The 69,995-nt window shown below is 47.1% G+C and overlaps 6 protein-coding genes and 2 pseudogenes across 11 annotated transcripts in view; 7 read left to right on the top strand and 1 right to left on the bottom strand.

The window, feature by feature from the left end:
* The first annotated feature begins 607 nt into the window (after positions 1-607).
* On the top strand, positions 608-2,515 carry LOC125542222 (transcription factor bHLH168-like). Its single transcript, XM_048705177.2, has 2 exons — positions 608-932; positions 1,848-2,515. Exons 1-2 carry the CDS (start codon positions 747-749, stop codon positions 2,301-2,303), a joined length of 642 nt encoding a protein of 213 aa, XP_048561134.1. The 5' UTR covers positions 608-746; the 3' UTR covers positions 2,304-2,515.
* Positions 2,516-9,732: 7,217 nt separating this feature from the next.
* Positions 9,733-12,098, top strand: LOC125527429 (transcription factor bHLH168-like). Its single transcript, XM_048691938.2, has 4 exons — positions 9,733-9,920; positions 10,004-10,144; positions 10,895-11,287; positions 11,904-12,098. Exons 1-4 carry the CDS (start codon positions 9,894-9,896, stop codon positions 11,970-11,972), a joined length of 630 nt encoding a protein of 209 aa, XP_048547895.2. The 5' UTR covers positions 9,733-9,893; the 3' UTR covers positions 11,973-12,098.
* Positions 12,099-17,147: 5,049 nt separating this feature from the next.
* Positions 17,148-19,639, top strand: LOC125542223 (uncharacterized; annotated as a pseudogene).
* A 5,120-nt stretch (positions 19,640-24,759) lies between these two features.
* LOC125527425 (transcription factor bHLH162-like) lies at positions 24,760-27,197 on the top strand. 4 transcript variants are annotated; one of them, XM_048691934.1, is made up of 4 exons: positions 24,760-24,917; positions 25,000-25,155; positions 25,939-26,331; positions 26,931-27,197. In XM_048691934.1, exons 1-4 carry the CDS (start codon positions 24,891-24,893, stop codon positions 26,994-26,996), a joined length of 642 nt encoding a protein of 213 aa, XP_048547891.1. In that variant the 5' UTR covers positions 24,760-24,890; the 3' UTR covers positions 26,997-27,197. The 4 variants fall into 4 exon arrangements, with proteins under 4 accessions (XP_048547891.1, XP_048547893.1, XP_048561130.1 ...); XM_048691936.1 differs by having other exon boundaries at positions 25,939-26,304; XM_048705173.2 differs by lacking the exon at positions 26,931-27,197 and having other exon boundaries at positions 25,939-26,487.
* Positions 27,198-32,555: 5,358 nt separating this feature from the next.
* LOC147977513 (uncharacterized) lies at positions 32,556-35,042 on the bottom strand (annotated as a pseudogene).
* A 1,105-nt stretch (positions 35,043-36,147) lies between these two features.
* Positions 36,148-38,119, top strand: LOC147977514 (transcription factor bHLH167-like). The gene is made up of 2 exons (XM_087545781.1): positions 36,148-36,300; positions 37,384-38,119. The coding sequence occupies exons 1-2, from the start codon at positions 36,148-36,150 to the stop codon at positions 37,918-37,920; spliced, it is 690 nt and encodes a 229-aa protein (XP_087401907.1). The 3' UTR covers positions 37,921-38,119.
* A 17,100-nt stretch (positions 38,120-55,219) lies between these two features.
* Positions 55,220-57,162, top strand: LOC125542225 (transcription factor bHLH168-like). The gene is made up of 2 exons (XM_048705178.2): positions 55,220-55,617; positions 56,392-57,162. The coding sequence occupies exons 1-2, from the start codon at positions 55,396-55,398 to the stop codon at positions 56,842-56,844; spliced, it is 675 nt and encodes a 224-aa protein (XP_048561135.1). The 5' UTR covers positions 55,220-55,395; the 3' UTR covers positions 56,845-57,162.
* Positions 57,163-67,547: 10,385 nt separating this feature from the next.
* Positions 67,548-69,995, top strand: part of LOC125547431 (protein CORTICAL MICROTUBULE DISORDERING 4) — a 2,648-nt gene continuing 200 nt past the window's right edge. The window contains exons 1-5 of one of the 3 annotated variants that reach the window (XM_048711293.2): positions 67,548-67,707; positions 68,073-68,739; positions 68,788-68,985; positions 69,093-69,184; positions 69,290-69,995. The exon at positions 69,290-69,995 is cut by the window's right edge and continues 200 nt beyond it. In XM_048711293.2, coding sequence (XP_048567250.1) covers positions 68,092-68,739; positions 68,788-68,985; positions 69,093-69,184; positions 69,290-69,995 — 1,644 coding nt within the window. In that variant the 5' untranslated portion in view covers positions 67,548-67,707; positions 68,073-68,091. The remainder of the gene's footprint in view (positions 67,708-68,072; positions 68,740-68,787; positions 68,986-69,092; positions 69,185-69,289) is intronic. The other 2 variants (XM_048711295.2, XM_048711294.2) reach the window with 2 other exon arrangements.

The following is a 69,995-nucleotide window of genomic DNA, read 5'->3' on the forward strand; positions in this document are numbered from 1 at the left end:
GCGAGGACGGTAGGCCGGAAGGGGGCGGGGGCAGGCAGGCCGGCGGCAGTGGCAGCGGCAGCGGGGGCGGCGGCGCCGAGCGCGTCGCAGGGGCATAATTCCGTTGTGCGAACACCTCATTGTACCTCCATAAATTGGAAATTTCTCTCGTAAAAAAAGAAGAAGAAAATGGCGTGAGAAAACATAGGAGGAGAGAAGTGGATGGGGATGGGGATGAGCAAGAGGGATGTGTTGACCGTGAAACCGCGTGCGCGTGGTTTTCTCACCCAGTCACTGCTGCTCGTGGATCCCATCACGTGCATGCGTGTGCATCTCATCACGTGCAGGCTACAGTACAATACAAAGGAACGGTGGGACCCAGGCGAGAACAAAACAAACACGTTCCGGTGGACGTCCCGGGCCCGTTCTTCACTCGGAGAGGGAGGAGGGTTGACCTCTGACTGGCTTGCACCATTGCTCCGCTCATCTTCACTCCAAAGATTCCGTCTCCTTTCTTCTCATTCTTTCATTTTCACTACGTACCTTTTTCGCTGGCTCCTCCGTCCGTCCGTCCACAACACCGCAACTGGGCAAGCCACTCCTGCCGTCCTGATTGCCGTATAAATAAGCTCCCCTCCCACCCTCAGCTCAACCACCGGCTCCCATCTTCATCCACACCTCACCTCAGCTCACCTGCTCCCCTCCCTCCGCCTGCCTTCTCCCACCACCTCCATATCTCTCTCTCCAATCCATTCCTCACCTCAACAATGAAGGGCAGGAGGCAGAGCATGGTGCCGGACGGGGGCTGCAGCGCCAGCAAGATGGAGCGCAAGGACGTGGAGAAGAATCGCAGGCTGCACATGAAGGGCCTCTGCCTCAAGCTCTCCTCCCTCGTCCCGCCCTCCTCCGCCCACTATTCTTCTACTTCTTCCTCGCCGCCGTCCAGCAACAAGGTACGCGCGTAAAAAACTATTCATCTCCCTCTGTCCCAAAATAAGTGTCTCAAGCATCATTCTTCTCTTCTCTTTTGCTCTCCTCTTCTGTTGATTCGCCATCAAAAGGCGCTTCTTGGCCGATTCATTAGCCCAACTCACGCCGCTGTCAGGACAAAAAAGCTGATTAACCACACTGTTACACAGCAGTAACACACAGTGGAGAATAATACAGTATTTATACGAGTACCAAAAAACCTCACTGTTACCCATAACTGTACACACATACGTGTTTTGCTGAAGAAAAGAAAAGAAAACATGAATAGTATGTGTTTTGCTGAAGAAAAGAAAAGAAAATAAAACATGAATAGTATGTGTTTTGCTGAAGAAAAGAAAAGAAAAGAAAACATCAAGTACGTGTGTGATGTAGCAGAGCACCTACTTGTGTGGTCCACTGAATTATGTCTCAACTTGGTTGGTGGTCAGTCACCACCTTCACAAGAAAAGAAAAAGTGCTCCACCACAATATCACATCATCATGCATTTCGGCACGTGCCACATTCGGTGCCATCCAAAGCGATCGGTGTGGTAGGAGTACCACTTACTCATTTGCTACCCGTCCATCGGATAAGCCATCCCCAATAATTACTTTGTGCTCAATTTTTTCTTTCACTTTGTGGTCAAGAAAATTTACTAAAACGTTTGGCCAGTCAATCAATCCATCCCCAATAATTAACCCCTTGAGCCACCAACCCAAGACTGGAGATCACTCTCCTGATTCGATTCACGTGCCTCTGCCATACAAAATCTGAATACGTCCATTTTTTATTGCGAGTGCATGAGGATGCCAATGATCAGTGGATCAGTTAGTTTACTAGCCATTGCCAGCAGGATCAATTGATCAGCTGATCTGACTTGATCGTGCCGTGTTTGCAGGACGCGGCGACGCAGCTGGACCAGCTGGACAGCGCCGCGGCGTACATCAAGCAGCTCCGGGGCCGGATCGACGACCTCAAGCGCCGCAAGCAGGCCGCCCTCTCCGGCGGCACGGCCGGCTGCTCCTCCTCCGTCTCCGCCGGCGACTACAAGTCACAGACGGCCTCGCTGCCGGTGATCGAGGTTCGGCACCAGGATGGGACGCTCGACGTGGCGCTGGCGAGCGAATCCGGGCGGCCGTTCCGGCTGCACGAGGTGATCGCCGTGCTGGAGCAGGAGGGCGCCGAGGTGGTCAGCGCCAGCTTCTCGGTCGTCGGCGACAAGATCTTCTACACGGTCCACTCCCAGGCGATGTGCCCCCGCATCGGCCTCGAGCCCGGCAGGGTCGCCCACCGGCTCCGGGGCCTCGCCGCAGCCGCAGCCGCCACCGTCTCGTCGTCGGTCCTCCTGACATGATCTCTTTCTCTCTTTCTTTCTTGTTTTTGCCATGGTGACAGACCAGCCGGCCTATTTTTTTTCATCAATCGCAGCAGCTTAGCTTAGCTTAGTACTGCTCTACTCTGCTCGTCACTGAGCTTCAGCTTTGTCTGAAATCTAGTACTAGCGTAGTCATGTGTACCTGCATATCGCCTCCTTTCTGAAGATGTGAGACATTTTAGCATTCAGAATGTTGGATTTCTTTCTACTAAAAGGCTTGAGACATGGGGGAGCATTAGGCTGTGTTTGGTTGAGCCGAAAATTCTAGAAAAAAGCTGCTGTGAGCCGCGAACGTAGATTAAAATCACGGCCCAAACGGCCGCTTTCGCGGCGTGATCGCTGATTTGAAATGACCACGCGATCTGCATAACGGGTTGGGATCACGGTCGTTACCGTCACCAAGTTGCAACGGAAGAAGAATGTGCCGGTGTAGATCGTACTTGGAGTCCCTTGAACTAAAAGACCGAAAGCATTGCCTCTCTACTTGGTTGCAAGCGTGCAACCTTCACGATCCGGCGGCGCTTCACCATCCAGAACTAATCATCACCGAAGAATTAGAGGGAGATGATTAGAATCACACAGGGCTTCTAATTATGAGGACAAGAGGATTAGGCTAGCTCTAATTAGTGATCTGGGGCCAACTAGAACTAGAACTAGAAAGACTAGAGGAGGCTCCAAAAACTGTATATATATAGGTTGCAGGTGAGAGGGAGGGCTGCCACCAAGAAGGAAAAGTCCTTCCCTTCTTCCTTATGAAGGAGGAACTTTCCCACTTGGGCCTTTTTGCTCCAAGTTGTCTTCCACTTCTTGCCTTTTTTAGGCATGTCGATATTTAAATTAGATATAAAATGTTGAAATACCCTTAGCCCATTATATATATTTTTTAACATCTTCGATTTTTTCCCAGGATTCGAATAGTTATTTCGATCACGTCCACCCTATAAGGGCCCGATGGACCCCTCCCGAACTTCCCGAACCCGGACAAAAGAAAAGAAAAACGCCCACGGCCGTCCACCCCCCACCTCCCACGCCTCTCACTCTCCCCCGATCCCCATCTTTGCCGCCGCCAACTGCCCCAGGGCATCGCCGCCCACCCTTGACCCGATGCGCCTCCGCCGCCACCCATCCCATTCCTGACGCGCTTCCATCCGCCGTCCCCCGGTCCCCGTCCGCGACGGCGCCTCCCTCCCCTGGATCCACAGCCGTAATGCATTATGTATTAGAATGTATGTGCTAAATTTAGTTAGACGCGTGTAGAAAAAAATGCATTATGTGATGGAGGATTGGTTTCCATCTATAAAGTTCTGTAATTTGCATAAAATAAGTTACCTAATTTCATAAAATTTTCTCTTGTTATTGTGCAGGCCTTAAAGCACTAGAATTAGCATAGATGTTTCAAGAATTTCCAAACGACCGGGAGCATCGGTATGATAGTAAGTCGATTTGTGTAAAAAGGAAAAAGAACCACTTGATTGTATAAATAAACATCCAACAAATGGTATATCTTGTCTGTTCATTAACTGACCGATTAGGGATGGAAACACTTTAACTAGTAAGTGCATGCACCCTCTCCAACCAATAGAGAACTTTTTTGGAAAACAAAATTTTGGAATTCATACGTGTACTAATTGCTCGATATCTAGATTATCGAAAATGTTTGGATCTGTAATTGCATGGTGGAGATGCGTGAACAAATCCATGAGTTGTGCAATATGTATCTCAGACCAAAAGAGTAGCGTGACTTAACAATAATAATTTAACTAAACAGCCGTAATTACGCCATGACATACAAATATTGTTCCTTAGTTAGCTAGTCGTTCCGGGCAGATTAAAAAAATTAGACCTCATGAATGCACAAGGCCCTTTTCAGACTACATATATTTTGCACTTGCACGTTGAGAATAAACTAATTTGGAAAGGAACAAATACCTTGAACATCAAGACTTTGGCCTGACATTGAAAGTTAAGTAATAATTCTTTGACAAAAAGAAAATTCTACTTTCTAAACTAATGAAACTACATACGAATCAGAATAAGATATATGTGGATGTCGGGGTGTGTATGGTAGAATGATTTAGTAAAGAATGAATCGTGCATAACAAATGAATATATACTACGCATTGGCTCAACAAATATATTAATGTTTATGTTCCAAGAGAAAAAAAGAAGTGATGCAAGGAAGGGAGACCTAGGTGCGTACGGTAAATGTTTCGCTGTGTAATTGTATGGTGGAGATGCCTGGACAAATCCTTGAGTTGTCCAATATGTATCCCGGGGCACACGGCTGGGACCAAAAGAGCATTGTGACTTCAGAATAATTATTTAACTAAACAGCCGTAATTTCGCCATGACACATAAGTATTAACAAATATTTTAAGGTCACAAATATTTTAACAAATATATTTGACACATATGAGTGTTGGAAAAGTGATATGGATCCGAAACTACATGGAGCCGGAGCCTTTAAAAAAATGAAAACATTATCGTAGGACCTCAGTAAATTATAAGGATTGTACTTGTACTCATGGCCACAATTTTCTTGCTTATTCGTAGCCACAAATCTGTATTTTTGTAACCTATAAACCAACCCAATATTTGAAATGTTTTTACATATATATAAAAACTTCTATACGTATTTTTAAACAAAACTTTTAGATACCCTATTTGTTTTTATTTAAATACACACCAAGATACCCGGAAGCCAAATTGCCACTCCCATGATTACTTACATTCCTTGCAATTGTCCCATGTATTTTCCACACACACACAAAAAGAAGAAATTGTCCGATGTATATATCTTCCGTCGCTGAAAACCCTGAATCATTTGGTAGTGGGGACACAAAAACAAAAATGGAAAAAAAAATGCAGCCCACAGGGTAGGATCCAAATGCCGCACTATGATAGGTAGACATGCTTTTGGTTTTGGAGCATAGCATGGGCCGCTGTAGATGGATATCACGTTGGTTGCTAGCGCTGTGTTGGTCCATGCACACATGTCGGCATGGCATGTGTCCGTCGTCCGTCTGTGCCATGCGTCGGACCACTAGCTAGCTAGCTTCCACAAGAGATAGATCCGGGTTTTGTTCTTATTTGGCGCCATGCATGCATGCATGCGTCGACCACGCATTTCTTGGGTGCGTGGTACATGGATCTGATAAGCCATTCAGTTTTTTTGCACATTCTTCATATTGGTGAAATGCACATCCACATTATTTGCATATGCCAGAAATAATAATGCTCGCATAGTGGTAGGGCTTGACGCGACGTGTGCACAGGGAGAGATAAGTTGTTTGTTTGTATACTTGTGTGAGAGATAGATGGAGAGAGACAAAGGGAAAGAGAATCTTTGTTTGTATATATGTGTGTGAGAGAGACAGAGAGTCTTTGTTTCTATACATGTGTGTGTGGCTTATTGCCACGCAAAAATGCAAGTTTAAACACATTACGGGTTGTGAGCTGTAAAAGTAACAAAATCAATCATTGAATAATGCTGAACAGTAATGTCACCATTTTCTGCTGAATTTTTTTTATAGCTCACATCTTGTAATGTGTTTCAACTTAATATTTCGTATTGCAATAAGACATCACCCTTGTAAAATCTCATGTTTTTTCTGGATTTTTCAGAAACTTTTAAATGTGATTTCCATGAAGTTTTCTTTGAATATTGTTTTCCATGTGATATTCGCCTAAATGTGATATATACATGAGCAACGGCAGCCTGTGAGCATCTACAGCCGGGCGTCCTGTATTCGTCTCAAATGCCCGGGCGGCCGTCCGGGCACGACAAACAACCAAACCAGACCTCTTAATTGGGTCTCAAACGCCCTGGCTGACCGGCATCGCTCATATCCATCTCAAATATTGGGCGGATATGAGGCGGCCCAGGCAAGCCCGGGCGCGTCTGCCATGTCAGCCCGGCCCATCGTTGGTCCATTCCGACCCCACAAAAAAACCCATCCGACACAATCCCTAGCTCATTCCGCTCCGCGCCCCTCCCCGATGTTCCCATTTCCCCAATCTGCCAAACCCCTAGTGCCGGTGAGCATTGTTCAGCACCGGCAAACACTCTGACGGCAGCTTCGGAGACCAGGAAGAGCTGGCGCTCCGTGTCACGCTCGAGCGCTCGTGGGTCAATACGGGCGGCAGCTCTGGGTCTGTTGCGACGCCACCCGTCGCCCGTTGCAGCAGCGCTGATGCCGACGCCGGCCATTCCCGCCCCGCGCGTGGATGTTTGAGGCCTGACCGATCTGCTCCTCCCGCCCGACAACCTCCTCCATCTCCGACTGCTGCTCCGCGAGGGCAGCGCTGGGTTCTAGTGCCTTCTCCGCCGATGCCGCGGATACAGACTACGGAGTCGAAGGCACGTGCCGCCCGCCACGAGAGGTAGAGGGCAAGGGAGATGGCGGGCGGGTCCGACAGGTTTGTGCGGTCCGCCCGACGCCGCCAGGTGCCCAACGAGGATGACCATCTCTTCGAATGGGCGTGCCGCCGGTAACTGACTGAGGCGGAGACGAACGCCAAGCAGCTCCGTCTTGGCATTGAGAAATCCGAGCGGAAGGCGACGAAGGCAGCACGAGAGGCGGCAAGGGTGGCCAAGCTCAAGCGCAAGCAAGACCGCGTCGTCCGACGCTTGCAAGGCTATATCGTTATCTCTGATTCCTCCTCCTTCGACGGGTCCGACGTGGACCCTCCTCCTGCCGCGGATTCCTACAGCTGTGCCGGCGACCAGAATGGCAAAGTGTTGGCGAGGAAGTAGTGAAGATCCGTGTCGGAGGAATCTGAGGACGACGTCGTCAGATCCATGTCGGCCGGACCGCCACCGCCGTTCTTGCCTCGCGGCGACGATGAGGACGGCATGTGCACAGCCACAGCCGATTCGATAGCAAGGAAGATTCGGTTCTGGGTCCGTGTTGGAGATGCCCAAATAGTGCGGCAGTGTCCGTCAGGCTTCTCCACGGAGATATACACGCATACGTCACTCACGCACACGTCATGCGTGATATCAAGGTCGACCGTTCTATCTACACACACAGAGAGAGACCTGGGTGGCACAATTCTGGCTTCGCCAGAAGCAATCCAAGGTGGCTTCATGCATGCGTACGTCAGCCTTGCTCGAGTCACCGGCGTGACGCATGCATGCATGCGATTCGATGAAACATTTTCCGGCAGTTCGCTCGCTGCCATCCATTCACTGAGTTAATTAATGCGGTGCCACGGACGATTAGTACGAGCAGCGGCTGGAGGTGACGCTCCGTCCTCCACGTCCACGGCCCGGTGGCGCCACCAGAGAAGTTCCTCCGCATGAAGCCAGAACCCCCTATCCTCCGCGCTCTCCCCAGCGCAATAGCGGTGTCTAAATCGGATGCCGCGTGAAGAAAGAGCCACCCTCGCCGCACTAGTGCGTCGTCGAAGAGCAGCAGCTCTCTCCGCTGCCCGGCCGCGTCAAGGAGTTGCATCGCTCTCTGCCGCCACGCCGTGTCAAGGAGGAGTGACAACCAATGCGAAGGCGCGTGGTCGCATTCACCACTACCGCGGTAGTGGCAGCAACTGATCATCCCGGAGTGCCCTAATGGCGTAGGAATACGCCGACGGGGAGCAGTGCCCGCGGGGCAGGTGTGTCGAAGGCGCACTGGACGGGCTTCACGGACTCCGACGTTCCGCCGCCACACATCGCGGCGTTCCTAGGCTTGGGTTATGGCTGGGCCCTGGACTGCTCCATGACGACGGCGGAGCCGAGCAAGCGCCGTCTCCGATGCCTCGATAAGGAGATGGCCAAGTACGGCGAAGAGTGATCTCTCAGAGAGATCGTCGCTGCATATGCAACCTCCTCCAAGGCCGCCACCCGCTCCACCCCACGTCATTGGTTGCCACGCCCATACTATGCATGACGTAGGATGAAGCCAAGTGGATCATCCGCGAGCGTCAGGCGTCTGCCGGGAAGCCCTGCCACGACGTCACGGCCTTCCGCTGCCCAAAGCCCGATGATGATGACGACAGTGGCTTCACGGCAACAATTACAGGGGAGCCGCCAGTCAGCCCGGCATGCCTTCCAGGTCACCGTGAAGTATAGGGTAGTGTAGGATTAGTTTTTTTTTAAGGTTTTTAGTTCACTGGACCAAATATCTTCATGTTTTATCTAAACAATATCTAAGTGTAAATGAATATCATCTGGTTTGTTTGATTATGCATTAAAATTTGTCATTTCAGTTGAATTTCACTTGAAATGTAACATGACATATGTGGCAAGTTTTGGATGGCCACCTCCTGCATCTGTGTCGGTGAACTAGTCCCCACCTGTCCGCGGATGGATACCGGAGCCAATTTGCATGTCAGCGTTGGAGATTCCGTAAAGTGACATAGCTGGGCTATAAGAGATGCCACATTAGATTTTTGTTTTCTAGTTGAAGGAGAAAGATGATAAACGGGCTGTAGAATTACAATCGGCTGTAGTATATGCTCCAACACGTTTTGTGAGAGAAAAGGATGGGTCGCATATTAATAATATACTAGTACGACTAACTATTGTACAAGTGACTATTAGTTGGGCTATATTTGACGTGACAACTTCATATAACAAGTTGTTGGCCTGGAAATATGCTACTCCCTCCATTTCACAATGTAGTGCTTCCTCTATCCCCGTACTTCAACTTTGACCGTAAATTTAACTACCAAGACCGATTGTGGCGGGAGCAAAAATTATATCAGTGAATTCGTATTCGAAAGAAGTTTTCAATTATATATTTTTTTCTCCCGCCGCAGTTGGTCTTATTGATTAAATTTATGGTCAAAGTTGAACCTCGGGAAGCATGGGCGCACTATATTTTAGAATGGAGGGAGTATTAGAGCAACCCCTACAGGTCCCAAAAAACATCCCGTAAAAAACTTCATATAACTAGTTGTTGGCGCTGGTCCTTAGGGGCACGTGCACAAAGACTTCCCGGTTGTCATCGACAAGGTCAGGGCGGCTACAATATGGGAGAGACAATAGTCGTTCGGTGGTCCATGAACCTCGATGTAATTTTTATTATGCTTGAGGTGATTTGTACTTCCGGGCAATCTTTATCATAGATCTGACATTTTGGCAAAAAAAAAAAGGTTTATTGTGCCTAGGTGGTACATATGGCTGAAGGCCCACTCCCACTTGCACCAATCATGCATGCTATGCTAGTTGTATATATCGCCCACGGCCGGGAGTTATGCGCTGGATCCTACGTGTTTAACCAATGGATCCATGCACAAGCTGCTGTCACCTTTGTCACCGGAACACACGGAGCTTTGCAATACGTTCGTACGCTGCTGCTAGCATATAACAACAACACGCAGCTGCAAAGCTCCGTTGAAATTTCTCCATCCCTCTCCAACCAATAGCATGTGTACGTACTGAAATCCACTACTGTAGCCACACATATACCTCGTATATCTGTACACACATTTTGAACACAATATATAGCTGGCATTTTTTCTATACACCCATTGGCCTAGCATATATCCTCAGATCCGGCCAGCCCTTACCACGCACTCCTTTTTCCTCCTCCATCGCATCCTACCTACCTAGCTAGAGCTGCCGCCATGAACCTAGCATCTGCCTGCACCTCGGTATCTTCTTCTCCATTACAATTAAATTTCGTTCTAGAGCATTAAGACCGTGGCTGCAGATCGATCTCTCCCTGCTAAGCTAGATGGAGATGAAGGCCAGGGTGGCCGGCGGCACGGCGTCACCTATGGAGAAGAAGAGGTCGGAGAGGGAGAGGAGGCAGCGCATGAAGGCGCTCTGCGAGAAGCTCGCGTCCCTCATCCCAAAAGAACACTTCCCCCACGCTGTAATGAAAAAACACACTTCTCTTCACATGTTAGCTTGTTCCCTTTTTTCTTATATAGTTGATTGATAGCTAGTTAGTTGTTTCTCTCCAGTTCTCCATGTTTATGTCATGATCTCATCGTGTCCAGAAACTAATGAGTTTATATATTGTGAATATTTAAGTGGAGAATGGAAATTAAGAATGTTTGTTGGGTAATTTTACATTATGGGACGGATGGAGAGCTATGTTTGGAGCTCATGCCATGTCGAGGTACGGTTGGAAAACAAATGCAAAGTCCAAACACATTGTTTTTTTAAGGAGGATTACCCCGACTTCTGCATCAATTGATTCACACAGCCATATTATTAAGCAAAGAGTAAAAACACACTGTCGATTAAAGGATATCCAAATTTTTTTTACGCAAGTTTTAAATAGTGGACTGTGGCTAGTAGCGGAAGAAGCATTAGCGCGCTAACTAGTGCTATAGCGCGTTAATTGGTGGTAATCGACTTAGCATGATGCCCCTCTAAACGCTATAGCGCCGAGATAGCACGATGTTTGAAAGTATGGGTTTACACAAGATGCTATGAATAATATAGTTTCAAATCCAAAAGGTTTGTTATTTGTAATCACATGCATCACCATAAATAAACTGGGAAAAAATACAACTCGTCCATTATCAAGACTATCAGCCAAGGAAATCATGTCATCAAATAAAAAAATATCACTTCATAATATATTTATATTATTGTTCCTTTAATGCATATATAGGATACATTGAGCCAGCTAGGCAGCCTGGATGTGGCGGCATCATACATCAAAAAGCTCAAGGAAAGGGTCGATGATCTACAACACAAGAAGGCCTCTGCACAAGCCATGGCTACCTTACTGGGAGTTAGTGGCATCTCGACGCCCACTATCACTGCTACCACGAGCAGCGGTGCAGGGTCACCAGAAGGAGGAAAAAAATTGGAGGCAGCACCACGGGTAGTGGAGGTGCGGCAATACGACGATGCAAGCATGGAGGTGAGGCTGATATGCAGCATGGAGAGGCCTATCAAGCTCCATGAGGTGATCACCATTCTTGAGGAAGAAGGGGCCGTCATCATTAACGCTAATCACTTTGTTGCTGTCGACAGAATATTCTACACTATACACTCCCGGGTATGTACATACATACACTGCAAAACGTAATGCCCACATGACTCCTAGGATTATGGTTTCGACCAATAATTAATTATACCAATAAAATATAGTTTATGTGGCATTAAAATTGTATCATTAAAAGCATTATTTGCTGATTGAAATGATTTTTGTGTCAATATTATTTTTCCTTTTTGGAACCTTAGTTTGATAGCCTTATAAAAAATATGTGTTCATACTCATCTGACGGGTAATGTTAGTTTCTAAGGTAACATTAAACTGAAATAGCAACATATACACAAGTAGAAGGCACAAAAGAAAATATAAGAGTGTCCCTGTGCGTATGTGAAACTGTGGAGCTATAGATTCCTGTCCAATCATTTTCTTAGGCTGTAGAACGATAGAAAGAAACGAAAGAAGGGGGGAAGCTGGCCTAGAAGTTCGAATTGATTTCCATCTTTGTTTGCCTCTGTCTTGTGGCCAGAATGTATGAGCTAAATTCAATTAGATGAGGCTTCCAAAAAAATTGCATATTGTGATGGAGGATTTTCTATCTAAATATCATATTATAAAGTTATCTACATTGCATCAAATTTAGTTAACTAATTTCATAAATTTCTCTCTTGTTATTGTGCAGGCCTTCAGCACCAGAATTGGCATAGACGTTTCAAGAATTTCCGAACGAATGGGGGCATTGGTGTGGTAGTAAGTCGATTTGTGTAAGAAAAAACACTCAACCGTATAAATAAACATCCCACGAATGGTACATGATGTCTGCTCATTAACGACTATGATTAGGGATGAAAACACCTTAGCGTTGAACTCACAACATGATCAATGTATGGAAAAAAGTTGATCAACCTTCGATCTATTATCACCCTCTATAATTTATAGTAACACGTTTTGAGCTACCATACCTTGATCCATTGATATTTCTCGATCGTTGCATGCAGCCTCTCCAACCAATAGCATCTGTGTTAGTACATCACTGGAGAACTTTTTTGGAAAATAAATATTTGGAGTGCACTCCATGTACTAATTGCTCGATATCTAAATTATGGTAAATGTTTGGTTGTCTAATTGCATGGTGGAGGTGCATGAACAAATCCATGGCCATGAGTTGTGCAATATGTATCCCGATTATCGACCGTGCAACTGGGACAAAAAGAGCAGTATGACTTAACAATAATTATTTAACTAAACGGCCGCAATTTTGCCACCACATATAAATATTAATTCCTTAGTTAGCTAGTGGTTCTGGCCAGATTAAAGAAATTCAACCTCGTGGACGCACAAGGCCTTTTTCAGACTACATATATATTGCACTTGCACGTCGAGAACAAATTTATTGGCGAAAGGAACAAATAGTTTCGACATCAAGACTTTGGCCTGACATTGACAGTCAAGTTAATAATTCTTTGACAAAAAGTATATTCTGGTCTCCAAACTAATTAAACTTTGTACAAAATATATGTGGATGTCAGGGTGTGTATGGTAGAAAGATTTAGTAAAGTATGAATCTTGCCTAACAATTGAATATACTATATACTGAATCAGCAAATATATTGATGCTGACGTTCCAAAAGAAAAAGAGAAGTGATGGACGAAAGGTAGAGCTAGGCCGATGTTACATGCATGTAAACGTGCCGAATGAAGATGTGATGGCGTTTGGGCCCATGCTCCACTTGGCTTTCTTCCTTGTAACAAGAGGGTGATTGGGCGCCGCCCAAAAGTCAACAGCAAGGAATCAATCTACATGTCTATGTGTACATACTTTATTTGGCGCGTGGAAGTGACTGATGTATTTTTTTTCGCATCAGAATTTCTTTTTTATTGTGATTGTTTCTCACAACAGTAGCTCTGTAAAAGGTGAAATATAACATTATGCACCATAACATGTGGATCAGCCCCCATATTGATTCAAATGGAGAAATATAGCACCTGGATAACAATGTTAACTTTTACGAAGTGTCGAATTTGACATGATTTTTTTGGAAAAGGAGGTTAAACCCCCAGCAGGTACATCACCTTGATGCACACAAACATGATATCCTGACCAAAAGATCGTGAGATTACGACTTTAAATTATGGCGTGTTTAGTTGATCTCTTCCGGGCGAGGTGGTGCGCGGACGAGTGTAAACTCGACCAAAATACCGCATGTGATTGCTTAATTTAATTGTTCTTGTCTCTTCCATCTTATATGTCAGACGAAACCATAAACACATTACTGCATTTTCTGTCAACTAATTGCCACAACTAAATCTTGAATTAATTTATTGTCACTAGCAATATGAAAGTGCTTAAATTAGGTGAATTGACAACTCCTATACACGTCAGTCATGTATACATAACATGTAGAGTGTGAATTCAAGTAGAAATACATATTATTTTGCATAAGTCGTGGCGACCATAATTTTATAATATGTCCATTGTCTGCTGAACGCCCTAAAATCGATCCAGCATGTGCGCTCTATCACATTATGAAACTATAACAGCATGGAGAGCATCTACGGCCGGACGACCCAAACCATCCTCGAACGCCCGGGCAGCCAACCCGGTCATTGACGCCTCAAACGGGTCTCAAACGCCCGGACTAACCGACACCCTCATATCCAGCCCAAATGCCGGCCGAATATATATGGGGAGCCCGGGCGAGCCCGGGCACACCCGCCACGTTGGACCCGGCCCACACTAGCCCACCCGACCCCACATATATTCGTCCTCATTCGCTCGTTGGACCAAACCCTAGCCAATTCACACTCCTTTCCCCTCTGCCACCCGATCTCACCTCCGGTGATATCCTGCTGCCTCTGGCATGGCGGGCAGCGGATCTGATTCTGACCAGTCCAGATCCATCGACTAGGGTGTCATCATGTACGGGTTGGAGGAGGCAATGGCGGTCCTCATCGCACTTCGTCGCTCCCGAGAGGACAGCGCCCGACCGACGGACGGATCTGTCCGGCGCGACTCCATAGCGTCGGCTCAACGGGCGCTCGGGTCCTCTCAGGCAGGATCATTGCGGTTCCGGCTACCTGAAAATCACTCCTTCCCAATCACCCAACGGGCAGACTACGAGTCCCACTGGAAACGGGCTGCCCGTTGTGGGAAGGAGAGGATAAGGGCCATCGAGGCCCGTATATCGTGAAAAAAATGGCAGTGGGGGATGAGGTTGATGCAGCGGCGCGGGTGGCTGGAGAGAAGGAAGCCATCTGCACCTGCATTGTGAAGAAACGGCAACGGAGCAACATGCGTTCCCTCATCCAAGAGCAGAATCGGGAGGTCCATGCCATGACCGGCTGCCATCGAAGGAGGAGAAGGAGAAAAACGATGATGAGGACACCTCCGGCGATGAGCAGATCGGGCTCGATCCATAATGCGTCTTCGACCAATACTTCCGCGAGAAGGACAGCAAGGGCGCCGGGAGGGCGGCCGTGGATGATCTCCACCATAGCCAAACATGCCAAATTTTGGTAGTTTGATGGCATGTTAGTTAGTAGTGACAGAGTAGCCAGACGATGTGTGTGCATGAATGTAGTTGCATGAATTTGTATGGATTTGAGATATAATAATTGACGTGTACGAATGTGGATTGCACTATATGAGGCATGACCGGTCAGTGTCTGCGAATGCGTCCAGGCATTTGAGGGGCCGGATTTGTCTATCGCAGTTGTAGATGCTCTTAGCAATGGAGATTCAAGGATCAAAGCATAGTTGTGCTTCACCGGTGAGCACAACTATGCATCCCGGAAAGTGAAAAGCACGGAATGTGTTTCTATTTTTTATTCCTTTTTCTATTCATTTTTTTGAAATTTTTTTGTCAAACAAATTAACATGGGGTCTAGTTTCAAAGATATTGTCGCGAGAAATGCAATGGTGACGTTTGGAAGGGGTAACTAGTGATAAGCCATGCATGCATGCATGCGTCGACCACGCATATCTTGGATGGATGGTTTTTGGATGTGATAAGCCATTCATTTGTTTGCACATTCTTCATATTGGTGAAAGGCACATCGATATTATGTGCATGTATGAGAGAGATGGAGAGAGACAAAGGGAGAGAGAGAATCTTTGTTTGTATACATGTGTGTGTGAGAGAGTCTTTGTTTTTATACATGTGTGTGTGGTCCTTATTGCCATACAAAAATTCAAATTCAAACACATTACGGGTTGTGAGCTGTAAAAGTAGCAAAATCATCATTGAATAGTGCCGAACAGTATCGTCACTATTATTTGCTGAAATTTTTTTTACAATAGCTCACATCTCATAATGTGTTTTAACTCGAAATTTCTTATGGCAACAAGACATCACCCACTTAAAAGCTCATGTTTTTTCTATATTCTTCATCTATACCAATATAAAAAGACCCAAAGGGGCAGATCCAATTAATCTCAGCCATCAAATCATGTCAATCCAACGACTTAGACTGCTTTAATGTCGAGCGCTTAACACGTTTAGCGTGCAGTTAATTTCATGCCAAATATAGTGCTAATCATACAATAACACGCAAGTAATATCTTACTTAATATCCGGATACACTTAATATACTTCCAAATTAACGTGCATTGTACGTATATATTGACTAGTAAACTTTAAAATGTGATTTTCATGAAGTTTTCTTGAAATGTTGTTTTCCATTTGATATTCTCCTTGACGTGATATAGACATGAGCAATGGCACCCTGACCCTAGAGCCTGACATCCGGGCTGGGCTCGGGCTCTGAATTTTAGCGGAAGCATAGTCCAAAAGCCGAACCAGAGTCGATGGTTCAAAGCTCAATCGAGGATTCGTCACCTTGGGGCAGCACCGATGATACCGATGCGGCGGAGGAGGAATTTGAGGACAATATCGCCACGTCCACGCCGTTCGTGCCTCGCCGTGACGATAAGGACGACACGTTCCGGCCGGCGCCGATAGCGAGGAAGATTCTGTTTTGGGTCCGCGTTGGACATGCCCAAATATTGTGTCAGTGTCAACGAGGCTTCTTCACGAGGATATATACGTGCGTCATGCACGCATACGTCATGTGTGATATCAAGGTCGATCGATCTATCTAGAGAGAGAGAGGTTTCTTCAAAAATAGACAGAGAGAGAGACGCGGCTGGCACAATTCTGGCATCGCCAGCGCAGCTAGCTGATCAATCTTGGGGTTCGTCAGCCTTGCTTGCGTCACCGGCGTGACGCATGCATGCGATTCGATGAGACATTTTCCTGCAGTTCGTTCGCTTCCATCAATTATTGACTGAGGCGCCTCCCAATGCTCTACCTTATACAGGTGTTAAGACTGTCATGTAGGCAAAAAATATAATGTGGCAAGGAAATTAAGACTAGCCATAGTGGGAGTAACTTTAGCAGTAACTTCAAGTCCAACTAAACAAATTTGTCTATGTGGCAATGAGTTAATGAAGAGGGAGGTAGTTCTAGTAACTTAGCTACTCCCTCCATCACAGTTTGTTGGGCGTATCTCGCGTATCTCTGAGCCCAAGGTGAGGTGTGATTGGTAGGAATTAAGAAGGCGCTGGAGCTGCTCAATTGAAGGAGATGCGCCTAATAAATCGTTAAACCAACGCTTTGTAACCTCCCCGTCCGGTAAAAGAAGGAGCCGATCGCATGGATTGGTGGAGACGGTTTAGAGCGAGATTTTAGCGAGTTTCCTTCTTCCTCCCGCGCCTTCCTTTCTCCCCGCGCACTTTCCTTTCTCCCCCGCACAGTTTCCTTTTTGGCGATCAAAATCTCCCGCCGATCTCCGCTGCCAAATCTAAAACGAAATTTTCGGAGTTGAAATAGCTCCCGCCGATGTACCCGCCGGTGTTCCGCTCTATAAGTAGCTGCGGCGAAGGAGGGACACGAACAGACAGCGCTCATCTTCTCTCCTCTCTCCAATGGCGCCACCGCAGCAAGGTGCAGCAGATCGCCGGCCTCCTCCTCTTGGCCTCTGTGGGCTTTCTAGGGTCGCTTTCCAGCCCAGAGCACCGCCGCCCGGAGGACTTCCTCCTCTTGGTCTCACCGGACGCGCGGGTGTTCCTTCCTTCTCCATCGGCACGGCTGGTTTCGAGCATCTTCCTCCTCCGACTACTTTGCCTCGACGGCGCGTTGGCCTCGCATGCCCATCTCGCCCTCCGGCACCTAACGAGGCTGGTTCCTCGAACTGGAGTGCCTCCGTCGGCGAGGCTGGTACAGGCAGCGGAGGGATCGGCAGTTCTACGTTCGTGGGGTTTAACCTCATCAATGGCAGCGGCGCGATCTCGTTTGGCGGTGGCGGCGGGATATCGTTTGGCGGCGGCGGCAGCGAGTCCCTGGGCTTCACGTTCAGTACCGGCGCCGGTGGCAATCGGAGCAGAGAAGGATCCTCCCATGGTGGAAGCACAGAAGGTAAACCCTAAACCCTCTAGTCTCGTAGATCATGCAATTTTTGTGGTTTGCCCTTGAATCAAGATCATGCTTCTGGTTTGGTAGTAATATGTGTTCTCTTGTCACGTGTGCATGATCCAAGGAACTGGCTTCGGTCTAGAACTCAACATGATGAATGGAGAGAACACAACAGGTTCGGCCTTGTAATCATAGACAGTAATTTTCATGTACATTATCAACTAAAATCTCATGGTTAATATGTTTCCTTTTCTGTTACTACAAGGTATTGGTGGAAATGAGGGTACCATTGGCTACCGAGGTACTGGATACAACCCAAATTTTTCCCATGCCGACGAATACCCTCCTAGTCAAGAGGCTGTTCAAACCCAAAGACAACCTATCGATTTGAGTAAGCACATTTAGAACATATTTGTCTTTCACTGATATTCCATATTTTTTGTTTGTCTAATTATTTCTCGAATGCATCTAGATGTTATGTCGAACAAGGAGACAAGAAGACAGTACAGTACCGATGACAAGCGTCACATATATGCTGAGATCATTGCCCGTAATGGTACGAGTAAAAGGTTGAAGCATGGAGTTTATAAAGCTGTTGCGGTAGTTTGTATTTGTCCTAGGAGGATAGTGCAAAGGTTATGGCAGGAGGCTAAAAGAGGCGGTGGCATTACTGGGGTCAAAAACAATCGGAAGCTCAAATCAGGAAGGAAGAAGATTAATTTCAACATAGATGCATTGAAGGCCATCCCACCTGGAGAGAGAACAACATTAGAACAAGTTGCTGGACATATGAACGTGTCAACTTCCACTGTTTGGCGAAGGTGAGCGTTATACATTGATATATGTCAATTTTCTACATGTCAAATGTGTATGTCATTGATATATAGGTTGTTATATTTTCTTGTAGGTTGAAGATGAAGGAAATTAGACGAATAACGAGTGAATTGAAGCCTGCCTTGACTGATGAAAATCAAAGGGCTCGTGTGGAGTATGCTCTTAAGCATCTTGAGCCATGTAGCCTAACATCCCTAAGCGGTATCAAACCCACATTTAGGGCTGATATGGATGTGGTTCATATAGATGAGAAATGGTTTTATCACACGCAGAAGACCCGGAACATGTATTTGAGCCATAGAGAGAATGCACCACACCGGGAATGTAAACATAAAAACCACATTCAAAAAATTATGTTCTTGTCCGCAATGGCTAGACCAAGGTATGATGCTCAAGGCAATTGTGTTTTTGATGGCAAGATTGGGGTTTGGGCTTACACAGAGTGGGTGCAAGCAAAAAAGAAGAGTCAAAACAGGTCCGCAATTGTTCTTGTTACTACTCCTACTTTCTGCTAAATTTTTATGTGCACATTATTTACTTTATTTCTATATCCATAGGTTGAGAGGGACATGGGAGCTGAAGCCTTGCCATACAGTGGACAGGGAGAAAAGTCGGGAATACTTAGTGAAATACGTATTGCCGGCTATAAAGGAAAAGTGGCCTGAGAGCGATAGATGGAACACCATCTACGTACAGCAGGACAATGCAAGGACTCATATAAAACCAGATGATCCACTTTTTTTGCAGGAAGCTGCTAGGGGTGGTTGGGATATTAGGATGATATACCAACCACCTAATTCTCCTGACACAAACATATTAGATCTTGGTTGGTTTGCCTCAATTCAAGCCATGTTCCATAGAAAGATGCCCAAGACCCTAGCTGAGATTGTCCAAAAGGTCTTGCAATGTTCCATTTGAGTATTTATATGTTATTTGTGATACATAGCTACTTGCTTATGTACTGATTTGAGTTTTCTTGCTGTTATGTGTCATAGGTTAATCAATCCCTAGCTGAGTACCCCCATCAAAAGCTCAATAGGATCTGGTTGAGTCATCAAGCATGCATGAGAGAGATCATCAAGCACAAGGGGTCTATCCACTACGCGGTTCCTCACTTGAAGAAAAAAGCATTAGAGAGAAAAGGACTTCTCCCGGTTCGTTTGACGATTGATCGAGAATATGTTGAGCAGGCAATTGAGTTCTTGAACTCAACATGATTTGTACTGCCTCATGTGATGGTGCTACAGTTGGAGTATTAGTTTCATTAACCTTATCAAATATTTTGTGGCCTGTTTTGTACTGCCTCATGTGATGGTGCTACTATTCGAGTATTAGTTTCATTAACCTTACTCCCTTGTGTGTTTGGTTTTTGAGGGTGCATTTGAGTGGTGTGTACTGGACTGTTTTGAACTGAAAAATTTATGCTTATCATTGAACCATTTTCATATAACATTACATGAAAAGATCATATTAAACATAAGATCATATAAAACCATATTCATACTCACTTTCTTACATAAGATCATATGGCAATACTCCCTCCATCACTTCCTTACATAAGATCATGTAATGTTATAAACTTGAAGCATATAAAACCATTATAACTCACTTTATTTTCATCATCCGGTGAATCTAAACTTGACTATCCGGCACATTATGCGCTTTCTTTTCGTCCTCGAGATAGATAGATGGGTTGCGACGTCACCTTATGCATACCCCATCTTTGTTTATCGCCACCGTAGACGCACAATCTTTGCACCAAAAATTGTCACAGAGGCAAGGATTTCCACACGACTCGCAAGAACGCAAATCTTTTGGTACCGAGAGCCTACATCCTAAGCAAAGGAATATGGAAGCCTCACCGCGAATGCCACACTTGAGGCACAAAGCCGTATGAATACACACCTCACAAGTTGAGGTCGGGTTGGAGTAGGTTTTGCGTACCACCTCTTGCTCTTGCACCGGCCCTCCGACCTCTTGCTCTTGCACCACCTCCTTCACGACATGAACGTCGAGCACGCCTAGCACCTCCTCCATGGCAGGAACCTCCACCACGCCTTGCATCTCCTCCATGGCAGGAACCTCCACCACGCCTTGCACCTCCTCCATGGCAGGAACCTCCACCACGCCTTGCATCTCCTCCATGGCAGGAACCTCCACCACGCCTAGGCCATCCTTGCAGTCCATTGGTTCGGGTTTGTGTGCCACATGGACTCAAACATATGGGGTTTTATAGTACCCTGCTGCCTACACTTGTGAATGCAAACACAAAATGAAAAAGGAGCCGAAGGAGAGAGAGGGAGAGGAGGCCTCACATGCACTCATGTTCACACTTGCATGCACTCATGTTCACACTTGCATGCTGCGGGAGGCCATGCCGAGAAAATAAAGAAACTGATTCCCACTTGCACTCATGTTCACACTTGCATGCGCTGCACAAATCATTCATGTTCACACTTGCATGCGGTTAAGGAAGAGAAATGGAAGCAGCCTAATGCGCCCCAATTAATAGGATAGTTAATGAGATGCGCCCTATTTCTGTGGGATTGTGAAAAAATCTGGTTTTCAAGATGCGCCCAACAAACTGTGATGGAGGGAGTAGTTCCTGTAACATCACATGTCCCAATGCAGTATGAGTCTATAACATAATAAATGGAGCTTTGCATGACACCACACCTATGTTACTACCCACTATGAAGGTAGTAACATAGTCTAGGGATCTGTGTATGTTACTAGTGTATGTTACTCTCCATTGTGGCTAGTCTAAGAAGAAAAGATGAGTGTGGTGATCCCAGAAAGAAACAATGTCAAGCGCGAGAACCTAGGCAAAACACTTAAATGGAAGGATCCCACCAATGCATGAAGAACTTTAGTTGCAAAATCATTAAATGAATGGTACTTAGCATCAACAAATTAAGCACCTATGCATTGGAATCTTTAGTTGCTAAAGTATTTAATATGCTTAGCACCTCATGTAAGCACCAATCCATTGGAAGCAGCCTGAACTAATGCGGTGCCACGGCGCCGGGCGGCATGGGGATCGAGCCCATCATTACTCACTTCTATCCCTCGGTCCTAAAATAAGTTACTCAATTTCGTATCAACTTTAGACTACCCACAATGTGAGTAACTTCAGCAATAATATAAGGTCCAACTCACTAAATTTACTTATCTGACAATGATTTAATGATTTAATGAGGAGAGAAATGACATACTATAAGTAACATCACACACCAACCAAAATGAGTCTACAAGCTAATAAATTAAGTGTTCCATGATACCACACATATGGTACTCCCCACTATGAAGGTAATAACATAGACTAGTAAAATATGCATGTTACTAGTCGAAGTTACTCCCCACTATAAGTAGTCCTAGTACTAACAAGTATGGAGACAGAGGGAGTAATAAACACAACAGCACAATGACAAACAGACGAGCAAGTATAATAGCAGGCTTATAGCCGCTTATACGGAAGAGAGAGCAAGTACAATCCGGACCATGAGACCGCCTGCATACCTCCGGACGTGTTCTTCCATTCAACGCGGTCCTGTATCGATTCGCTCAGCCATCCGTACGCACTTTCCCGCACCCGCAAACCGGAGGCAAACCCAGGGGATGGTTGCGGGCAAGTCGTGGGCCTCGGCGCCGGCAGCGGCGGCTCCGGAGGATCTTGGCGCCACCGCCCTCGAACTCCAGGCCGTCATCCTCGTCGACGGGCGGCTCCTCGCAGAAGGCGGAGATCGTCATCTCCTCTAACGACAAGGAGGACCAGCCGCGAGTCATGTGCCATTGTTCACCATCACGGATAAGTAGTGCGAGCAGCAGATGGAGGTAATGCTCCATCGCTCCGTCCTCCATGTCAACGGCCCTGTGGCGCCATCGGAGACCCTACTCCGCGTGAAAGCCAGAGCGCCCCTCCCCTCCGCGCTCTCCCCATCGCAACCGCAGCGTCCATACCGAACGCCGCGTCAAGGAGGAGCCCCTCTTGCCGCCCGGCGCGTAGAGGAGGAGCGGCTCTCTTTGCCACCATGCTGCATGAAGGAGTTGTAGCTCTCTCTGCTGCCATGCCACATCAAGGAGGAGCGCCGATCACTGCGTAGGCACGCGGCCGCATTCGCCACTACCTAGGCAGCGGTAGCAACTCGTCGTCCCGGAGCACCCTAATGACGCTAGAGTACGCCGACAAGGAGCAGAGCCTGTGGGGCAGGTGCAACGCACCGCCCTGGTCGAAGTTCGCAGCCGTCCCACCGCCACATATCGCGGCAGTCCTGGACCTGACATATGCCTAGTCCCTGGACCTCTTTGTGATGATGGCAGAGCCGAGCAAGCGTCGTGTCCACCGCCTCGACGGGTAGGTGGCTAGCTTGCCGTCAAAAGTTTATGGGAAGCAAAACTTCCACTAAACCAAATGAAAGTTGAGGTCCTATTCTGGTAAACTTATTCTACATTATATTCTACATTAAGAGCATCTACGGTTGGGCGTCCCAAACCCGTCCCAAACGCCTGGGCGGACGGCCCGATCACTGACCGGTCACGAATATGCGACCCAGGCGGGCTTCCTAAATGGGCCTCAAACACCCGGGGTGACCGACACCCCTCATATCCAGCCTAAATATGGGACGGGTATGGGGGCGCCTGAGTGCGTCTTGGCACGTCCGTCACGTCAGAATGACGATGGGTCCCACATGGAGTCGCTCAGAAACCCGATGGCCTGATGGACGTCTCATCTGGTGGGGGTGTAAACGCCTCATAACGCCACTCCAGCTCGTCGCCCGAAACCAGATCCGACTATTTAAGTCGACCGGCGTCCCCCAACCCTAGCCACATTCACCTCCGCCCTCTCCGTGCCGCCAGCCCGATCCCATCCACCACCTCTCTCCCTTGTCCACCGCTCTTCCCACGCCCTTTGGCTTGGCCATGGTTCGGCAAAACAAGACTACCTATGCTATGCTCACGTCAAAGCGTTGGTTCCACTACTGTAGCCGGCCACATATATACATTGTTTTTTATAATAAACTATTGGTGCTGCCGGATCCAATTATTTCTTCAGCATGTATTAAATTATTTCAAAAAATTATTATTTTGGTTTGTACTATTTTGTGTACACGGATCACATAATCACTCGGCATAAGACCCCTCGCCGCTACACATGCCGACTTCATCTCTGCACGGACTCGGGCCTCGCTGCACCAATCTTATCAAATTGTAACCCCGCCATTCAGACCTCCTCGTTCCACCGACTTCGAATGTATCTCTCCCGGTGATGTATGCACCATGGTGATGAACATGTTCTAGCGCAAAATTTTCATTCAAATTGCAGTACCAATTTAAGGAACCAATTTTGCGTGAGGTATCACGCTCTCGTAAAAAGATTTTACAGAATCTGCTAGCGAACGCTTGGCTCTGGTGCATGGTCCATGGTCCAGAACTTGGCCTAAATGCACTTATTTGGCATGCATCTGTCTTGCTCTGGGTCCACAACTTGGTCTGGGGCGTGGCCAAGGTACGGCCACCCGTAAAACGTGTGTGAGTTTTGTTTACTATAGTAGCGTAAAAAAAATAGTGTACAGTAGCTATTCCGCGGCCAGGAGAGTAAACACAGTAGCATAAAAAAATGTTATTTGGCAGAATTTTCTTCTATGAGAAGGCCTTCGGGCTAGCTTTATTAACCTTATTAAATCGGGTTTAAATCGTCCGTTATTAAAAATATAAAGATAAAACTAGAAGGTGCGTTCAACCACAAGGACGGTGGATCAACACGGCTCCCCGTTGGGGTATCTAACTGTTCAGCAGGCTAAAGTAGAGAGCTAATGGCGGCTTAAGAAATCACAATGGTGGTGTACCGCGCAAAGAGAGTCCATTCTCTCTACGATCGACTTTTTACAACATAAACATTTTTAGCATTGCTCTAAGAGAATATCCCCCTCTTCAACCGGCCGATTTTACACATCACTGCGTTAGAGCTCTTTTTTTCCCTACAAAAAAGAGCTCTTCTTTTTCTTACAGTAAATTTATTGTGATGGAAGAAGGCCCACTCCCACTTGCACTGAATCATGCATGCATGCTAGGACGTGTGTTTAACCAATGGATCCATGCTTTCACCTTTGTCACCCAAACACACGAGCTTTGCAATACGTTCGTACGCTGCTAGCTGCTAGCATAACAACAACAACGCAGCTGCAAAGCTCCGTTGAAATTTCTCCATCCCTCTCCAACCACTACTGTAGCATGTGCACGTACTGAGACCCACTACTGTAGCCACACATATACCTCACTTTTTTTAATACAATATATACCTGGCATATTTGCCATGCTCCCATAGGCCTAGCATTTATCATCAGGTCCCTTCCGGCCGGCCACGCCACACAGGCACTCGTTCTTCTTCCTCCATCTCATCCTGCCTAGCCAGAGCTGCCGCCATGAAGCTCGTAGCTGCCTGCACCTCGGTATTTTCTTCTCCATTATGTTAAATTACAATCTAGAGTATTAAGACCGCGGCTGCTGATTGGTCTCTCCCTGCTAAGGTAGATGGAGGTGAAGGCAAAGCCGGCGAGGACCAGCGCGAGGGGCGGCACGGCGGTACCGGTGGAGAAGAAGCAGTTGGAGAGGGAGAGGAGGCAGCGCATGAAGGCGCTCTGTGAGAAGCTCGCGTCCTGCATCCCAAAAGAATACTTCCCCCACTCTGTAATTAAGAACACACTTCTCTTCACATGCTATTTTTTTTGTCATTACATATAACTGAACAGTGTGATAGCTAGCTTGTTCTTTTGTATATATATAATTGATAGCTAGCTTGTTGTTTCTCTCCAATTATCCATGTTTATATCATGATCTCATCCTGTCCACGAAGTAATGAGTTTATATATTGTGAGTATTTAAGTTGAGAATTGTAATTGAGAGTGTTTGTTGGGCATTTATTTTCACTTTAATAGTAGTATTTTTGGAGTTCATTGCTTGTCGAGGTACGAGAACAAGTGCAAAGTAAAAACACACTGTGGATTGAAGGAAATCGACAATTTGTTTTACGCTAAGTTTTAAATAGTGGGTTATGGCAACTAGTGGCAGAAGCGTCGGCGCGCTGAACTAGTGCTATAACGGGTGCTGCGCTATAGCACGCTAATCGACTTAGCATGATGCCCCTCTAAAAGCTATAGCGCCGAGACAGCATGCTGTTTGAAACTATGGGTTTACGAGATGCTATGAATAATACAGTTTCAAATCCAAAAGGTTTGTTATGTGTAATCACATGCATCACCATAAATTTTTTTTGAAAAAGGAGGCTTGCCCCCGGCCTCTGTATTTGAGCGATGCATCACCATAAATAGACTGGAAAAAAAATACAACTCGCCCATTGTCAAAAAAAAAAGGGATGGCCATCAGCCAACGAAATCATGTCATCAAATAAAAAAAGGTTAAATTCACTTCATAATGCATTCATATTATTCTTCCTTTAAAATGCATATATAGGATACAATGACCCAGCTAGGCAACCTGGATGTGGCGGCATCATACATCAAGAAGCTCAAGGAACGGGTCGATGAGCTACAACAGAAGAAGACCTCTGCAGAAGCCATCTCTACCTTACTAGGAGTTAGTGGCATCTCGACGGCCACTATCACCGCTACCACGAGCAGCGGTGCAGGGTCACCAGAAGAAGGGGAAAAAATTGAGGCATCACCACCGGTAGTGGAGGTGCGGCAATCTGACGATGCAAGTATGGAGGTGAGGCTGATATGCAGCACGGAGAGGCCTATCAAGCTCCATGAGGTGATCACCATCCTTGAGGAAGAAGGGGCCGTCATCATCAACGCTAATCACTATGTTGCTGCCCACGTAATATTCTACACTATACACTCCCGGGTATGTACATATGTTGCAATACGTAATGCACAAACAAGTCCTAGGATTCAGGTTTCGACCAATAATTAATTATGCCAATAAAATATAGTTTATGTGGCATGAAAGTTGTATCATTAAAAGCATCATTTTCTGAATGAAATGATTTTTGTCTCAAAATATTATTTTGGAACCTTGGATCAATAGCCTTATAAAAAATATGTGTTCATACTTATCTGACGGGTAATCTTAGTTTCTAATGTACCTGAACTGAATTAACAACACATATAGAAGTAAAAGGCACAAAAGAAAATATAAGTCCCTGTATGTATGTGAAACTGCAGAACTAGTATAGATTCTCTCCACTCATTTTATTAGACTATAGAACAATAGAAATAAACAAAAGAAGTTTGAAAACAACCTTGGATGTACACAACGTGGCATACACGTCTTAATTGATTTCCTTCTTTTTTTTGTCCCCTCGTGGGGCCAGAATGTATGTGGAAAAATTGCATTGTGTGATGGAGGACTGGTTTCCATCTAAATATCAAATTATAAATTTATCTAATTTACATCCAATTAAGTTAACTAATTTTAAAAAATTATCTCTTGTTATTGCGCAGGCCTTCAGCACTAGAATTGGCATAGATGTTTCGAGAATTTCGGAACGACTGGGAGCATTGGTATGATAGTAAGTTGATTTGTGTAAAAAAACACTTAACTGTATAAATCAACATCCCACAAATGGTACATGATGTCTGTTCATTAACCGACTACAATTACGGAAGAAAACATCTTAACTAGCTAGTAAAGGTGTTGAACTCACAGCATGCTCGATGTATGAAAAAATGTTGATAAATCTTCGATCTATAATCACCCTCTATAATTTATATTAACAATTTTTGGGTTACCATAGCTTGTTGTACATGTTAAAATATAGAATTTTAAATGTGGTGTAAATATACTAACACAACAACGCAACAAGCTCCATTTATATTTCTCGGTGTATGCACAATGCACCCTCTCCAACCAGTAGGATCTGTGTAAGTACTCAGTACATCGCTAGAGAACTTTTTCGGAAAATAATTTTTGGAATGCATTCCATTCCATGTACTAATTGCTCGATATCTAGATTGTGGTAAATATTGCTTCTGTAATTGCATGATGGAGATACCTGAACAAATCCGTGAGTTGTGCAACATGTATCCTGGTTATGGGCCGCACGTCTGGGACCAAAAGACCAGTGTGACATAACAATAATTATTTAACTAAACAGCCGCAATTTTGCCATGACATATAAATATTAGTTCCTTTGTTAGCTAGTGGTTCCGGCCAGATTAAAGAAATTAGACCTCGTGGATGCATGAGGCCTTTCTCAGACTCGTATATTTTGCACTTGCACGTTGAGAACAAATTAATTGGGGAAAGGAACAAATACCTTCAACATCAATACTTTGGCCTGACATTGACAGTTAGGTTAATAATTCTTTGACAAAAAGCAAATTCTAGTTTCTAAACTAATGAAACTTTGTACGAAACAGAAGACAATATATGTGGATGTCAGGGTGCGTATGGTAGAAAGATCGAGTAAACTATGAATCGTGCCTAACAAATGAATATATATAACCCGCCAAAAAAGATGAATATATACTACGTATTGACTCAGCAAATATATTAATGTTTATGTTCCAAAAGAAAAAGAGAAGTGATGGATGAAACATGAAAGGTAGAGCTAGGTCGATGTTAAATGCATGTAAACGTGCCGAATGAAGATGTGATGGCGTTTGGACCCATGCTCCACTTCGCTTTCTTCCTCGTCGCCAGAGGGTGATTGGGCTGGGCCGAAAAGTCACCAGGAAGGAATCAATCTACACGTCCATTTCTATGTATTTTATTTGGCGCGTGGAAGTGACTGCCGTATTTACTTCTTTTCATATCAGTACTCTTTTATTGGATTCTTTCCGATAGTGATTGTTTCTCACAACAATAGCTCTGCTAAATGTAAAAAAATAACTTTATGCAAAACAACATGTGGATCAGCCCCCTCATAGATTTAAATGGATAAATATTGCACTTGGATAACAATGTTAACTTTTACAAAGTGCCAAGTTTGGCATGACTTTTTTTAAAGGAGGTTCCCAGCCTCTCCATCGCTCTGATGCCCACAAACATGATATCCTGATCAAAAGATCATGAGATTACGACTTTAAACTATGGTGTGTTTAGTGGATCTCTCCCGGGCCGAGGTGATGAAATGCCACATGTGATTGCTTAATTTGACTGTTATTGTGTCACTCTCGTCATCTTAATTACATCGAACGAAATCATAAACGCATTACTACATCTTCAGTGAACTAATTGCCACAACTACATCTTCATTAAAATAATTGCCACTAGCTATGCTAAAGTGCTGAAATTAGGTGAATTGACAACTCCTACACACGTCACGGTCAGGTCTACATTACATATAGAGTGTGAACGCAAATATGTATAGTTTTGCATAGCTCGTGGCGACCAAAAGTCAAGACCATAATTTTAAACTCTCTGCTGAACGCGCTAGCATCAACCGTCAATATGTTGTTATGAAATCGGCAGCTTAGCAATGGAGATTGAGAGATCAAAGTGTGATTAAAATATTTGCCGGCCGTGATCGTGTACCAGTACTATACGCGCTTTGGGCCTTATCAAGTGGCTAACTATTCTATTTTTCTTTTTGTCCTGCCTAGCATACACCAAGCATAGAAAAGGCTTAATTCGACAGGACATGCATGCCATTTTAAGCTATTCCGTCGGTGTTTAGAGTATCCCGTTTTAGGGTACTGGCCCAATAGTGATGTGACCAAATTTTGTTCCCTTGTACTTGTTTTTCGTATATTAACTCCAACACCAGAAAGTTTTAAATGAGCGTAGTAAGACAAAAAGAAATTAAATAGAAAACTGAAATGTAGAAGGAAAACACATTTAAAAAATGGGTGGGGGTAGGGCGGGGGGGGGGGGGGAGGGGGGGGGGGTTGTGTTGAAAATATAAAAAATAAAAACATGCAGAACAAACCGGGTTATACTAATCGACAGGAAGTCCAGACACAGCCTGTGTCACATCCCCGGGGTGTCACGGAATACGTTGCTCTGCCTTGAGTGCATACATAGTCGTCTCACTGCCCTGTCAGTCCATATCTCAACTCCCATGGAGTAACTAGTGTTGTTTTATGTGGAGACAGACGTCGAAATCATCACGTGATCATTAACTGGGCATTGTTACTTGTTCATATGATCAATATATTAGAGGATTGGTTTGGAAGGCGTGAGTGCATGATTGTGAAAGATAGGCGCCTGTGTCATTATTGTTCAGAATTGGGACCGAGAAATGGAGCGTGTGTCACTCCACTCCGGGGGGCGTTTCTTGGGTGAAATCCTAGCCGTTGCTGCCCATTTATCATCCCTCTTCTCTCTTACGCCGTCGTCAGATGAGGCTGATGTGCAAAGCCCGCCGGTGGATGACGGCGACGAGCTCATCCTCTCACTTGGTGGGAGATTCCCTCGGCCGGCCCACCTTGCCAGCCTTGCACGGCAAGCTTGTACCGTGGGGCTCAGACTGTAGGATTCCATGTGAAGTCGGGTCAACGGCCACAATCACAGAAGGCGGTGGTGGCGATGAGAGTCACCTTGCAGTTGGATCCATCCGGATTGGCGGGAGGGTTGCGCTAAATAGGAAGCTTGATGGATGTGGGTTGGCTATGGCAGTCGCATGTTTGATTCAGCTCGTAGGTGCCTACATGCTCCAGCCATTGACAACCGTGCCACACGGTTGTCTGACAGCCGTGGCGGTGATAGATGGCAAGACACCCCACCCACCTCTGGTCTCTTGCTATTGTGGTTGGACACTTGTTGTGAGGCCAACTCCACCGCACGATCCCAAACGGACGTCCGTTTTGTCTGGATTCTGTCCGTTTGGATAGGGATTTGGGGTCATGTCCGGACGTGTCCTAGGATGCGGTGGCCGTGTGTCCAGCGCGCGAACGCATCCCGGCCGTATCCTGTCCTCGTGCATTTTTCTTTGCAAGTTCTTAACTTTTTTTATCATTCATTTTTGGTACATGACAATATATCATCACATTTTGACTAGTAAAGCGAGGCCAAAGAAAATAAGAATAAGAACAATACATTTTAGAAGATACCCAACTTCCATAACTGCTCCCTTGAGTTGGGTTAGGGCCTTCTCGATGCACTTATTGTTGATCTGTGGAGGAGGCTTGATGTTGCACCCTCCTTTCTTCTTCAAGCCAGAAGTCGATGTTACTTCCTCACACCTAGTCTCATGTCTAACCTCTAATCTAGCAACAAGTGCACTTGTCTCATCTATAGCCTCTATGCTAGCTAAAAGTGCACGAACATGTACTAAATTTCGCTCTATCAATATATCGATGTACTCTTCTTCCCAATACCAAAACTTGCATCCATTCTACACAATAAAATTTGAAGTTAGCACAACTAGTCTAATCCGAGAGCACAAACCGAAGCTAAAAAGAGCACATACCCCCATCGTTTAAGCACTTGATGAACACCCATCCGGGATGTTCCGGCGTTGCAGACACGCGGTGCACGACCATCTTTGGGCAGTGGTCGCACTTAATGAGTGGCAACGGTGAGCCGACGAGCTTTTGGGCAAGCACCGAGTCCGGCCGGCCGCCATTCGTGTATCTGCCGGCGGACCACCGACGGTGCAGATCCGAGCGGCTAGAGGAGGAGCCACTGCCTGCATGTGGCCTTGCGGCCCTGCCAGGGCATTCGGCGAGGTGCCTGGCCAGTCCATGGCGCGGCCTAGCCTCCCACAGCCGGACGAGCTCAAGACCGACCGGATCCGCCCCAAATCCGGCCGGCGGGTGCGCAAACCAGGTGGCCGTGGTTGGGTAGCTCGGTGGCGCCGAGGGAAAGGGGCTGGGCGAGTGCGCGTCCGAGCTGCACAGCTGCAATGGTAGCGGCGGCGGCGACGAGGGAAAGAGTGGGGAAGAGTGGAGAAGAGTGGAGTGAGGTGCGGCCGAAAGGAGGGAGGGGCGGATAGAAAAAGGCCCGCCATGTGTCACCGACGGGCGGGCCAGGGGAGGACACGCACAGACGGCCGGCGCGTCCGCGTAGTGTCCGTTTCACCCCAAAAGCGACGCAAACTTGGGCTGGGGATGGGTCGAAAGCGGACACAAAACGGACAAAAATTCGTTTACTCCCGCGCGCTGGGCCGCCCGGTTTGTCTCTTTTATCTTAAACGGACGGGACCGGACAGGATAGGGGCGCGTGGTGAAGATAGCCTGAGGACAGCCGTGGACGTGGCTCTGTGGATCATGTGCTTCTTTCATGCATGGTTGCGAGGAGTTTCGACAGAGGTGTGCGGGTTCGGACAGGTGAGCGTACTTGTTGGGAACGGGGATGATGACGACGGCGACAAGGAGTGGCCGGCCGGCAAGGAGTCGCACGCAATTTAAATTACCAAACTCCGGGGCGGGGCGGCACCCGATCTGGCCGGCAGGCAGCGTTGGAGTGAGAAAATGAGGAGGTGAGGTGAGAATCCATGGGGGAATGGAATTGGACGGCGGTGCTCCGTTGACCCGGCCCTGAAACCGCGTGTCCGTTGGAGTCACACGCATATGCATGTCATCAAGCCAGGCCATGTGTTTGTACTGTCGCATTGCACTTGTGTGGTGAAACGGAATGGAACGGAATAGAAAGCAACACTACCGACGCGCATCATCGTCATACTAGCAGATGCTTGCGCGTGGCGGGCTAGTGCACAAATAAAGAAAGAAATAAAGATTTGCGTGGAATATATCAAGGCCACGTCAAAAAGGTCATCATCGTACTAGAAGTGGTGGCATCACCGGACTTTTGGATTTGGCATGCTTTCTTTAGAATGCCGAGATCTCACAACGACATCAGCGCGCTTCAACGATTGCCCGTGTTCAAGAGGCTTTATAATGGGGAATCATCGCCGTGCAACTACACTATCAAGGCCCGCGAGTACAACATGGGATACCTATCTTCAGTGGCGGAGCCAAGAAAGAAATGGTGGGTGTGCACACCTAAAAAAATTCTACCTAATCCAAGTGTCATACATACAATAATTGGCAAAAATATAATACAAACAGCCCAATCAAGTCAGACAACATTATAGTTCCCAAATATTCCAAATTTGCAACCTTGCAAATACAAATAGTCTTACATGAAAGATACCCATATGTAGGCATGCAGAAACTATAACACTAAGTAACTCTACGACGTTCCTTTGCCATGAAATCTTCAATGATGTCTTCCTCGCTTACTTTCAAGAACAAATCTCGCTCAATGAATGTTACTAAACAGTTGTTCATGAGATCATCACTCATACTATTTCTCAACTTATTTTTCACTAGAGTCATTGCCGAAAATACTCTTTCAACACTCGTAAGATCAATACCAATTTGATAAGCATGTAGACCAATACCAATTTGATAAGCATGTAGACTAAATCATAGAGAATATGTTTGTTTGTACCAACAAGCATAACAGAGAGTACACCAATATTACGCATAGATCTGAACCTATCATCTTGTCTCATATCATCAATAAAAGTATCAAGTTGGAATTCAAGTCTTACCAAATCCATGCTTGATATGTCCTGGGGGTAGGATTCAGCAAGTTTCATTACCTTGAGTGCATCATAAGAAGCAAATGAATTGGCGGGGTTCAAAGCAGACATGCAAATAAGCAACTCCATATTAACCTCATCAAACCTATTGTCAAGCTCTTGAATGATTTGATCAAGGATACCAAGATATACTTCTCTTCTATAACGATCATCATTTGTTTGGACTTCATAATACCGAGGTGATCTTCCATGAGGCACGTAATTATCCTCCGGTGTAGGAACTTCAATGCCATGTTTGTTGCAAAAGAAATGTCACCTTTGGAAGAAATTCTTCCCAGCCATGAGACCTCATATGTCGCATTTTATTCTTTGCCAAACTAACAAGTGCCATTGCATTAACAATATCTTGATCTCTCTTTTGCAATGACTGAGACAACTCATTAGTGTGGCCAAGAATAACAAGCATCACGTGAAGATAGAAAACAAACTCTTTTGACTCCAAGGCAAAAGCCACTGCACGTATTCTTGTCCACTCACCACTTTGTGAAGGATCTTTTCCAATAGTATCAAGTACTTCTAGTATTGTGGGGTACATGGTAATAATGTGCAGAATGGTTCGAAAATGAGAACCCCACCGAGTATCACCGGGTCTAGCTAATCCTATCTCTTGATTTAACCCACTTCCACTTTCAATTTCACCCATTTCAAGTGCTTCCAGAACCTTTTGAGCGCTAACATCTCGAAGCATGTCATGACGCTTGCAAGAAACTCCAACAATATTCAACAAGTAAGAAACATGATCAAAAAACCATTTACATGGTTCATTTCCCTTTGCCACGGCAATTAGAACCAATTGAAGTTGATGTGCAAAGCAATGAATGTAATAAGCAGAGGGCGACTCTTTCATGATCAATGTTTTCAACCCTTTAATCTCTCATTTCATGTTGCTAGCCCCGTCATATCCTTGCCCACGGATTTGAGTAAGAGTCAAATGATGATCGGTAAGCAAAGTTTCAATTGCAGCTTTAAGTGACAAGGAAGTTGTGTTGGCAACATGAACAACTCCAAGAAACCTCTCACACCCCTTTCCAACTTTATCAACATAACGTATGCAAATAGCAAGTTGCTCTTTATGAGATGCATCACTAGACTCATCAGCTAGGATTGCATAGTGCTCATCACCAAGATCTTCAATAATTTGTTTTGTAGTTAGCACAGCACAACATTCAATAATTTGTTTTTGTATCGTTGGACTAGTCAAGATGCAGTTTCCAGGAGCATTGTGCAAAACAATCTTATCAACTTCTTCATCATTTTCTGCAAGCCATTTTAGAAGTTCAAGAAAGTTCCCCCCTATTGCTAGATTCTTCACTCTCATCATGTCCACGAAATGCCAATCCTTGGTTCAAAAGAAACCTCAAGCATATTAGTGAATAAGTTGGCCTAGCCTTGTAAAGACGTAGATCCTGTTTAGACACCCTCACCATGGTATTACAAATTGACGTTTGAGGTGTCACAAATAAATTGTACTTCTCTTGAGCTTGGTTGTGAATGCTACCAATACCGCCCATATGTTTGTCCAGTGCATCAGGTTTGTTCCAATTTCTCTAACCAGTTTTAACAAGGGCATCACCCCTAGGCCCCCATTAGTTTTCCCTTTGAACAAATAGCACACAAAGAAATATGCTGCTTCCTTTGAGACACTATATTCTAGCCAACTGTACTTTTCAAACCAAACAAAACTAAAATGTCGATTTTTATCATAGATTTTCCTGACTTGAAAAGCATGTGCATATGGTCGGCATGCAGTTTTTGCAATGTATCTTCTTCGAACACTATCTTGGTCATTAAAAGCATACTCTAAAATAGGAGTTCTTTTCCCTGGATCACCTGAAAAGACATGTGCACTTGGCTGTTCGGGTAATGGAAGACTTGGCGTTGCATCTTCAATTTCAACATCGATCTCAGTATCTGTATCCATGTCCGTATCGGAATGGATTGGAGGTGGGGAATTAGGACACCGTGCATTTTCAATATCTTTAGTGTGATGTTCAGTAGCAATCTTCCTCGCTTTCTCTTCATGTTTTCGAAAAAGGTCCAGAATGGCACCATTCCTCTTCATGTTCTGCTCTGCAATTATATCAAAATTAAAACATCATTGGTAGCAGCAGCATACCGAATCAGTTCTACACAATATAAGCATCAACTATTGGCCATTGCATATAAACCAGTACAAATATACGCTGGATTGGGCCACTGGGCACTGGACATCAACTACTAGCAATTCATAATTCATATACACTGGACTGGGCATCAATTTATTTGGAAGCAGCAAAGCATCTATTTTGGGGGGAAGCTTGGAATCTCACTTTGCTGATTTGTTCAAACGGAGGTTGGGGAAGATGATTTGAGGCTGTCCGACACAGTACTGGTCCGGCGGTGGTGAGGGAGACGTGGCTGGAGAGGCGTCCAGGGTCCAGCCAGCCGCGAGCACGACAGGATCGATCCAGCCGCAGTCTGCAGGGGAGACGCAGCGGATGCCCCTGTCTCGTCTCTCCTGGCCTGACGACGGCGATTGTGGGCGGGACGAGCGGCGAGAGGAGGGGATAGGAGGGGAGCGGCGAGAGGAGGGGAACCAGTGGCCGGAGCTCGGAGGAGAGACGGGTAAGGGCTGAGCCGCTGAGGCGGCGTAGCCAGAGAGGAGACGGAGGCACGGAGCTGCCTTCACACACGAGAAGAAACCTAGACGGCTGGGGCTGGGCTTTGGACAGTCCTTTGGGCTAAATTAGTACATGGTAGAAAAAAATTCTTCAAATTCTGGGTGGGCCACGGCCCACCGTGCCTACACGCTGCCTCCGCGCTGACGGCATCTACCCTTAGTGCAACAACAAAGCCACTTTGCAACAATGCAGGAAGCGGCTAGGAAGAATGTGAAGAGGGCATTCGGAGTGCTTCAAGCTCGTTGGGGAATTGTTCGTGGAGTTGTATTGATGTGAGAGTCAAAAACATTGTGGCGGCTTATGACATGTTGTGTTATTTTGCACAATATGATTATCAAGGATGAGAGTGACGGTGTAGTCCAAACCAATGATTTTGTAGCACCTGGAGAACAAACTCAAAAGCTGAAAAATCAAGATGCAACTCAGCTTATGAACTTTCTAGAGATGCATAAGAATTTTCGTGGTCATCAGATGCATACGTAGCTACTCAATGATCTTGTGAAGTATATGTGGATCCACAATGAAAACCACAGGTACGACGACGAGGATAGCAGCCACCACAGGTACCCACTGATCCGGTCAATGGAAACAGAGGATGGCAGTCTCTTCTTCCCCGGCTCGACTGCCTTGTCACGTCGACCCAACAGATGGGGCCCACATGTCAGTTCTGCTGTTAGACACAGCTCATTTCTAAATTAGTGTGTTTTGTTACTCGCTTGACGCCAAATTGACCGTATTTCATGATTTTCGGCAAAAAACGGTGGTAAAGCGTTACCCCAGCCGCAAATGTAGTCCATTTGACATAGCGGAGGATCATCGGTTGGTGGGACCCACACGAAACCAAACACGTTTGGGTGGACCCGGACAAGAAGAGAGGGGATTGACCTCTGACTACCACCACCACTCGCTGCTCACCGTGATCACTCTTTTTCCTTTACTCTGCATCCACTTCTTAAGTAATCATCAGTCGCCGTCCGTCCGGCCTGCTGTATAAATAAGCTCCCCTTGCCTCCCACCCCCAACTCAACCACCACCTCACCTCAGCCTTGTCCCACCTTCAATCAATCCAACCCTACGCTTCAACCCAATCGCTTCTACCTACGTTAAACATCAAACTATTCTCTTCTTCCACTCCTGTTCTGTTGATTCGGCAGTAAAAGGCGCTTCTTGGCAGATTCATTAGCCCAACTCATGCCGCTGTCAGGGGACGACACACACATAATTGACCACCGACACTATTACCGAACAGTAGTAACATATACGTACACAGTAGATAATACAGCATATTTACAAACAAAAAAACGTCACTGTTACTCATAGCTGCCTGTACACATAATATAGTACTAGACCTGTTTTCTTTCTGAAAAGTGACAAATAAATACATGTGTGATGTGATGTGGAGCACCAGTACTTCCCTGGTCCACTCAAGATGAATTATTGTCTGGCTTAAATTAGTTGGTGGTGGCGACGTGCACAACAAACGTGAGCAAGATTTTTATTTCCACACGTGGAAGATTGATTCGCTCATCAGACAGCGACTTCATCATTGTACCACTCGCTCATTCGCTCCACGTCCCGAATCGGATTAGCCTTGAGCTTAACTACACATTGTGGTCAACAAAATCCTCAAAAGATGTCTTCACAATAATCATCTCACCCACCTACACAAGATCGCAGATCTCTTCCACACAAAATCTTAATTTTCTTTTGTACATCAGTGGATCATTTCTTTGTTTTACTTAGCCACTAAAAGCACAAGATTGTTTGTGTGTGCGCAAATTCATCAATTCGCATGGTCTGACGACGACGGCTTTGGTTGTGTCTGTGCAGGACGCGGCGACGCAGCTGGATCAGCTGGACAGCGCGACGGCCTACATCAAGCAGCTCAAGGGCCGCATCGACCACCTCAAGCGCCGCAAGCAGGCCGTCTTCTCCGGCGGCACCGCTGGCTGCTCATCTTCAGTCTCCGCCGGCGACTACAAGGCACAGACGGCCGCCCTGCCGGTGATCGAGGTTCGGCACCAGGACGGAACGCTGGACGTGGCGCTGGCGAGCGAGGCCGGGCGGCCGTTCCGGCTGCACCAGGTGATCGCCGTGCTGGAGCAGGAGGGCGCCGAGGTGCTCAGCGCCAGCTTCTCCGTCGTCGGCGATAAGATCTTCTACACGCTCCACTCCCAGGCGCTCTGCCCCCGCATCGGCCTCGAGGCCGGCCGCGCCGCCCACCGGCTCCGCGGCCTCGCCGCAGCAGCCGCCGTCTCGTCGTCGGTCCTCCTCACATGATCTCTCTCTTTGTTGCTTTTTCATCAGTCGCGGCAGCTTAGCTTAGCTTCGTACTGCTCTACTTTGCTCGTGAGTGAGCTTCAGGTTTGTTTGAAATCTACTAGTGTAGCCATGTAGTACCTGCATATCTCCTCCTTTGTGAAGATGTGAGATATTTTACAAACAGTAACCAGTCATGCCTTAAATTTGCTACACTGCTTTCGAATATATCATATTTCAATCCCTAGATCCATACAAAGCATACAAAATAAATCATACCTAACACCCTACCTAATCTTCGTCATCGGAGATGTCTACGACATCGATGCCAGGCACCGAGTGGACGGGCGCGTAGGAGGGCTCCGGTTCCTCCTCCCCGTCCTCGACCTCATCCATGTAGAGGAGTATCTCCTCCTCTGCGGCGTGCTCCGCCTCCATCTCCAATGTTGCGCACATAGTCATCTCACTGCCTTGTCAGTCCATATCTCAACTCCCATGGAGTAACTAGTTTGGTCCTATGTGGAGACAGACGTCGAAATCAGCACGTGATCATTAAATGGGCAATTTTACTTGTCTATACTCCCTCCATTCCAAAATATAGTGCGCCCACGCTTACCGAGGTCCAACTTTGACCATAAATTTAATCAACGAGACCAACTACGGCGGGAGAAAAAATTATATAATTAAAAACTTCTTTCGAATACGAATTCACTGATATAATTTTTGCTTTCGCCGTAATCGGTCTAGGTAGTTAAATTTACGGTCAAAGTTGAAGCACGTGGATAAAGAAAGCACTACATTGTGGAATGGAGGGAGTATGATCGATATATTAGAGGATGGGTTTGGAAGGCGTGGGTGCAAGATTGTGAAAGACAGCCCCCCTTTATAATAAATAAAAGCTGCTAAAAGTTGCTTGGCGCGCTTATGGTCGATAGGACAAGTACTCCCTTCATTCCACAATGTAGTGCTTTCTCTATCTACGTGCTTCAACTTTGACCGTAAATTTAACTACCAAGATCGATTGTGGCGGGAGCAAAAATTATATCAGTGAATTCGTATTCGAAAGAAGTTTTCAATTATATAATTTTTTTCTCCCGTCGCAGTTGGTCTCGTTGGTTAAATTTATAGTCAAAGTTGGACCTGGAAAGCGCAGGCGCACTATATTTTGAAATGAAGGGAGTATGTTGATAGCGACTCTATTTTTCTTTTCCTTCAACTCTATTTTTCTTTTCTATTTTGTGAATGATAGTGTTTGTGTGTTTTGTGTACGTAGTGTCTATACATACACGTGTGTAACAGCCACACTAACAACGTTATTAGTGCATATATGTAGCTCACGTGATTGCTAACACTAACAACATTATTACTTCATCCATCCTATAATATAAGAGCGTTTTTGATACTCACTAGTGTCAAAAACACTCTTATATTATGGAACGGAGGGAGTAGTATTTATATGTAGCACACAAGATTGCTAACAGCAATACTATTGGATATATGTAGCCCACATGATTGCTAACAACATTATTAGTTTATATATGTGGTTCACACGATTGCTAACAACATTATTAATGTATGAATGTAGCCCACGCGATTGCAAATCTCATCTACTACTTAATGTTACTCCCTCTGTTCCTTTATATAAAGTGTTTTTGTTTTTTCAGAAGTCAAACGAGTGCATGTTTGATAAAGTTTTTAGAAAAAAATATCAATATCTACAATACAAAATTTATATAATTTGATCAATCATAAAAAGTAGTTTTATATTTTATCTAGTAAGTATTGCAGATGTTGTTATTTTATTCTATAATAATCTTGGTCAAACATTCAAATGGTTGACTTGTATGAAAATCAATATGCCCTATATGCTGGAACGGAGGGATTATTATGTTCCAGTTCACACCAGGGAGAAGATAATCAAAGGCATTTATAGCATTCTATGATCTCTGTAACTACTGTTCATAATTGGGACCGAGAAACAAACGCATGTGTCACTCCTGGGGGACGAGACTTGCCTGCTCCCCTCCCATGTGCCCATCCGTGCTCCCGCATACGTGGCTTGATTTGATTGGAACAAAATAAAGCCCGGTCCCACTCCCTTAAAATCAGGGGGGAGATGATTAGATTAGAAAGAAAAAAAAAGGAAAAAATATAACCGTTGGATGAGGTGGGAGCACGGATGGGAGCATGGAAAGGGAGCATGCAAGCCGGATCCACTCCTGGGGGGCGTTTTGGGTGAAATAATAGCCGTTGCTGCCCATTTATCCTCCCTCTTCTCTCTTACGTCATCGTCAGATGAGGCTGACGTGCAAAGCCTGCCGGTGGATGGTGGCGACGAGCTCATTGCCTCACTTGGCGGGGGGTCCCTCTGGCCGGCCCGCCTTGCACGGCAAGCTTGTACCATGGGGCTTTGGACAGTGACTCCTGGCGGTTTCAGCAAGAGTGCCGCGTAGTTGTGGCTGGCTGGCGGCAGTGGATTTGGGCATCCTTATGTTAATCTAGCAGTGAGGGGACGACTCTTGTGGTCGGGTCAATGGCCACAATCAGGGGTGGAGCCCATTGGGCTGGCCCGTATTCACAGGAATACGGCTGGAAAAATTTGCTAGTAGTACCTATCAAGTAAAAAGGCCCAGTGCATCAGGGTGGGCCAAGAGTAGTGCATCAGGGTCAGTCCTTTTCAGCCACGCCTGGCCCAACCCTGCAGGACGCCTCCGCACAGTTTGCTCGGCTAAACAGGGTGGCCCACGATAGTCCGCATGATCGATCCTCACGTACATACGTACGACAGCAGGACACGCCTGTATTCACATACGCACACCCAAAACCCTAAAAGCTCTGGCGGCGCCCAAGGCGATTAGGGTTTCGGAGTGAAACCAAGATCTCGCCCGGGGATTCATCGCCGGTGCGAAGCGGAACGTGTGCGCAGGAGGGCGCGCAGATGGCAGGCCGTGGCGCCGCAGGGAGCGATCCCGAGGCGGGTGCTGGTGCGAGGAAGAAACTAGAGGAGGCCCTGGGAAAGCTCGATATATTTGAAGAAGAGGCGACTCCTCTGGTTCTTGACGATCGGATCGAGGGAGGACCGGCGAAGTGGCTGTTGGCAGGGAAGGTACTGCACCGGAACCAGCTTCATATCCAGACCATTACCAACGCTCTTCGGCCGGCGTGGGGGAACCCACGTGGTTTGCAATTCCGATCTGCAGGAATCAACGTGTTTGTGGCTGAGTTTGAAAATCAGCGAGACAGGGACCGTGTTTGGGGAGGATCGCCATGGCACATCAACAAGAATGCTGTGGTGCTCGCTGAGTTTGATGAGTGTATGAGGCCGGATGAAGTGAGGTTTGACCGGCTGCAAGTTTGGGCTAGGGTCATAAACCTACCCTACAATTTGAGGGATGAGGCATGGTGGAACCCAATAGCCAAGCAGATGGATAAGGATGCGCAACTGGTAAAGTTTGATCACAATGGCGGATATCTGCGGGCGAGGGTTTCCATTGAGGTAGCAAAACCGATCAGGAGGTGGATTCTGATAGATTCTGCCAGGAGAAAGAAGGTGGACATGTATGAAATTCAGTACGAACAGCTACCGTACTTTTGTTTCGCCTGCGGCAGATTGGGGCATTCAGATCTATACTGCCCTACCCCGGGTTCACGTGATGAGAAAGGGAACTTGCCGTTTGGCCCTTCGCTGCGTGCACCGGATGAATTCAAGAAGCAGGGGTCCAATGATAATTCCTCCAAGGAGCCGAGAGCAGGTGCTCAAAGTAAAGCTACCACCAAGAATTCAAGCACCAACAAGGATTCGGGAGAGGAAGTGACATCTTCGCGTAAGAACAAGCAACAGTCAAAACGTAAAGAGGCTCCTACACAGGTTTATAGGCCAGTGGCTAAAACCTTGTTTCTTACTGATGGAGAAACATCGGCGGATGGGGCAGGCACAAGCTTGAGCAAAGATGATACAACCTCAGCCAGCAATGAAACTGAGAGCGAGGGACTGTTCTGTGAAACGAAGAAAAAGAGACCCACTCTAGAAAACTCGGCAGAGACCGCGTCGCGGTCCTGCCAGGAGCAATGAGCTATTTGAGCTGGAACTGCCGGGGGCTTGGGAACCCCGAGGCAGTTCGTGAACTTCGCAGCATTGTGAAGTTGGAAGGACCCACTCTTCTCTTTGTGATGGAAACGAAAATCAAAGCAAAAAGAGTTGAGGATTTGAAGTACTCGCTAGGTTTTAGTGGGTGTTTTGCTGTAGACAGTGCTGGCCTTAGCGGCGGCATTGGTCTTTTTTGGTCTCCAGATGTATCTGTCGAGTTAAAAAACTATAGTCAGAATCACATTGATGTGGTTGTCAAGAGTAATATTCAGGATTTGACTTGGCGTTTCACTGGTTTTTACGGAGCTCCGCTGGCAGAAGATAGGCATCATTCCTGGCGGTTCTTGCGTACACTTTATACGCTACCACATGCTGCATGGTTGAGCATGGGTGACTACAATGAGACATTATACCCCTCTGAGCACTTTAGTAGATCAGCGAGATCTGAAAATCAGATGCGTGCTTTTCGGGAGGTGATTGATGAGATCTCTTTCCAAGACTTGGGCTGGTCCGGAACAGCCTACACTTGGATAATCACCAAGCTGGTGGAGCAAACGTGAAGGCTAGACTCGACCGCGCTTTTGCAAATGAAGCTTTCAGGCAGCTCTTCCAGCATATACGTGTCAGACATATTCCCTCGGTTGAGTCTGACCATTGTTTCGTGTTTGCGGAGATTAAGGAGAGCTTGCCAACGTCAACACGAAAACAGAAACAATTTAGATACGAGAACGTTTGGCAGACTCATGCAGATTATGACCGGTTGGTAAGTGATACCTGGCGGGGCATACAACGCACACCAGGGCTCCGAGGTGTTGCGTCCGCGTTGAGTACCTTGCAGGCAACGCTGGAACCCTAGGGCTCCAAGGAGTTTGGCAGTCTGACACGTTCTGTTAGGCAATTGCAGAAGCGACTGGATCGTCTTCGTTGTCGGTCCATTGGCACCGGTCCAACGGAGGAGGAGAAAGATGTTGTCAAGAAACTTAAGGAGGCCCTGCATCAGGAAGAAATCTGGCTTCGACAAAGGTCCCGTGTTTCATGGCTTCGGGATGGTGACCGAAACACTTCCTACTTTCAAGCTCAAGCAGCCCAACGCAAACGAATGAATAGGATCTCAGGATTGAGACGTGCCGATGGATCCACTTGTGCTTCTGAAAGTGAGGACAAGGAAGAGGTAGAAAAATTTTATCAGAATTTGTATCGCTCCCAGGGTTGGGGAGACTCCAGTTTTTTATTATCGCATGTACCGGAGAGAGTCACCCCGGCCATGAACGATGAGTTGAATAAACCCTACACGGCAGAGGAGGTCAGGGTTGCGCTGTTTCAGATGGCGCCCTCCAAATCTCCTGGAGTGGATGGTTTTACTGCAGGGTTTTACCAGCGACACTGGGATTTTCTAGGTAACGAGGTGACCTTGGCAGTTTTGGACTTTCTTAATGGAGGGGAACTACCGACAGGACTGAATGACACGTCGATAACACTGATACCTAAGGTACGTCACCCCCAATCGATCACACAATATCGCCCCATTGCCTTGTGCCCGGTGCTTTACAAGATTGCAGCTAAGGCTATAACGAACCGGCTACGAAGCTTGATGGATTTGATAATCAGTGAGGAACAAAGTGCTTTTGTTCCCGGACATCTTATTACAGATAATGTACTAGTGGCTTATGAAAGTATCCATACAATGAAGAGGAGAAAGAAGGGAAAGAACTTCTCTTGTGCGGTTAAGCTTGATATGATGAAAGCTTAAGACCGTGTTGAGTGGCATTATCTCGAGGCTATATTGATACGTTTGGGTTTCAATATGGGCTTTGTCAGACTAATAATGAAGTGCGTTTCCTCTGTCCGTTTTTCTGTACGAATCAACGGGGAACTACTTCCTTACTTAACACCCACCAGAAGTTTTCGACAAGGAGATCCGGTATCACCATATCTTTTTCTATTGTGTGCCGAAGGCTTTTCCTCATTGTTGAAATACTACAATGGAGGAACCATTGATAGGGGACTACGGGTGAGCTATAGGTCACCGTGGGTTACCCGTTTGCTTTTTGCAGATGATAGTCTCATCTTCATTAATGCAAGCAATCCAAGTGCTCTCCGGTTAAATGACATATTGAGGATTTATGAGGAGGCCTCGGGTCAGTGTATCAATAAGGAAAAAAGTGCCATATATTTCAGTTCAAATACTCCCACAGATCTGAGGCAATTTCTGAAGACAACCTTGAACATCCAGGTTGATGCGTTTAATGAGAAGTATTTGGGTCTCCCTACTGCTGTCGGCCGGATTACGAGTGGGACATTTGATCACATCAGTGAGAGAGCCAGGGCTAGAATGCAGGGATGGTCGGAAAAATTACTCGCTTGCGCAGGTCGTGAGACATTGTCGAAATCAGTGGTTCAATCAATTCCAACCTATCCAATGAGTACCTTTCTGTTAACTAAAAAAGTTTGTAAGAGTTTGACGGCTCCTATGGCCAAATATTTCTGGAGCAGTTCTCTTGACAAAAGATCATTGCATTGGGTGTCTTGGAAGGAGCTTGCAACGCCCAAGTGCAAAGGCGGCATGGGTTTCAGAGACCCACATTTATTCAATCTTGCCATGTTGGGGAAACATGGATGGCTTTTTCTCACGAACCCTAACTCCCTTTGTGCAAGAGTATTGAAGGGACGGTATTTTCCAGACACGGATTTTATGCATGCAGCCTTACCCAAGTCGGCTTCGGCCACTTGGAAAGCCATTATCGCACGAAGGGAAGCCCTTCGAACCGGCTTGATCTCCCGTGTTGGAGATGGCGCTACTATTGATGTTTGGAATGACAAATGGATCCAGGTACTATATCTATGTCACCTATCTCAAGACCAGCGAACAATGCTATCCAAAGGGTGGCAGATCTCATCGATACTTCAAACTGGACTTGGAAGCATGAGGTGGTCCAGGAGAATTTCATTGCCCCGGATGCTGAGGCCATTCTTAATATTCCTCTTCGGCAAGGGGGGGGGGATGATTACCTTGCTTGGGCATTCGAAAGATCAGGCAACTACACTGTGAAGTCGGCGTACCGTGCTCTTGTGACTCAGAACGAGCGTTTGGCTCTAGATGAAGGGACGGCTACCGGTACCTCCAATGATGAACAACAGATGTGAAAAGCCTTGTGGAAATTGAATGTTATCCCAAAAGTGAGAGTCTTTTGGTGGAGAGTTCTTCGTGGAATTCTTCCAGATGAAGCTACTCTCAACTATAGACACATTGCAGATATTCGCAGATGCAAAGTTTGTCTTGCTATGGATGAGGATCTAAAGCATGCATTGATACACTGCTCGCATGCTAAGCGCTTTTGGGAGGAGGCGTGTGCATGGTTCGGGCTTCGTCTCCCGCGGCTACACCCGGACTCGTGGGCTCGCGACATTTTATGTGATCCGCGCTTTACGGATGATGATCGTGCAAAGGTCACCACCATTATGTGGTCTATCTAGCATTCCAGGAATCGTATCAAGCACGGGGAAGAAGGTCGAGACCCTACAGCGACAATCCGAGCTACAAAGGAGGCCATTGCACTTCTTCACTTACCGCGCAAGGATACGCTGGTCTTGCCTGGATATGGGTGGCGGCCTCCTGATGGTGGGTTTGTGAAAATCACAACCGATGGAGCCCTCAACCTGGCGGATGGCAGGGGAGGCGCGGGAGGCGTTGCTCGAGCTCCGACGACTCTTCTAGGTGCCTGGTGCAAGCCATATGTGGGGATTTCGGATCCCTTGATCATGGAGGGACTTTCTTTGCGAGATGGTGTTCGTTTTGCTTCTCTTCGTGGATTCTCGCATGTGATAATGGAAGTCGATTGCCTGGAGTTGGTGACACTCTGGAACACTCGTCACAATTCTCACTCAATTGTGGCTCCTTTACTTTTAGAGATTGGAGAGCTTAGTACTTTTTTTTCCTCTTTTGCTATTCAACATGTAAAGAGGTCAGCCAATTTATCGGCTCACTTGTGTGCAAAGCATGCATGCACACTTAATGTGACCGATAGTTGGCTTGACGAGACTCCTAGCTTCTTGGTGTCCAGCCTCTTGGCTGATTGTTCCAAGAATGCGTTTACTCAATAAAGCTCTCTGAATTTCTTCGAAAAAAAAAAGATTACGCGTACGATGTCAGACTACATTTCGCGTCGCCGTCGCCGTCGCGTACACAGGTGGCAGCGGCAGCGCGCCGGCCGCAGGCCACCCAGCCTGGGTCCTCACCCGGTAACGACGCGCCGCACAGGAGCGACACTGCACGCCGTCAATCGATCCGAAGCTCGGTAATTTCACAACCTTTCCAATCTTGGATCTTCGTCTCCGTACGTCCATATAGATCACACAATTGTGGTAATTTCTTTGACTGTTTGTTTTGCTTTTCCTAATTTTGTTTACAAAATGCAACAATCATATATAAACTTGTAGCGAATATAACAAGTCACTATGTTTTGGCAAAGCATGGGGAATTTTCTAGGGTTATAACTTTTAATTAGGGTATATTTTATTTGTCTACACAAGTCTTCAAGTCCAATTTGTAATTTGTACTTTTCAAATACAGATACTATGGGCAAATTCCCAAAGAAAAAAAGACACTACAGGCAAGCTTCTTCTAAAAATAAAAGTTTGAGTGATGATATTATTTGTTATGTGGAGGAAGACAAAATGAAAAAGGTCACGAATGTTCATGTGGTTGAGTAGTTCATGGCTCGGATAGAAGTACTAAAGGTAATTTTCAGTTCTTTAGCCATGGTACTTTCATTTGGGCATTTTCTTAGTAAGTTTAATTCTATTTGTATCTTGTAGGTTATTGAACCTTGTTGTCAAGCGATGTATTCTGGAATTTGGAAATGCAAGGCATACTTTTCAAGTAATTGTGTCCCTTATTATTATTATTGTAAGCATTTTGATGGCTACATTCTGCTTTTACAAAACACCTTCAATTATATATATATCCAATAATGTGTGCTAAAAGCTATGAAACACACCTTTAATCAATACATTATTGTTTGAAAATTTGATGCCTCGTCAAAATGGTGCATCGGGTAACATTTGCTCCAGCTCCGCCCCTGGCCACAATCACAGATGGCGGTGGTGGCGATGGGAGCCACCTTGCGGCTGGATCCATCCGGCAGGGTGGTGGACGTGCGTTAGCCATGGCGTGTTCGGTACGGTTCAGCACGTAGGTGCCTAGATCACTCGATATTTGACGACTTGAACTTAAGTAGCAACAGCATGATCCACCACACGGAAATGGCGGATTGTCGACAGCCCTGGCAGTGATAGACACCCCACCCATCCGGTAGCACCACCACCTCCTCTCGTCTCTTTCAATTGCGGTCGGACACTTGTTGTGAGGAGACGGTCGACAAGGTGGCTCTGTGGAGCATGTGCTTCTTTCGTGCATGGTCGCGAGTTGTTTCGACGGAGCGGATCCGGGCGGCTGAACGTGTCGGGGATGGAGACGACGACGATGACAAGAAAGTTGTACGCAACTGAAATGACCTAACTCCGGGGCGGCACTGGTAGTGCCCGATCTGGCCGGCGGACACCGTTGGAGTGAGAAAACAAGAAGGTGAGAATCCACCGGGAAATACAATTGGACGGCGCGCGGGAGCAAGACGACGACTGCCGGGCTTCGTTGACCACGCGGTTTTCTCAGTTACCAGCGGATGCTGTTCGTCGGAGTCACATGCATATGCATATCATCAAGCATTGCACTTGCGCGGTGGAACGGAACGGAACGGAACGGAATGGATGTGAACCAAGCCAGGAAACAGATGGAAAGCAACGTGGTTGCGCGTGGTGAGCTACAGTATAAATAAAGAAATAAAGCAGAGGATCATCGCTTGACGGGACCCACACGACAATAAACACGTTACGGTGGACCCAGATCAGAGAGGTTGACTTTTGACCAGCACCACCACCACTTGCTATAGTTGCTACTCATCGTCCGTCCATCCCTCACTCAATTGATTCTTTGTACGGTCGCATTTCAGGCATCTTCTGACGTGCTGTGCCATCTACCACGGGTTGTTCACCGAGCGATCCAAATGTGTTTTTCTCGCAAACCGAAGAACAAGGGGGGGAGGATGTTGCAGGCGTCCAGAACGCTGCCACGCCCGCGTCTAGTCGCCCTCGCCAACCCAAACCTCCCGCCTCGCCAGCGCGCTTTCCTCCTGAACGGTCAGTGGCGCTCTAGAGCGTCGGTGCCGCATTCATGATCGGCCAGAGTAGACGCAACTTCTCACTAGCGCCAGCATTGAAGCGGCGCGCCGCCCGTGCCTCTTTCTGGTGCATGTGACTGCTCCGTGTTCAAACGAGATCACGGTCGTCCGTCTACCATCCACATTAATGACACGTGGTTGCTGAGAAACCTACTCCGGCGCCACTCGTCCGTCCTTCTGCGCCCACCATTGTCATTTGCCTGCTATATAAACTGCAGTCTCGGCCATACCCGCAAACATCCTTCTCTGGTCCCTTTCTCTTTCCGCACCACTTCCAACATGGCCTTCTTGTGCTCCAAAGCTCTTTAGGACGGACTATCGCCGGAGCAGAAGAAGGAGATGGCCGCCATTGAGTCGGCTGGCAGGCTAGCAAGCAGCAAGCTCCATTGATATTGGGGTCCATTTTAAATGTGGTGTACGTATACTGCGGCCAGTATAACAACAAAGCTCCATTGATATTTCTCGATCGGTGCATGCACCCTCTCCAACCAATAACATATGTGTTAGTACATCGCTCGAGAACTTTTTTCGAAAATAAATTTTGGCAATGCATTTCATGTACTAGTAGCTCGAGATCTACATTATGGTAAATGTATGGCTGTGTAATTGCATGGTGGAGATGCCTGAACAAATCCGTGAGTTGTGCAATATGTATCTTGGTTATGAGCTGCATGGCCAGGACCAAAAGAGCAGTGTGACTTAACAATAACTATTTAACTAAACAGCCGCAATTTCGCCATGACAAATAAATATTAGTTCCTTAGTTAGCTAGTGGTTTAGGCCAGATTAAAGAAATTGGACCTCGTGGATGCATGAGGCCTTTTTCAAACTACATATATTTTGCACTTGCACGTTGAGAACAAATTAATTAATTGGCGAAAGGAACAAATACCTTCAACATCAAGACTTTGGCCCGACATTGACAGCCAGGTTAATAATTCTTTGACAAAAAAGCAAGTTCTAGTTTCTAAACTAATGAAACTTTGTACGAAACAGAAGACAAATGTGTGGATGTGAGGGTGCGTATGATAGAAAGATTGAGTAAAGTATGAATCCTCCATAACAAATGAATATATACTACGCATTGACTCAGCAAATTGATTGATGTTTACGTGCCAAAAGAAACAAGAGAAGTGATGGATGAAAGGGAGAGCTAGGCCAATGTTACATGCATGTAAACGTGCCGAATGAAGATGTGATGTGCCGACTGAAGATGTTTATGCGCCAGACGGTGATTGGGCGGGGCCGAAGAGTCACCAGCAAGGAATCAATCTACACGACCACTTGTACATTTTTTATTTGGCGCATGGAAGTGACTACCGTATTATTTTTTCCACATTAGTAATTCTTTTGGATTGTGATTGTTGCTCACAACAATAGCTCTGTAAAAGGTGAAAAAAATGACTTTTTGCAAAACAACATGTGGATCAGCCCCCGCATAGATTTAAATGGAGAAATATTGCACTTGGATAACAATGTAAGCTTTTACAAAGTGTCAAGTTTGGCATGATTTTTCTAAAGGAGGTTCCCAACCTCTGCATCACTCTGATGCCCACAAACATGATATCCTAATCAAAAGATCATGTGATTATGATTTCAAATTATGACGTGTTTAGTTGATCTCTCCCGGGCCGAGGTTGTGCGCAGGTGAGTATACACTCCACCAAAATGCCACGTGTGATTGCTTAATTAATTTGACTATTATTGTGTCACTCTCGTCATCTTAATTACGTCGGACGAAACCATAAACACATTACTACATCTTCAGTTAACTAATTGCCACTACTACATCTTCATTAAAATAATTGCCACTGGCTATGCTAAAGTGCTGAAATTAGGTGAACTGGCAACTCCTATAGAGTGCAAATATGTGTGAATGCAAATATGTACTTATAGTTTTGTATAGCTCGTGGCGACCAAAAGTCAAGACCATAATTTTAAAATCTGTCAACTCTCTGCTGAACGCGTTAACATCGAGCATGTGTGCTCCGTCTCACTATGAAATCGGCAGCTTAGCAATGGAGATTGAGAGATCAAAGTTTGATTAAAATATTTGCCGGCCGTGATCGTGTACCAGTACTATACGCGCTTCGGGCCTTATTCAAGTGTCTAACTATTCTATCTTTTCTTTTTGTCCTGCCTAGCTTACACCAAGCTACTTTTCAAAAAAAAAACAGTAATCGCTTCATAGAAAAGGCTTAAATCGACAGGACATGCATGCCATTTTAAGCTATTTCGTCGGTGGTTAGAGTATGCCGTTTTAGGGTACTGGCCCAATAGTGATGTGACCAAATTTTGTTCCCTTGATACTTGTTTTTCGTATATTAACTCCAATACCAGAAAGTGTTAAAATGAGCATAGTGAGACAGAAACAAATTAAATATAAAACTGAAATATAGAAGGAAAACATATTTAAATTTTTTTGGGGGATTTGAAAATATATAAAAAGAGCCAAAAAAAAGGGATTATACTAATCGACAGGAAGTCCAGACACACCCTGTGTCACATCACCTGGTGCGTCACGGAATGCGTACATCTGCCTTGAGCCCACAAGTATTGCGTGCACATATATATGATTATCCGAAGCTAATCAACATATCCAATGCTGCATACATAGTCGTCTCACTGCCCTGTCAGTCCATATCTCAACTCCTATGGGGTAACTAGTTTGGTTTTATATGCAGACAGACGTCGAAATCATCACCTGATCATTAATTGGGCGATTTTTACTTGTCTATTTTATCGATATATTAGAGGATTGGTTTGGAAGGCGTGTGTCACTCCACTCCGGGGGGCGTTTCTTGGGTGAAATCCTAGCCGTTGCTGCCCATTTATCCTCCCTCTTATCTCTTACGTCGTCGTCAGACGAGGCTGATGTGCAAAGCCCGCCGGTGGATGGCGGCGATGAGCAGCTCATCCCCTCGCTTGGTGGGGGGTATCCCTGTGGCCGGCCCGCCTTGCACGACAAGCTTGTACCGTGGGTATTTGGACAGTGACTCCTAGCAGTTTTAGCGAGAGTGTCGCGCTGTCGTGGCTGCGAGGGCATCGTGTTGGCCATCTGTGCTGGCTGGCAGCGGCGAAGTTTGGGCATCCTTGTGTGAATCTAGATGGCGCGTTCGGGTCAATGGTCACAGTCACAGATGGCGTGTTCGGTGCGGTTCAGCACGAGGTGGCTAGATCACTCGATCTTTGACGGCTTGAACCTAAGTGGCAACAGCATGGTGCACTGCACGGAAATCATCTTCGTCATGGTTGCGAGGAGTTTCAACAGAGGCGTGCGGATCTGGACGGGTGTTGAGGACGGGGACGACGACAAGGAGTGGCCGGCCGGCGAGGAGTCGTACTCGTACGCAGCTGAAATTACCAAACTCCGGGGCGGCACCCGATCTGGCCGGCGGGCACCGTTGAGTGAGAAAATGAGGAGGTGAGAATCCATCAGGGAATAGAATTGGACGGCGGGAGCAAGACGACGACCGCCGGGCTCCGTTGATCCTTTTGAAGCCGCGTGCGGTTTTCTAGTCCGTTGGAGTCACGTGCATATGTGCATGTCATCAAGCATTGCACTTGCGCGGTCAAACGGAACGGAACGGAATGGATGTGAACCAAAGCCAGGAAACGCATGGAAAGCAACAGTCACTAGTACGCGTCATCATATAGGAGTAGGACAAAACAACGTGTTTGTTGTCGGCTGGGTCCCATCAAACGACTTTTGACCAGCACTGCCACCACTTGCTAAGAGCATCTCCAGCCGCGCCCCAAGAAGACCCCCTAGACATTTTTTCGTTCGACGGCGCCAAAAAATCGGCCCAATCGCATCCTCAAGAGCCCAGTTTTCGCCGGCTCGGGCCGAAATTGGCGCCGGCGGACCCAACCCGAACCCGGCGCGCTGGGGGTCGCTCGGGGGCGCCGGGCGAATCGTTTTTGGCGCGAAGAGCCGCGGGCCCGCCGCGTCAGCGACTCTACTCTCTTCTCGCCCCTTCGTCGTCCTCATCGCCTCGTTTCCCGTGGCGAATCAATGCCAAAGCTGCCGCGCGCTGCCGCGCCGGTCAGCCTCCATTGATGCCTCACGGGCGGCGCAGTGAAGGCTGGGCGACGCGTCCCTCGGCCGCCACGCAATCACGCCACGCGTAACGGGCCGGCCAAGCCTACCACGCGGCGTCTCCGCCTATAAAAGCCGATTGCAAGCGCGCCGGAGAGACTCACCCCGATCATCCACCGACGACGCGCTCATTTCTCCCCCTTTCCTCCTCTCGCCGTCACCAGTTGAGAAAGCATGGCCGAGCGTTTCCCAGGCGACGGCGCGGCGGCGAACGGATTCGGGCGCCGTCATCTGCACGAGGACGAGGCTCGCCTCCTTTTTGAGGCCGAGTACCCGATCCCGCCGGACATGCGGGTGCCCGGGGCGTGGAGGATCGGTGTCGGCGGCGTGCCGGTGCCCCCGGTACCCACCGGCGCGGCGCGGCGTGCGGAGATCGCACGCATCCGCTCGTCCCTGCCGCGTGCGATGAGGGAGGGGCCCCGATACGTCCCCGATAGCCCAATCTGGGAGCCGTACTTCCGCCGCCGGCACGACGAGTAGCTCGAGGCCACCAACGGCGTCGTGCCCTCCGGCAAGTTCAACGCCGACGGCCGGCGTCGGTGGTGGGGCGTGCCCGGGCGCACGTTGGAGTCCGTCCTCGAGTACATCGAGGGCGGCAACACGTCGCGCCTCGAGTATCCCGCTCCCCCGTCCTTCTCACGCCGTCGGGGAAGCTCCTGGACGCCGAGGCGCATGGAGACCGAGGTGTCCTCCTCCTCGTTCGGTGGCTCTCCCTGCCTCCACCTCCGCCCCGTCAAGCCGGAGCCCCAGGACACGCCTGTCAGCGCGCATACCCGCAGCTCCGGCGCCCTCGTCGAGCCCAAGGTGGAGTCCAGCCTCCCCCCGGAGTACGACGAGATAGCCCGGCGCGGCTTCTCCGACGAGGACGCCATGCGGTGGTCGCGCGACGACTACCTGCGCGAGGAGATGGTCCGGCAGTGCCGGGCCCTGGAGGAGATCGCCGCCCGCAAACGTGGGCGCGTGGACGAGGACGGTGTCGTCGTCCTCGATAGCGACGACGACGATGCCCCCGGACCGTCCAACCCACCGCGCCTACCGGGGGAGGGATGCAGCAGGGACGGCGGAGGCGTAGCCGGGGGCGACGACGACGACGACGATGACGACGACGACGGCGGTGACTACACGCGGTTCTACAGCCTCCTCGGCATGTAGAACCGCGTGGGCGACGACGACGACGACGACGACGACGGCGGTGACTACACGCGGTTCTACAGCCTCCTCGGCATGTAGAACCGCGTGGGTGACGACGACGGCGGCGGCGGCTGTGACTACACGCGGTTCTACATCCTCCTCGGCATGTAGAACCGCGTGGGCGGGCAGCGAGGCGGGCGGCGAGGGAGACGGCGGGGGTAGCCCGTGGTAGTTTTTTTTTCTTTTTTGTAAAATATGTTTAAATTTGAACGAACTCGCTCGTGTTTGCGTTGTGTTTGCGCCGAATTTGAACATTTTAAAAACCCGTGGGGGCCGCGACTGGGGGACATCACGCCCCCAATGTGCGGTTTAGCGCCGGTGCGCCCCCAGGGGGCGATTTTTTGCCCCTCCTGGGGGGCCAACGGCTGGAGATGCCCTAAGTTGCTACTCATCCTTCCTCCGTCCATCCCTCATGCACTCAACTGATTCTTTCTACTCTTTGTGGCTACTAGGGTGATAGATAACCATCGTTTTTAGCGAAAATCGCAAAAGACCACTACCTCCACGGTAGGCAAGCGAGCAACAAATCACACCGATTCACAGGTTAGCTCGTAGAAACGGTAAAAACTGATCAGCGGGACCCACTTGTCAAGCCAACATGGCTAATCCATATATACACTTTGCTGAGGTGGATCGTGGGTCCCACATGTTATCCACCCACCTTGTTTTCCCTCTCTTCTCCTTCCGGTCCATCCGTCCTCCTCTCTCTCTCTCTCGCTCCGGCGACTTTAGTTACTAGGTCATGTCACCGCCAAGAGCAGCACCCATGAGATCCAGATCGTAGCCCTGCCATCCCGAGGATGACAACGAGATAGCCATCCTCCGTGCGCTGGCTCGATGGCGAGATCCGGCTGGGCCTGAAGCAACCCATCTATGTCGTGCACGCTCTACCCGGAGGCCTTGTCGCCCGGGTTTCCCACCAAGGTGCGCGTCGTCGTCAGATTGCTATCCAAGGACCTGCACCCTCCTCGGATAGGGTATGGAGCCGATCCGATTCGGGGGATCCCTTCCCGTCCCATTTCGAGCCTCCTTGACCTCGCTCAGGTGGCCGCGGTGACCGACGCTCTTCATGGCGCCATCAACTAGGGGGGCTGCTCGATCCCCTCTCTTGTGGAGCGCCGAGCCGATCTCCTCGGCCCCTGCTCTCGTGGAGCGTTTAGCCGACGCCTCCGACTCCGACTCCAGCGGCGGCAACTACGATGACGAGAAGAGCGGCCATCATAGGTACCCACGGATCCGGTCGCTGGAAATAGAGGATGGCCGTCTCTTCTTGCCCGGCTCGACTGCCTCGCCACATCATCTCGACAGACGGGTCCCGCATGTCAGTTTTGCTGTTAGACACAGCTTATTTTTGAATCAGTGTGTTTTTGTTATTCGCTTGATACCTGAGTTGGCGGTCTTTTTGTGATTTTCGACAAAAACAGTGATAACTCGTTACCCTAGCCACAGACGTGATGGCTCTCATCAATTGACTCCATTTCACACAGCCGAGCAAAGCAACAAGGTGGTTGCGCGTGGCGGGCTACAGTGTAGAGAAAGCAGAGGATGATCAGTTGGTGGGACCCACACGAAACCAAACACGTTCCGGTGGACCCGGACCTCTGACCACTCCTTTTCTATCATTCTTTTTTCCTTTTTCTTTAGCTGGCCGCTTGCTCCATTTTAGTATTAATTAAGCAATCGCCGTCCGTCCAGAACAGAAGAGAGCACGGCTGTATAAATAAGCTCCTCCGTCCACCCCCGACTCAACCACCACCTCCAATCTTCATCCACACCTTGAATCAAATCCATCCCTACACCAATACAAACTTCAACCCAATCCAATAGACCGATACCTCCTTGAGACTTGAGATAGACCACCCGCAGCTCGAATCGACTCGGCAATGAAGAGCAGGAGGCAGAGCGGCCTGGCCGTGGACACCACAAGCAGCGGCTGCGGCGGCGGCGTCGTAGGGGGCTGCAGCGCCAGCAAGATGGAGCGCAAGGACGTGGAGAAGAATCGCAGGCTGCACATGAAGGGCCTCTGCCTCAAGCTCTCCTCCCTCGTCCCGCCCTCCTCCGCCCACTATTCTTCTACTTCTTCCTCGCCGCCGTCCAGCAACAAGGTACGCGCGTAAAAAACTATTCATCTCCTGTTGATTCACCAGCACCAGCAAAAGGCAGATCTTGGCAGATTGATTAGCGCAACTCATGCCGCTGTCACACTGTTACCGAGCACTAGTAACATATACTACTATGTAGTACACAGTTGAGAATACCGTATTTTTACACAAAAGAAAGGCGTCACTGTTGCTCATAGCTGCCTGTACACATAATATACTAGACCTGTTTTCTTTCTGAAAACAAATACGTACACACATATCTACTCCCGACTAATACATATGTACACATAATATACTGTATTTGTTTCTGAGAACAAATACATAGGTACACACATAAGTCCACTCAAGATGAATTATTGTGCTCTCTGTCTGTCTGTCTGTCCGTCCGAAATTGGTTGGTGCTAGTGACCTGCACAGCAAACGTGCTACTAGTATAACTCCACCAAGATTTTTATTTCCACACGCGGCAGATTGATTCGCTCATCAGATTCAGACAGCGATTTCATCAGTCTACTATACTACAACTAGTACCACTCACTCATTCACCCACCTACACAAGATTGCAGGCAGATCACTCCTCTGAATCCAGGCACATGCCTTTTGTCAGACAAAATCTGATTTCTCTTTTGTACCAATCAGTGGGTCATTTCTTTATTTTACCACTACTAGCTAGTAGCCACTAGGAAGGACAAGATTGTTTGTGTGTGTGTGCAAAACTGCAAATCAGTGGATCAATCGCACCATCTGACGACGACGGCTTTGGTTGTGTCTGTGCAGGACGCGGCGACGCAGCTGGATCAGCTGGACAGCGCGGCGGCCTACATCAAGCAGCTCCGGCCCCGGATCGACCACCTCAAGCGCCGCAAGCAGGCCGCCCTCACCGGCGGCTGCTCATCCTCCGTCTCCGCGGGCGACTACAAGGGAGCTCCTTCAACTTCAACGGCGCTGCCGGTGATCGAGGTGCGGTGCCAGGACGGGTCGGCGCTGGACGTGGCGCTGGCAAGCGAGGCCGGGCGCCCCTTCCGGCTGCACGAGGTGATCGCGGTGCTGGAGCAGGAGGGCGCGGAGGTGGTCAGCGCCAGCTTCTCCGTCGTCGGCGACAAGATCTTCTACACGGTCCACTCCCAGGCGCTGTGCCCCCGCATCGGCCTCGACGCCGGCCGGATCGCCCAGAGGCTCCGCGGCCTCGCCGCGGCCGCAGCCACCGTCTCGACGCTGCTGACATGCTGATCTCTCTATGTCGTCTATCTATCTTTTTTGCCATGGCGACCGAACCGCCTGAGCCTGACTGACCGGAGGCTAGCTGATGCAAGGATAGGATGATGGATGGAGGCTAGCGGGTAGTTGATCTTTTTTTCATCGGTCGCATCGGGGCAGCAATGTTGTATGTGACGATGCTTGTTTCAGCTTAACCAAGATTTCTCTCCTTGTACGTACTACGTAGTGTTGTTGCTGGCTGGGTTAGGCTTAGTGGTAGATAAGGTTGGTTGGCTAATGGCTCCTCTCTCTTCCGCTTGTGAATGAGTACAGCTTCAGGTTTGCCCGAAATTCAGCTTTTGACGTCCTCTTTCTTCCACAAGTTGTGTTGTTGAGCTTCCACAAGTCGGTGTACTGTTCACGACGGACGAAAACCGCCCGAAGCGGTGTGAGGGACGAAAACTCTCCGGTTTTGATAGTTGAGGGAAAAAAAACTATCCGGTTTTGAGTTGAGGGATGATTTCTAAATTCTCGGAAGAGTTTGAGGACGAAAAATATACTTATCCCCCTTGAGAAACTGAATGATATGAATATAAATATGAATATGAATGGTTGGTTCACTGCAGTATAAGTAGTTCCTTCAAAGATTGGCTCTGACCTTGAAAGAAAAGAGGCGCAGCATCAGAAAATCAGTGAGGGGAGGGGATCGATTCCCTCCCCACGAATCCTGCCGAAGCTCCGCACAGCATCTTGTATGTCCGGCCGTGTGTAGGAAGCTTTGTCATCCTGATGCTCACCAAACAAATTTGGTAAAAAGTAATCTCTTTGCTTCCGGTCACAAGGATGCTCTATCTGCTTCTTTTTTCCATACTGTGTGTATGTATGTATGACAGAAGAAGGTTTGGCTATGTGACAAGCAAGCAAAGCATCCACGATCCTTGGTTCGGTTTGGTTCGGATTGGCCAGCAAAGCAGCTAGCCAAAGCCGCGTCGCTTTACAACACGTGCTGGATTAGGGCTTCTCTTTCTTTTCTTTTCTTTTCTTTTCTCCATGGATAGGATCACCTTGTTCCACACGTACCACACCACGTGCAGTGCACACAGTCTGAGCTGCATGATGGTAATGGAGTGTGTCACATCTGCAGTCAGGGAGTCTGAGCTGCGTGCGTGCTTCTTCCGACCGTGTCCGCCATTGGAGGAGGGCATCGATTCCCTACGAATCCTGCCAAAGCTCCACATCATCTTGTCTGGTCGTGCGTACCAAGTTTTGTTATCTTGTTGCTTACCAAACAAATTTGCTCTGATTCTTTTCTCATATAGTATTCTCTCCGTTTTAAAATAAGTGTCTTAAATTTGTATTAAGTGCAGTACTCACTCCGTCTCAAAAATAAGTGTCTCAATTTTGTACTAATTTTAGTAATAAGGTTGAGACACTTATTTTGAGACGGAAGGAGTATAAAGTTATATTAAGGTTAAAACATTTATTTTAAGAGGAGATAGTATATATATTATGACACAAGTGACTGCGATAGACGGCCTTCTGTAGACAAGCAAAGCAGCTATCCAAGCGGAGTCGCTTTCGAGCACGTGCTGGATCCGCTGCACGCGAGCAATTATTTAGGGCTTCTGTTTCCACCATGTGCAGGGAGTCTCTCTCTCTCTCTTGTAGGGCAAACGAAGAAGAAGAAAAATTGTTTCATTACTCAAGGAGGCCTCTCAGGCTTAACCAAGTTAGTTTAGCACTTCACAAGAAGAATAAATTGCCGCCGGCAACAAACTCAGTCATAATTTATTTAAGCTTCTACCACCGATAAATCGTGTGTGTGTGGACATGCAGCCACGCGAGGTCGTTATCATCACCACTCCTTTCCACGTGATTCGTGCTACTCCAATACATCGATGCCGTATAACGTTTTCACTAATTGATATAGTTCTCGTATTGCCTCTGCGCCCCAATAAATGGCTGACATGGCAGGCTCACGCAAATGAGACGTAGCTCCGTGGCACCAAGCTGCAAACCAAACTAATAATAGGTCATGAGGCATTGGCTTAACTAAACAAACGTGTTTATAATCAGGCGGTGGACATTGCAAGCTACTGTTTTGTACTATGATCTCAGCCAGCCTAGGAAAGGTCTCTCCAAAGTAGTGAATATTAACGAACATCTAACCTTTCGCCGTCCCTGGAGCTTGATGCCGTGGCCAGCCTTTTCGTGCAACACCAGGTTGAAGACGTGTCTATAGTGTTTTTTCTTCTTCTGTGGGTACAGTGTATTAGGAGCAGACTGCTAAGTGTTAAGTACATTGGAAGCCCACACACTGGCCATAATTACACTAGCTCTTTCCACCCAGCATTGTTCAATTTGGAGTATTTTACTTTCATCACATGTTTCAGACTACTGATTTACAACTAAAATCCTTACATGTACGAATTTCTTACCCAAAAATAATCAGTTGAACATCATTCTTCATACTAGTTAACTCGAATCATGAAAAAAGTCAGTGTGCCACTAAAAAGAAAAATCAGGCAAAAAATTACTGGAAAGTCAAAAATATGTGTACACGACCTATAGAGAATATTGATACCGCACCGATGAGTGAATGGGTTTTTATTTCACTGCTTTGGTTGATTGCAAATCTTCTCTATCTATTACACTAGTATTGTATTAGTCGACAAATTAGGGCTAATCATATGAAAGGTCTATTTAATCAATGCGCCAGTTATTAGCTATGTACCAATAATTAACACTAACTACAGTATACCATTCAGTTTGTCTTGAAACGGTCATTATGAATAAAGCTTGTTGTGTCAGCATTTCATTTATTGAGCTGCATATTGATGAGTGACATATAAATGGAGGCCTGGCCACCTAATCACAATTCTCAAATGCCATAAAATGGGTGGTGTGCACGCATTGATACATGTGAGCAACGCAATGAACACACTGCACGCATTTGTTAGCTATGATGAGCCAGGGACCATGAGACTTAGTATTCACATTTGTATTCACTGCTGTAAAGCCCATGTCTGTCACATATTGAAAATAATGCTATATTAAATACAGATCTCAAAGCACAAACATACAGATTGGATATGCTCCCCACGTGGAACCATGTCCCAAAAATCCGCGTCCTTCTACCACCTGCTAAAAGATCATTCGACGAGTCAAAACACACCAAAAAATGGGTCATCGTGTGTCCCGTCCCGTCTCACCAATATGTGCAAAATTCTCCGGACAAAGAGGTTGATCCAACATCATCGTGATGCAATACATGCATCTTTTGTTCAAACTAGCAAGGTGGGCACCACCTTGTACCTTTTTGAAAGAGTTAACCACCTTTCTTATCTTATGCATACATTTTTTTACGAGCTATTTGTCCATTTTTTACGAGCTATTTGTCCACGTCTAAATGAGTGATCTTGTCCTTTATTTCGTACAAGGGAGCATATGCTTGTGGACCAAACAAACTAGGCCGCAACCATCTTATCCGCTAGATCAATTATCCCATGCTATAGCATATGTCTTCATTTCTACGCCTCTTCGTCGTTTTATGCACGGATGCACATAGTAATTCTATTATTTTCTCATTTGGTTTCCTCTCCTTTTATTAAATGTTAACGTTTTTATAAAAAAAACAAGGAGAAGGAAACCAAAGTACCGGAAAAACCAGCACCCCGAATAAAAAACAGTTTGAACCCCCAATTCCTATTCGCCGTTTACGGGCATTTAAACAACCTGGCGCACACCGAGCCTCCCAATCGATTTTTTGTAGGCCGGTCCATTTAAAAGGTACTTGATAGATTCAATCACTGGTTTTAGGAAGATTCCAGAATCTTCCAAGCCGGTTTTCTTTTTCTTTTTTTGTTTGTTTTGGATCAGTTTTCTATTGTCTTATCTTTTTCATTTTTTTACTTTACTTTTCCTTCTTTTACTTTACTTTTTGTCTTTTTCAAATACATGAACATTTTTTCAAATTTGTGATTTTTTTTCTCAAATTCCTGAAATTTTGTGAATGTTTTCATTGAGTTCGTGAACTTTTTTCCAAGTTATCAACTTTTTCCCTCAAACATGTGAACCATTTTTTCAAGACAACGAATTTTTTTAATCTATGAACTTTTTACTAAAATCAATCTACTTTGTTTCAAAAATTCTATAAACTATTTTCAAATTTCATGAAATTTTCTCGGAGTTTTTGTTAAATATTTCCAAATTAGTGAAAATTTTCGTATCCATGATGTTTTTATTTCATTAATTTTTTCCAATTTTGTGAATTGTTTTTTCAAAATCCATCAACTTTCTTCAAATTTCATGAACTTTTCTTACTTATTCTAAATTTATTTTTCAAATTCGATAACTTTTCCATATTCATGATTTTTTTACTTCATGAACTTTTCAAAATTTTGGAACTTTTTCAGATTTGTGATTTTTTTTGAAAATATGGAAGTTTTTAGAAATTTTTGATTTTTTTTGTTTTTACGACTTTTTCTGAATCTTTTGAACTTTTTTGTCTGAAAATTCAACGGTCTACATGAGCCTAGTCAACGTCAGCGGCGACCGGTCAAGCTAGCAACAGACCAAACCCTTTTAAACAGGGATAGATAACCTAGCAAACTAAAAACTTACTCTTTTTTGGAGAAAACCTTACTAATGAACAAGTGCTCGAAACGTTGTGTTTGGCCGGCCCATCAGCGCGAGTTGCCCCAAGTGGTGCATAAGGCGCCAATTAGGAGCTCTCCCGGAAATCACTATTCCACGCTTCAGGCGCCCGTTACAGTATAAACTTCAAAAGGACGCACACTCCCGCTTCGCTCTGGGCTGGCCCATGTCTATTTCTTTTTTCGTTTAAACCTTACCGTTCGAAGGAAAGTGCAGCAACCACGAGGTCACTCATCCTCTCATGCATACCTACTTCTTTTTTTCTTCTATTTTATTCTTTAATTCGGTTTGTTCTTTTTCTTTTTCTTTTTCTCTTATCCTTTTTCTGTTTCTTTTCTTGTTTCCTTTAATGTACGTTTTTTAAAGTTCGTGAACATTTGTTTTCTAAATTGATGAACTTTTAAAATAGGATGAACATTTTTCCAAATTTGATGATTTTTTTTGAAAATTACATAACCTTTTTTTTTCCAAATTCAATGCAGTTTTTGCAAATTGGAAGACTTTTATTAAAATTTAATGAACTTTTATTTTCAAATTCAGGGGCTTTTTTGAAATTCAATGAAATTTTTTGAAAGATTCGTGAACAAGTTTCAATTTTGCAACTTATTTTGTTTTTTAGTTTTATCTTTGTTTTCTAAAGTCAACGGCTGGTTAACAACGACCGGTCAAACAACGCTCAAGTGCGCAACCAGGTGGGCAACCGCTGAAGTGATCAAGCACTTGCAATATGGGCCAACAAGTACTCCCTCCTTTCTAAATTACTCGTCGTAGAAATGGATGTATCTATAACTAAAATACATGTAGATATATCCATACCTACGACAAATAATTCAGAACGGAGGGAGTAGATGGCTGTGAAGCGCCAATTAGGACCTCCCAGCTCTCCCCCCGGCCCCCAAGAAGAATAAACGGAACGTTCCCCGGACCCTCAGGGTGATTCGCCCATAGAAAAAACAAACCTGAAATCCCCATAAAAGGGAAAGAAAGCCCATAGGCTGGGTCGAATACCAATTACTTCATGGGTGTGCCTATGCCTCGCTTTGTGCACAAGGTATTTATAAAATGTGGTTCTAAAAAGGTATTTAAACAATATTAACCATGTATAAAAAATATTACTGGTGTATAAAACAAAGTACAAGGTGTATGGAAATACGTAGACATCAAAAATAATATTTCAAACAACGTTGATCATGCATTTCAAAACGGTTATGTGTATATAAAAAATGTCCCTGGTATATAAGAAAAACGTGGACGTGTATGAATAAAATTCAAATCAAAATATATCTCTACTTATATAAAAGTTTGAGTTGGTGATGATGGCGTGTCTGCCATCCGCCGCTCGGATCTGCATCGAACACACACGAAACAACCTGTGCAATTTTGCAAAAAGACGCCCGCTGCTCATTTGCAGATAACCCCCTCGAAGCCCCATTTTTCCCGTTCGGCCCTCTCTCTCCCACCTCCTCGAACCATCTGGAAACAAATCGACAGCGCTAGAATCGATCTGGCCGGGTGGTCGCTGCCGGCGATGTCCTTCCCCAGTGCCTCTCATGCCTCTCAGCCCCACCGCCCACCACCATGACGGCCCTCCAGCTCGACGTCCTCCCCACCCCCTTGCCCATCTCCTCCGACGCGGACCTCGGCAAGCACGCGCCGATGTCGTCCGCCTGCCGATGCCGCTCCTGCATCCTCTACTGATGCCGCAGTTCCAGCGCCCCCACCTCCACCTCCCCGTCCTCGTCTTCATTCCCTCCACCCCCTCCACCGCCCCCTGTATTACCAGCCACCGCAAGTACGCCGCGGGCGCCGTCCGTGCCCCAACGCCTCCCCTGCCTCCACCCTTTCTTACAGCAGCAGCCGACAACGACCTCTACAAGTATGCCGCCGGCTGCGCGCTGCTCATCCTCGGTGTTGGTGGCGTCATCTACTGCATAACCGCGACACGCTTCATACTTCACGGTGTTTGACATGTTGTTAGTGTATTTTATTTTCCCACTACTAGCTACTACCAGATTTGAACCTTATTATCAGGCCTGCTTGTTGTGACAGGCTCTTGGCAAATGCTCTGAAATGCTTTTGTATTTTAAGATTTTGATTCTTTTTTTTCCGCTAACCTTCCCTTTTGTTTTTGGGCGAAAGCACGCAGATCTTATGCCAAAATGTTACAGCCCTGAACATGAGTCGTTCATTGCTTTCACTTGATAATATGTTGTTTGGTCATTTTTGTGTTCATACTGAAGTGATTTAGTGGCTGGTTTGCAGGATAGTTTAATTGCGAGAAAGTATCATCTTTGCAATGTAGTTGTCAATGCATATTAAGGTTGCTTCATACTTCAAACATTTACATGTGCATAAAAATTGTGCATTCTGGCCATGAGGTAAAACTATAAATTATTCCTTCCTTTACGCGCATGCTGTGATGGTCAGGAGGCTTGATGTTTCATGTCACAAAGAAACCGACCAAGTACTTAGTTCCATGTATGATTTCGAACTGACCAAATTGAGCTTGCCACCTTTTAAAGAGTAGTGGAAATTATTTGTCTAGCAAAATTGTGCTGGGTGGTTTACTTATGCAAAGTTAGAATTTTGGTTAGGATTAATGGTAACATTTGAGCAGTTTGATGTGTCTGATGGTAATTGCAAACTACTGCATAAGAGCGTCCCATCAATTTTGATGTGTGTAGGGCAATTGTACTTCTGAATTTTCTCAAAGAAATTTGCATTGTAGGGTTCAACTAATTCTAAATTATGGGGTGGCGACAACAATGGCCAGGTGCATGATCGTGACACAAAGATGGGCGATCGCAAGGAATGTAGGAATCGGCAAGGTGTTGCGTTGCGGTTACCGCTGCAGGGTTGACTATGGAGGTTACTACTCCTAACTTAATTCATTTTGCTCGGCCATAGAAGATTTACTTGCATTCTGAATCTTCCATCCACATTCGTTGCCATAAGTGATGCATGATCTTGAGGAGTAACGATTTCAATACCTTATGTTTTCTGCTCGAGCACTAATAATTTTTTTGAATGGGTATTAGGTCCAGACGGTGCGCCCAAATACAATTGAGGGAGCTTCCAGTCAGTTTTCTTTTCTTTTTTGTTTGTTTGTTTTAGAACGGTTTTGTTTGGTTTTCTCTTTTCTGTTCTACTTTTTAATTTTGTTTCCTTTTAGTTTTATTTTTATTTTTCAAATTTAGAACTTTTTCACAAATTCATGAGATTGTTTTAAAATTTGTTGAACTTTTTTCAACGCCATGAACTTTTTCCCTCAAACATGTGAACCACTTTTCAGATCCATGATTTTTTTAATCCATGAACTTTATATTAAAATCAATGAAAATCTTTCAAAATCGTGAATTTGTTTTCAAAAATCCATGAATTTTTTTCAAATTTTATCTTAGTTTTTGTTTACTTTTTCGAAATTAGTGAACTTTTTCATATCCACAAAGTTTTTATTTCATGAACTATTTCCAATTTAGTGTTTTGTTATTTAAACATTCGTAAAATTTCTTGAAATTTCATGAACTTTTTCTTACTTTTATTTTCAAATTGGTGAACTTTTTTCAAATTCACGATCTTTTTTTTTAATTTTGAAACCTTTTCAGAGTTGTGATTTTTATGTTCAAAAATATGAACCATTTTAAAATTTATGATTGTTTTTCTTTTTAAGTTTTCTTCTGAAGTTTTTAACTTTGTTTCTAAAAAGTCAGTGGTGTACATGAGCCTAGTCAACACCAGCAGCGATCGGTCAAGCTTGGAACCGACCGAAGCAATTGAACTAGGAAACAGAGTGACCTAGAACCTTTTTTTAGTGAGTGCAAACGGGCACACCACCTCCTCCCCCCCCCCCCCCCCCCCCCCCCCTCTTCTGCGCTGGCTCATTTCCGTTATTTTTTTCGTTTAAACCTCCAAAAAAGGTGGCGATTGGATCGAACTACCGACCTTACCATTATAAGGGAAGTGCAGCCGACTAGCCCACTCTTCTGCTTATGCACACCTACTTCATTTATTTTCTTCTATTTTGTTCTTCGGTTCGGTTTGTTCTTTTTCTTTCCCCTTATTTTTTTCTATTTCTTTTTTATTTTCTTTAATGCGTGGTTTTCAAAAGTTCGTGATTTTTTTTGAATTCTCATTTTCTTTTCTTTTTGCGTTTTTCTATTTTTTTTTCATTTCTCTAAAGTCAACGGTTGACCACTGAATTGGTGAACGGCAACCAATCAAACAACTCTTGTGTGGGCGACCAGGTGAAGTGATCGGGCACTCGCCACATGGGCCAGCCCAGGACCAGGTGGCTGTGAAGTGCCAATTAGGACCTCCCAGGCCGAAAAATCAACGGAGCCTTCCATGTAGCGAGCGCTACTAGCCGACTCAGTTCTAGAGCCGAGCTTGTCTAAAAAAAAAAGTTCTAGAGCCGAGCCCTCATGGCGAGTCTGCCCATAGAAAAAAAACCCTGAAATCCCCATAAAAAAGGAAAGAAATCAAAATAAGAAAGCCGATGGGCTGGGTGGAATGCCCCCAAGGTCGAGAGGAGTTGCTGCAAGGTGCATGGCCGACACATGTGCCATACCTTTTGTCACAATAATTGAAATAACTTTTCCACTTGTTAATTAATATTCACCATCTATAAATAATTTATACTATGGTTCTTCGGCCTAGCAATATTGAAAGAAAGATAAGTAGAAAGCACAATGTGAAGACGTAAAAAGGGAGACAAAACAAGAAAGGGTAGACGGCACGTGGCAAATCATGCTAGCAATGAACGTGCGGCCTACGAGAGGGAAGGGCGGCACCGTCATCCCATCCGTGGGCGAGCATCGGGACACGAAGAACTCTTGCATTTACGAAGCACGTATGGACAAGCCCGACGATCCAGGCGACACACAACGGTGAACCAAGAACATGACAAAGATGAGCATACGTCATGTAACGGCCGATGCTGACAATGAACGAGCGGACGGGTAGAGGGACGGAGGGGCAGCGCCGTCATTTTGTACGTGGTGGAGTAGCTGAACCCGGATGTCCGGCGCATTTAAGAGCATATAGACAAATTGGACGATCCAGAAGAGCATTTTTGTTGTGGAGTCAAGGGACCAAATTGCACTGTAGTAACAAATTGTTGCATTTTTACAGGGGAAAAAGAGAGACAGGTCACGTGACAGGTGGCAGGGGCAGCGCCGTCATTTCGCCCCCCAGCTCAGAGTCGACCATTGAGCAATGGTCCAATTTTGTTTTCGTCTTCTTCTCCAGTCGCCGCCGCATGCCTTCCTCCTCCTTCTTTACCGTTCATTGCTCCCTTCCCCGACCAGCTGCTAATTAATATTCACCATATATAAAAAAAATTATACTATTGTTCTTCGGCCTAGCAATATTGAAAGAAAGATAAGTAGAAACCACAATTGTGGAGGCGTAAAAAGGGGGACAAAACAAGAAAGGGTAGACGACACGTGGCGAATCCTGGCAGTGATGAACTTGCGGTGGCCTACGGGAGGCAAGGGCAGCACCGTCATCCCACCCGTGGGCGAGCATTGGGACACGGAGAACTCTTGCATTTACCAAACACATACATACAAATCCGACGATCCAGGTGCACACAACGGTGAATCAAGATAAGGGAGAGACACAGAAAGAAGGGGGCAAAGATGAGCGTATGTCATGTAACGACCGATGCTGACAATGAACGGGCGGATTTAGAGAGGGGAGGAGGGGCGGCCCCATCGTTTTGTCACATGGTCGAGCAGCTGAACACAGATGTCTTTACTGCTTTTAAGAACATGTAGACAAGTTGAACGATCCAGACCAGCATTTTTTGTTCTCAAGGGACCAAATTACACGGTAACAAATTGTTGCATTTTCACTGGAAAAAAACAAATCACAGGTCACGTGACAGGTGGCAGGGGCAGCGCCGTCATTTCGCCCCCTCAGCTCAGAGTCGACCGTTGAGCAACGTTCCAATTTCGTTTTCCTCATCTTCTCCCCTCTCCCGTCGCCGCCGCACGCCCTCCTCCTCCTTCTTTACCGTTGCTCCCTCCCTCGACCAGCTCTCCAGCTCCCTCCCCCACCCCCCCCCCCCCCCCCCCCGCGACCAGCTTCTCCACCCCCTCCCTCCCTCGTCGGCGGAAAGCTCCCCGTGATCTCGCCGTCGGCGCAAAGCTCCCCTCCGAGGCTCTCTCCGGCTGTCAATTCGTCGGCGGACGGCCGGCCGGCGCGGAGATCAAGCAGCCCCCCGGTCTCCTCTCCCAGGTACTGATCAGTCCATCACCCTGTTTGGTGGTTCCTCATCCCCTGTCTGCCCCGCTCGATGCCGCCATGATTGATTGGTTTCCTTTGCGCCAAGAACATTTCTGATCTGCCCTCTTCTTGAAAAGCCAAGAATTGAACTGCCCAAGGCTTTCTTTCCCCGAATCAGCCGGGGTTTGCTCGGATCCGCTTCGTTCGGGTGCGGATTTGCTCGAATTCATACGCCCCGCACTCCAATTTAGCCTGGATCAAGAACGCGTTCCTGTTTTCTGTCCAAGAAGAGAGCATTTCTTTCTTTCTTTCTTGCGATCCCCTCCCCGATCGCCGCCGGCTAGTGTGACTAACAGACTCGATTCCCATCTCGCCAGATCAGACCGCCAGGCGGCCATGGCGACGCTGTCGGCGGGCGTGCTGCTGAAGCTGCTGGACGGGATGAAGACGGGCGCGGCGAAGCCGGTGGGCGAGCACCGGACGGCGGTGCTGCAGGTGACGGACATCGTGCCGGCGGAGATGGACGAGGTGGACCTCTTCCCCAAGCACGGCCGCTTCTACGTCAAGGTCTCCGACTCCTCCCACTCCATCTACGCCACGCTGCCGCCGGCCCAGGCCGACCTCGTGCTCGCCAACAAGCTCAGCCTCGGCCAGTTCCTCCACGTCGACCGCCTCGACCCGGGCTCGCCCGTCCCCGTCGTCGTCGGCGCCCGGCCCATCCCCGGGCGACACCCGCTCGTCATCGGCACGCCCGAGCCCGCCAGGAAGCCCGCCGCGCCGAGGAGGGGATCCTGGGGCCCCGAGAACCATGCCGGCGGTGGGGTGCTCGCCGCGTCGCCCAAGGTCGTCAGGCCCATCGCGCTCAGCTTCGAGGAGAGGACGCCCGTCAAGGAGCGCCCCTCGCCGGCGCGCAGCTCCGCGTCTTCCGTCAGGAAGAGCACCAGCGTCATGCCAAGGCTCATGACCCGCAGCCGGAGCTTCGTCGCCGACCGCGGCGACCCCCCTCCGCCGCCCAACAAGATCCCCAAGAGCCCCTTCCAACCTGTATGTACTCTGAACTGAAGCTGAACTTATTTTCCATGGCTTCTGAAGCTGAGCTGTTTGTGTGTGCAGGAGAAGAGCTCGCTGAGCTGCACGGCCGTCCGGACCATGAGCAGGAGGCCCAGGGAGGAGCAGCCCTCCTCGCCGGTCTCCGACGACGACGTCGGCAGCACCGCCACCTCCTCCAAGCGGCGGCCCTCGTCGGCCGCCCGCGTGTCGGTACCAGGGAAGCTCAGCTCCCTCGGCAAGGTGTGTGATCGTCAGATATTCAGATAGGCTTTTCTCTGTCAGTTCAGTTGTTCTATCTGAACTCTGAACTCTGAACTGAACCGATGCTGCGAAATTTGTCATCTCAGGAGGCCATGGAGCAGAGGGAGCAGGCGCAGAAGGTGGCGCTGGAGGCGCTGCGCAACGCGTCGGCGACGGAGAACGTCGTCAGGATCTACAAGTATGTCCTCCATCAATGGCGCCTCTTCTTCATATGGCAATTTGACACCGTCTGCTATGAAGTGAGCTGAGCTCACCGGAATGTGTTTGATGGTTTTGTTGCCAGGATGTTCGCCGAGGTGAGCAAGGCGGCGAGGCCGGACGCGCCCGCGGCCTGCTTCGACGGCTTCCTCAGCTTCCACCAGGAGGCCGCGCAGGCCGTGGCCGACATCGAGTCCATCCAGGCGGCCACCTCCATGGCTGCCGCGGCGGCCACGAGCGACGTGCTCGCGGAGGCTGAGGCGACGCCGGCGCCGAACGTGCTCCAGGAGATCGCGCAGAACAGGGCCACCACGCCGGGGAGGCGGCGCGGCCTGCTCGGGTTCGGGAGCGTGTCCAAGTCGGTGTCCTTCGCGCCGGGCACGCTGCAGGACCCTTCGTCGCGGCCGGACGGCGCCGCCCGGAGCTCCAGCGCCAGCAGGAAGTGCCTGGACAAGACGCCCGTCGGCGACGGCGACGACAAGAGCAAGAGGTCGTCGGCTCCGGCAGCGGTGGCGGTGGGCAACTCGCCTCTGGGGTCGTCGCTGAGGATGGCGAAGCAGATGCAGGCGGAGGCGGGGAGCTGGTTCATGGAGTTCCTGGAGGCCGCGCTGGAGGCCGGGCTGAAGAAGAAGCGGAGCAGCACTGGCAAGGGGGCGACGGCGGCGCAGGGCTGCCCGCAGTCGCTGGTGCTCCGGGTGATCAACTGGGTGGAGATGGAGCAGAGCGGCGGGAAGGCCGGGCACCCGAGGGCGGCGGCCATCGCGAGGAAGCTGAGGATCAAGGCCAAGAAC

Source organism: Triticum urartu, chromosome 3A (genome assembly GCF_056163025.1).
Source record: "Triticum urartu cultivar PI428250 chromosome 3A, HENAU_Tu73, whole genome shotgun sequence".
NCBI lineage: Eukaryota > Viridiplantae > Streptophyta > Magnoliopsida > Poales > Poaceae > Triticum > Triticum urartu.

Coding starts and splice junctions, on each gene's coding strand:
- LOC125542225 (XM_048705178.2), top strand. CDS start 55,396: ATGAAGAGCAGGAGGCAGAGCGGCCTGGCCGTGGACACCACAAGCAGC. Junction 55,618..56,391: donor CGCCGCCGTCCAGCAACAAG/GTACGCGCGTAA, acceptor GTGTCTGTGCAG/GACGCGGCGACGCAGCTGGA.
- LOC147977514 (XM_087545781.1), top strand. CDS start 36,148: ATGTGGATCCACAATGAAAACCACAGGTACGACGACGAGGATAGCAGC. Junction 36,301..37,383: donor CCAACAGATGGGGCCCACAT/GTCAGTTCTGCT, acceptor TGTTTTACTTAG/CCACTAAAAGCACAAGATTG.
- LOC125542222 (XM_048705177.2), top strand. CDS start 747: ATGAAGGGCAGGAGGCAGAGCATGGTGCCGGACGGGGGCTGCAGCGCC. Junction 933..1,847: donor CGCCGCCGTCCAGCAACAAG/GTACGCGCGTAA, acceptor CCGTGTTTGCAG/GACGCGGCGACGCAGCTGGA.
- LOC125527425 (XM_048705173.2), top strand. CDS start 24,891: ATGAAGCTCGTAGCTGCCTGCACCTCG. Junction 24,918..24,999: donor TCGTAGCTGCCTGCACCTCG/GTATTTTCTTCT, acceptor CTGCTAAGGTAG/ATGGAGGTGAAGGCAAAGCC. Junction 25,156..25,938: donor AAGAATACTTCCCCCACTCT/GTAATTAAGAAC, acceptor ATGCATATATAG/GATACAATGACCCAGCTAGG.
- LOC125527429 (XM_048691938.2), top strand. CDS start 9,894: ATGAACCTAGCATCTGCCTGCACCTCG. Junction 9,921..10,003: donor TAGCATCTGCCTGCACCTCG/GTATCTTCTTCT, acceptor CTGCTAAGCTAG/ATGGAGATGAAGGCCAGGGT. Junction 11,288..11,903: donor TCTACACTATACACTCCCGG/GTATGTACATAC, acceptor GTTATTGTGCAG/GCCTTCAGCACCAGAATTGG.